Source organism: Girardinichthys multiradiatus, chromosome 14 (genome assembly GCF_021462225.1).
Source record: "Girardinichthys multiradiatus isolate DD_20200921_A chromosome 14, DD_fGirMul_XY1, whole genome shotgun sequence".
NCBI lineage: Eukaryota > Metazoa > Chordata > Actinopteri > Cyprinodontiformes > Goodeidae > Girardinichthys > Girardinichthys multiradiatus.
The window spans coordinates 1,385,846-1,457,934 of record NC_061807.1 but is presented as its reverse complement, the minus strand read 5'-3'; the positions used below and the strand labels follow the sequence as shown (position 1 = coordinate 1,457,934).

Genomic DNA, 72,089 nt, shown 5'->3' with positions numbered 1-72,089 from the left:
TGGGGGAGATTGGCTATGCAAAGTTATTCAAATTCACATATAGTTCATGTTCTTAAAAATCTTACGTGTTTTCACGTGTAAGAGGTGAAAAGTTCAGTATTTTTTCTTCTTGTGCAGAGGCACTGAAGAAGAATGCCTTGACATCACAAGTCAACCTGCAAGAAGCAGAGAAGGCCCTGTCCAAGTGGTTCAGTGGAGCTAAAGACAGAGGAGGACTGAGTGCTACAAGGGTACAAAATAGATGTACAGCTCTGTAAAAGAATAATAATAATGCTGATCTGAGATAAGGTTTTGAGTTTTCCATTTTGCTTTTTTTGTTACTACTGTTCCAAATATGTAAGAAATTTTAATGCATTCTGACTTTTCTTGTTTTTCAAGAGTTTACACAGTTTGGAATAAAATTCAGTTAAATCACTTTACTTGTTGGACTAAATAAATGTGAAAAAAGTGTTTTGTGTGCCCTAATGATTTCGTAATGGTTATATTTCTAAACTTGTTTTTGTTTGCAGATGGCATTAACATTTTTAAAGTAGCAAATTCAAAGTACAACTAACAAGGGGCAGCTGCACGGTGGCACAGTTGGTAGCACTGTTGCCTTGCAGCAAGAAGGTCCTGGGTTCGATTCCCAACCAGGGGTCTTTCTGCATGGAGTTTGCATGTTCTCCCCGTGCATGCGTGGGTTCTCACTGGGTACTCCGGCTTCCTCCCACAGTCCAAAGACATGCCTGTTAGGTTAATTGGTCACTCTAAATTGCCCTTAGGTGTATGAATGAGTGTGTGCATGGTTGTTTGTGTGTTGACCTGCGATGGACTGGCGACCTGTCCGGGGTGTACCCTGCCTCTCGCCCATAGACTGCTGGAGATAGGCACCAGCTCCCCCGCGACCCACTATGGAATAAGCGGTAGAAAATGACTGACTGACTGACTTTTCTTGTTTTTCAAGAGTTTACACAGTTTGGAATAAAATTCAGTTAAATCACTTTACTTGTCGGACTAAATAAATGTGAAAAAAGTGTTTTGTGTGTAAACTTGTTTTTGTTTGCAGATGGCATTAACATTTTTAAAGTAGCAAATTCAAAGTACAACTAACAAGGGGCAGCTACAGAACCCACTGATATCTCATTCCCATTTTTTAGCCCAGGTTGTCGTCATGTACCCAAAAAACTTGAAAGATGGGGCCCAGATGGGTTTTTGTGTACTTTTACCTGTTGGGGCTATTTTACTGCCCAGATTTTCCCAATATTACACCTATGTTGGTGTCAGGTTCAAACAACCTAAAATACTTATAACATCACAAAAAGAAGAGAAAGACAAAGAATTAGTTATTTTACTCGCTGCGAGGAGAACAGACAGAGATGTGCTTCAGTTACAAATCTCCTACCGCTCTGAAAACCATCTGTCCGCACCTCTCTTTTTGTTATCTTTGGGGGTTCCCTAGTTACAATAAACGTTGCTGCTCTGAAGGATGGGAAAAACAGCTGCAACGTAATCAGGTCATAAACACCATTATCTTGTAACAACACATTTCCACAATCTCCACCATCTTAAGATCAGTGTGTCTTCTGTTCAGCACAATCAGCCACCCTCTTTATGACCTCCTCATCTGTGACTGCTTCCTTCCCAGCTCCACCTTTGATCCTTGCCTGCAGACAAACTCATCACATCCTTACTCACACATACAGCATGAAAGGTTATAAAGATCAAATAGTAAAGTTAAAGAAAAGGAAAAATATAAGATGAAAGGAGAAAATATAAGATAAAACTATATAGAATTATTCCAACAATTGGCTTATATGATGGGGCTATAATTGAACCCATGGACAATCCCACTAACAACCCACTTTTCAGCCCATCTGAGACCTACAGGGGTTGGACAATGAAACTGAAGCACCTGGTTTTAGACCACAATAATTTATTTGTAAAATAAAAAAAATTACAATTTTGTTACCTTTTGTCTCAATCCGTTTGAGTCGAATATCTTTGCTGTGTCTCATGAAGATGTTCTCTGGTGCGTGGTTTGCAAGTATGGCCTATAGACTCTCTCTTTCTCTATACAGACAGAATATTTCAGATGGCTGAAATATTTTGTTCCTCCATGTACTTCCAGGAAATAAAGAGCAAATGTGTCCACATTCACAAGTATAGTTGTGTATGATGTGAGGAATGATCAACCCAAAACATAGTAACAACCTTGACATGAATATGTTTAAAACAACCATATTAAATCTGTCAGCATTTAAAAAGGATCTTTTATATGTTCAAATTAATATCATCCGAAAAAAGTACTTTGGACCACTGAGCAACAGTCCAGTGCTGCTTCTCTGTAGCCCAGGTCAGGCGCTTCTGCCGTTGTTTCTGGTTCAAAAGTGGCTTGACCTGGGGAATGCTGCACCTGTAGCCCATTTCCTGCACACGCCTGTGCACGATGGCTATGGATGTTTCTAGTCCAGACTCAGTCCACTCCTTCCGCAGGTCCCCCAAGGTCTGGAATCGGCCCTTCTCCAAAATCTTCCTAAGGGTCCGGTCACCTCTTCTCGTTGTGCAGCGTTTTCTGCCACACTTTTTCCTTCCCACAGACTTCCCACTGAGGTGCCTTGATACAGCACTCTGGGAACAGCCTATTCGTTCAGAAATTTCTTTCTGTGTCTTACCCTCTTGCTTGAGGGTGTCAATAGTGGCCTTCTGGACAGCAGTCAGGTCGGCAGTCTTACCCATGATTGGGGTTTTGAGTGATGAACCAGGCTGGGAGTTTTAAAGGCCTCAGGAATCTTTTTGCAGGTGTTTAGAGTTAACTCGTTGATTCAGATGATTAGGTTCATAGCTTGTTTAGAGACCCTTTTAATGATATGCTAATTTTGTGAGATAGGAATTTTGGGTTTTCATGAGCTGTATGCCAAAATCATCCGTATTAAGACAATAAAAGACCTGAAATATTTCAGTTAGTGTGCTCTGAATCTAAAATATATGAATGTTAAATTTTCATCATTACATTATAGAAAATAATGAACTTTATCACAATATGCTAATATTTTGAGAAGGACTTGTAGTGGGTCGAGTTATATAATGATGTACAGTAGGTGGCAGTATGCACCTCTGAATTTGTTGCAAACCGCCAGCAGAAGAAAAGAAGCAGCAGCAGCACTAGCGCCAAGATGACGGAGCAAGAGCATATATTAACGACATTAAGACATATACAAACTTTTTAACATTACCTGGCTTTGTACCGTAGTTTCTTGGTCCGTTCTTTTGGCGCTAGTGCTGCTGCTTCTTCTTCTCTTCTTCTGCTGGCAGTTCGCAACAAATTCAGAGGTGCATACCGCCACCTACTGTACATCATTGTATAACTCCACCCACTATATTCTATGTTTTAGTTTTGTATTTAATAAAAAGAACAATGTTTTATTTATAATACTCTTGATTCCCCCCTATCTCCCCTCTGTTCCTAATATTCCTTTTAGACTGAATTACCTCCCATTCCGGCACTACGTTTACTGGCTTTGAGGAGGTGTGACAGCGCATGCGCAACGCGAATCAACTAACTATGCTCCACTGACCAGCCTGAGATCACGTGACACCAAGTCGTTGATGTAAATTTGTATTCTCAAAGAAAAGAAATCGTATTCACAAACTGTTATAGTATATTGTATTCATAAAGAATAAACCACAACTGTAAACTTGAACTTTGTGTTTGTAATTTCTTGAAGCTGTAACATTTTATTTTGTATTGTTACAGAGAAAATATACAATACCTCTTTTGGATTTTACTTATGCACAACTATTGACTAATATGCACACATTTCCGTCTTTACATACACATTGTTTTTGACAGCGTTCTTACCACATACTCTAACACATTGTTGTTATCCGTCTGTTGGGCGGTCTCACCGGCTCTCGTCTCTGTAGTCGAGCCAGAGGCTTCAATGCAGGCTCGTCTCCTCATCCAGGTCATGTTTTGCGATATTATTTTCTCTGCATTTTCGCCGTGTCCGTTCTCATACAAATGTTCTCAAACTGCTACTGGATGAATTCCCAAAATTTTGGGCTGCATCATACATTATCTTGACAGATGCTATGTCAACTACATTTATATTAAATAAGTATTTAATACAGAATAGGGTAGAAAATCTTCTATTGTCCTACAATGGGGGAAATTTGGACGTGTCAGAAACAAATCAAAATACAATAAAAGCATCCAGGTTCATACATCACTAGAACCATAGAAAAAGTTACCAGAATAGACGCTATAAGAACCAATCAGGAAAATTTTTGTTTACTACTTAACTCTATATGTGTTCCTTCAAAGTTTTGTTGCTTTTGGTGAGAATCTACAATGTAAATAGTCATGAAAATAATGAGACCCATTAAATGAGAAATGTATCTAAAACTTTTGACTGGTAGTGTGTGTATTCTATAAACTTTAATGAATATATCAAAACAACATCCAGCTGTTTGTATTGTAACATCTCAGATGTTTCACACATTTCTTCAACATAAAAACCCTTAACTGTGCAGTTTGTTTTCTTAATAAGGCACACATTTATTGTAGAAATTGTATCCATTAACAGGCATGTTAATGGTGCTGAATGCAGGAGTTGTAGCCATATTTCTGAGAGTGATGAAAATTGTGGACTCTTCAGCCTTGTTGAAAATCTGATGCTTAACTAGGTGCTTCCTCAGATTAAAAGTATTCCCGCTGCTGGCCTTCCACTTCACTTGACAAATTTTGCAACGACCATAATCTGTTTGAGCATTCAAACCTCAAACATTTACCTCTCTAGCGTGGATTTCCATGTGTTTGTTTAAATGATGTTTTCTGTTAAATCTTTGTCCACATAGATCACAACAGAAAGGTTTCTGTCCAGTGTGGATTCTCATGTGTCTGTTTAAATTTCTTTTTTGGCTAAATCTTTGTCCACATAAATCACAACAAAAAGGTTTCTGTCCAGTGTGGATTCTCATATGTCTGTTTAAACTTCCTTTTTGGTTAAATCTTTGTCCACATAGGTCACAACGGAAAGGTTTCTGTCCAGTGTGGATTCTCATATGTCTGTTTAAACTTCCTTTTCGGTTAAATCTTTGTCCACATAGATCACAACAGATAGGTCTCTCTCCAGTGTGGATTCTCATGTGTGTGTTTAAATTTCCTTTTTGGTTAAATCTTTGTCCACATAGATCACAACAGATAGGTCTCTCTCCAGTGTGGATTCTCATGTGTGTGTTTAAACTTCCTTTTCGGTTAAATCTTTGTCCACATAGATCACAACAGAAAGGTTTCTCTCCAGTGTGGATTCTCTTGTGTTTGTTTAAATTTCCTTTTTCAGTAAATCTTTGTCCACATAGTTCACAACAGAAAGGTCTCTCTCCAGTGTGGATTCTCATGTGTCTGTTTAAAGCACATTTTAAAATAAAGGTTTTACCACAGTCTTCACAGCTAAACTTCACTCCTGTCTGGACTTTCTTTGGCGATTCCACATTTTTCTTCTCTGTGAAACATTTCTTCCCATCCAGCGAGCTTAAAGATCCTATTTCTGAATTTATCATGTCTTTCTGAAGAAAGCCACGGTGAACAAATTGTTCAGCAAACTCAGGGGAGCTAAAAGGTTTGTTAATGGTTCCATCTGACTCAGGAGCTCTGCTGTCCTTCCAGTCATTGTCCATGTCCTTAGATTTCAGTCCAGAGTCTAACAAGTGTTTGAGCTCAGAGATGGGGTGCTTTACATCCTCGGCCTTTTCATCCTTCTCAGTGTCTTCAGTTTCTGAGGAAGTGGAACCATCTCCATGATCTTGTATCCTGATGGATTCTTCTCCTCCATCAATGTCTTCTGGAAGCGCTTTGCCTTTAATTTGGTCTTGATAAAGCTGTGAGAGCAGAGGGGACTGTTTATCATCCTCACTCTTTATGGGAGTAGCAGTGACTGGAAACCTGATGGCATCAATCTCCTCCTTCCCATTGAGCTGCTCTCCCCCCAGACTGGTGTAGACCTCCTCCTGTTCCTCCTTTATGTGGTGGAGCGTTGGATCATGTAGGCCAGCACAAGGTGTGTGGTTTACAGGAGCTTCTTCTTCAACCATCAGCCTCTGCTTAACATCTGCAGAAAACACTGAAACACACCACGCATATTAGAAAGTTTTTTGACTTCAGCCTGGACTGAGTCACATTTTCTTAAAGATATATTAAGGTGCTTTGGTTACATTAAATTCTTTGATTTAATTACCAATTATTCTTATTCTTTTATTTTGCATTGTTGCTTCTTCTGTCTGTTGATTTATGTCCTGATCTGTTCACTTATTCTCAACAACCATACACTGAAATCATTTTAGTCTTTTTTGTCTTTATCTCGCTTGTCTACGATTGTTTCCAGTATACCGCATATATACTTTTAACTAGTTTTTATGTGGAATAATCAGGTTTTAAAGCAGGCACAATAAGCAATGAACATGTCAACGTTTTCTCTGTATCGTGTATCCGTAGAAAAATGTCCCGACTGGACAAGAGGGTTCCCCTTCACCCCGTCATCTTGTTGAAAAAATTTGATCATTTGCAATGAGAGACCAGCTGACCAAATCCATAACTCAGAATTTTGGAAGATATGCAAAAAGAGGCTCCAAAAAGGACAAGACACAGCTGAAGCAGGGCAGATATGGGAGGATGCGGGAGACAGAGAAAAGCGTCCTCCTTCACAGAGATCAGAAAGACAGAAATAGAAGGTTTCTTATTACTAAAATATTGCACAGAGGGGTAAAACTGGCTAAAGCAAAGGAACCTTCACAAAGTGTGTGAGCATTTACACAACAATGATCTGTTTGAAGAGTTTCAGTCAGGCTTCAGAGCTCATCATAGCACTGAAACAGCTCTGCTGAAAGTCACTAATAATATTCTTCTGGCCTCAGATAACGGACTTCTGTCTGTACTTGTCTTGTTAGATCTCAGTGCTGCATTTGATAGTCGATCACAATATTCTATTAGAAAGGCTGGAACATGCTGTAGGGATCAGGGGAACATTTCTAGGCTGCTTCAAATCTTACTTGTCTCACAGATTCCAGTTTTTTCATGTAAATGATGAATCATCTTCAAACGTCAAGGTTAACTGTGGAGTACCACATGGTTCAGTACTTGGGCCAAGTCTCTTTACTATATATATGTTTTCAATAGGTAAAATTATCAGGCAGCATAGAATAAATTTTCACTTTTATGCTGATGATACTCCGCTTTATTTATCCATAAATCCTGATGAGCCCAACCAGTTAGATAGACTACAAGCATGTCTTGAAGACAGAAAAAATTGGATGACCTTAAATTTTCTGCTTTTAAATTCAGACAAGACAGAAGTTGTCGTCTTTGGACCAGAGTCTTTAAAAAAGAAACTGCTTAGTCAATCACGTAATCTGAATGGCATTAAATTGACCTCCAGTAATAAAGTAAAAAACCTTGGAGTTATTTTCGACTAGGACATGTAATTTAAATCACACATTCAACAGGTGTTTAGGATTTCCTTCTTTCACCTCCGGAACATTGCCAAAATTAGAAATATCCTACTCACAAGTGACGCTGAGAAATTAGTCCATGCATCTGTTACTTCAAGGCTGGAATATTGTAAGCCTTCAGCTAATCCAAAACGCTGCAGCAAGAATTCTGATAAAAATTAAAAAGAGAGATCATATTTCTATTTTATCTTCCCTTCATTGGCTCCTTGTTAAATCCTGAACAGAATTTTAAATTCTCCTTCTCACAAACAAAACCCTTTATGATCAAACTTCTTCATACATTAGAGATCTGATTGTTCCATACGTTCCTAACAGAGCACTTTGTTCTCAGACTGCACGTTTACTGGTGGTTCCTAGAGTCTCTAGAAGTACAATGGGAGGCAGATCCTTTAGTTATCATCAGGCTCCTCTCCTGTGGAACCAGCTCCCGGTTTTAGTCCATGAGGCAGACACCCTGTCTACTTTTAAGAATAGGCTTAAACCTTTCCTCTTTGGTAAAGCTTATACAGGTCCTTCTCAAAATATTAACATATTGTGATAAAGTTCATTATTTTCCATAATGTAATGATGAAAATTTAACATTCATATATTTTAGATTCATTGCACACTAACTGAAATATTTCAGGTCTTTTTTTGTCTTAATACGGATGATTTTGGCATACAGCTCATGAAAACCCAAAATTCCTATCTCACAAAATTAGCATATCATTAAAAGGGTCTCTAAACAAGCTATGAACCTAATCATCTGAATCAACGAGTTAACTCTAAACACCTGCAAAAAGATTCCTGAGGCCTTTAAAACTCCCAGCCTGGTTCATCACTCAAAACCCCAATCATGGGTAAGACTGCCGACCTGACTGCTGTCCAGAAGGCCACTATTGACACCCTCAAGCAAGAGGGTAAGACACAGAAAGAAATTTCTGAACGAATAGGCTGTTCCTAGAGTGCTGTATCAAGGCACCTCAGTGGGAAGTCTGTGGGAAGGAAAAGGTGTGGCAGAAAACGCTGCACAACGAGAAGAGGTGACCGGACCCTTAGGAAGATTGTGGAGAAGGGCCGATTCCAGACCTTGGGGGACCTGCGGAAGCAGTGGACTGAGTCTGGACTAGAAACATCCATAGCCATCGTGCACAGGCGTGTGCAGGAAATGGGCTACAGGTGCAGCATTCCCCAGGTCAAGCCACTTTTGAACCAGAAACAACGGCAGAAGCGCCTGACCTGGGCTACAGAGAAGCAGCACTGGACAGTTGCTCAGTGGTCCAAAGTACTTTTTTCGGATGAAAGCAAATTCTGCATGTCATTCGGAAATCAAGGTGCCAGAGTCTGGAGGAAGACTGGGGAGAAGGAAATGCCAAAATGCCAGAAGTCCAGTGTCAAGTACCCACAGTCAGTGATGGTCTGGGGTGCCGTGTCAGCTGCTGGTGTTGGTCCACTGTGTTTTATCAAGGGCAGGGTCAATGCAGCTAGCTATCAGGAGATTTTGGAGCACTTCATGCTTCCATCTGCTGAAAAGCTTTATGGAGATGAAGATTTCATTTTTCAGCACGACCTGGCACCTGCTCACAGTGCCAAAACCACTGGTAAATGGTTTACTGACCATGGTATCACTGTGCTCAATTGGCCTGCCAACTCTCCTGACCTGAACCCCATAGAGAATCTGTGGGATATTGTGAAGAGAACGTTGAGAGACTCAAGACCCAACACTCTGGATGAGCTAAAGGCCGCTATCGAAGCATCCTGGGCCTCCATAAGACCTCAGCAGTGCCACAGGCTGATTGCCTCCATGCCACGCCGCAGTGAAGCAATCATTTATGCCAAAGGATTCCCGACCAAGTATTGAGTGCATAACTGTACATGATTATTTGAAGGTTGACGTTTTTTGTATTAAAAACACTTTTATTTTATTGGTCGGATGAAATATGCTAATTTTGTGAGATAGGAATTTTGTGTTTTCATGAGCTGTATGCCACAATCATCCGTATTAAGACAATAAAAGATCTGAAATATTTCAGTTAGTGTGCAATGAATCTAAAATATATGAATGTTAAATTTTCTTCATTACATTATGGAAAATAATGAACTTTATCACAATATGCTAATATTTTGAGAAGGACCTGTAGTTAGAGTGGCTTAGGATATCCTGAGCTATCTCTGTAGTTATGCTGCTATAGAATTAGGCTGTTGGAGGACATAATGACCACTTTCACTCTCTCTGCTACATTCTCAAACTACTCTCCAAATTTGCATTATTTGTTGTTATTTCAGCTTTTAACTTTGTTCTCTCTTTTCTCTTCCTAGAAACGACACCTGGCCTAACTATGTGTCTGCCTGTGACACCTTCCTGGAGGGGGGCATCGGCCAAGATTCTGCTGCCAACAACTTGATGTTTACCTTCTACCGATGATACACATGGCCTTGTCTTTCAGTTTTTAACCCAATCTTTCTCCTAGACATAGCTACTGACCTAGCTTTTACTGTGACTAACTAGAGGGGTTGGACAATGAAACTGAAAAACCTGGTTTTAGACCACAATAATTTATTAGTATGGTGTAGGGCCTCCTTTTGCGGCCAATACAGCGTCAATTCGTCTTGGGAATGACATATATACAAGTCCTGCACAGTGGTCAGAGGGATTTTAAGCCATTCTTCTTGCAGGATAGTGGCCAGGTCACTACGTGATCCTGGTGGAGGAAAACGTTTCCTGACTCACTCCTCCAAAACACCCCAAAGTGGCTCAATAATATTTAGATCTGGTGACTGTGCAGGCCATGGGAGATGTTCAACTTCACTTTCATGTTCATCAAACCAATCTTTCACCAGTCTTGCTGTGTGTATTGGTGCATTGTCATCCTGATACACGGCACCGCCTTCAGGATACAATGTTTGAACCACTGGATGCACATGGTCCTCAAGAATGGTTTGGTGGTTCTTGGCAGTGACGCGCCCATCTAGCAAAGGTATTGGGCCAAGGGAATGCCATGATATGGCAGCCCAAACCATCACTGATCCACCCCCATGCTTCACTCTGGGCATGCAACAGTCTGGGTGGTACACTTCTTTGGGGCTTCTCCACACCGCAACTCTCCCGGATGTGGGGAAAACAGTAAAGGTGGACTCATCAGAGAACAATACATGTTTCACATTGTCCACAGCCCAAGATTGGTGCTCCTAGCACCATTGAAACCGACGTTTGGCATTGGCATGAGTGACCAAAGGTTTGGCTATAGCAGCCCAGCCATGTATGTTGACCCTGTGGAGCTCCCAACGGACAGTTCTGGTGGAAACAGGAGAGTTAGGGTGCACATTTAATTCTGCCGTGATTTGGGCAGCCGTGGTTTTATGTTTTTTGGATAAAATCCGGGTTAGTACCCGAACATCCCTTTCAGACAGCTTCCTCTTGCGTCCACAGTTAATCCTGTTGGATGTGGTTCGTCTTTCTTGGTGGTATGCTGACATGACCCTGGATACCGTGGCTCTTGATACATCACAAAGATGTGCACCAAATATTTGTCTTCTTTTGAACTCTGGTATGTAACCCATAATGTTGTGTGCATTTCAATATTTTGAGCAAAGCTGTGCTCTTACCCTGCTAATTGAACCTTCACACTCTGCTCTTACTGGTGCAATGTGCAATCAATGAAGACTGGCTACCAGGCTGGTCCAATTTAGCCATGAAACCTCCCACACTAAAATGACAGGTGTTTCAGTTTCATTGTCCAACCCCTGTACTAACCACTGTAACTAAATGTATGTGCTCTCTTTCATACTCATACATGCCTGCTGAGCATGAGGGATGCTGCAAAGTCAATGACAGTGACTGCCCACTGTCTCCACATGCTAATCCAGGAGGAGTGAATGCTGCAAGTCACTGACTCGATGCAATTTGCTAGGTTTTCTTAGATAGAATCTTTTTCTTAACCAATTTAAATAAATAACTGAATTTACTGCACTCTTTGAAAGTTAGGATTAATTGGAATGCATGAACCTGACTTGAAATCTGCATGATTTGATTGAATTGACTTTGTAAAGTGCCTTGAGATGATGTGTTGTGAATTGGCACTATATAGATAAAACTGAATTCAGAAAGAGGAGCCAAAAGAATAATCAAACAAGTTGTCCAAGAGTCAAGGAGCACTCACAGAAAGCCTCAGAAAGACCTGGAAAAAGCAGGTACAGTTTTTCCCCAATTTGTAATGTTTTCAACTGCAATAGTCTTCAGAATAGATTCATACACAGAGGTGTAAGAGAATAACGAGCCTACTAGAAGACATGAGGCAAGACGAGGAGGTACGAGAAGGCAGGTAAAAGAGCATACACGGAGGGCTTGGTCCAACAAGTGTTTAGTAAGAATCATAGATGTAGCAATGGAAACTGGGTCATACACAATAAGTTGATCATGCAAACAGCTGGAACGCTGTGGCAAGGCAAATAAATTATCTGGCATCGGAGGAGAAACGGTTAGAAATACTGGAGAAAAAGGTGAGTGAAATGATCAGACAGTTGTGCGAAGCTGAGCAACATGGCCAATCACAAATCATGACACTAAGTCCTACTACGGTTTTCTGAAAACCTAATGTTGACTGTTTTAATCTGATAATAAAACCTTTGGATGTCAGACGATTGATTTTAACAGAATATAAATAGCAACAACCTCTGTGAAACGATGCATTTCATTACCTGGGAACTTTATGTTTAAGAAAAAAAAAGAAAAAACAAGCCAATAATGCCTTTATGGTCTGGCTGCTGGCTCCCGTATCCGTTGTTGCCATGGCAGGAACTGTGCTATGAACTGTGCTATGTCCCCGCCTCCCAGGCTCGTTTTTCCTTCCCTTGAATGTTACTCACTGCTTCATAATCCTGGTAGAAAAGCCTGTTTCCAATGGAACGCTGTGAAAAGAGCATACTCCTAGAATATGAATACCACATTCATCCTGGTTTATATCTATTGAAATCTATGCAACTGGAAAGGGTTACAGACATTTCAAAAGATTTAGGAATCCAGATGACCACAGAGTGCCATACTCCATAAAAAGAGAAAGTGGAACAACAGGTAACCTTTCCAGGAGTAAACTGCCTACCAAAAATAGTAAGTCAAGTCAAGTTTATTTATATGCGCTTTTCAGCAACAAGGCACTCAAAGCGCTGTAGATGAGGAAAAACATTACAATGATACAGAAAATCAAACACAGAAAAACAAATCAAATGGCATTAATAATCCTTGGGAGTTTACTGGTAAGAGCTGGTTCTAATCCAATCTTTCTAATAGAGGCAATTAGCTCATTAAGTCTTCTGTGGTAAGGAATTCATCCGGTGCTAGAAGAAAAATGAAAAATACTCCAAGAAAACTAATCTAATAGGTCACCAAAAAACCCAGGACAACATCTAAACCACTGAAGGCATGACATTCCTTATTTGAGGTCAGTGTTGTAGACTGAACAATATGAAAGACCCTGGTTTAAAATGGCATCAATGGAAAGATTCAATGGCAAAAAAAGCACATAAAGGGTCATCTCCCACTGGCCAAGTCAAACATGATGGAGATAAACCACCAAGACACCAATTTAGGCTTCACCATTTAGGCTTAGGCTATTGACATCATCATGTACAATACAGCAAATACTTACCTCATTTACATCTTCCTTCTTTGTATTTAGATTTGTGTACTTTATCTTGTCTAGAGTTTGTATTTAAGTATATTTTTTCAAGTTTTTCCCATTTCTGCCAAGTATTTATTTTTGAAAGCATTTTACAGTCTAAATATTGAAATAATTCTGTACTATATGGTTTGTAATTCTGTTCACCTTTTATTCATGGTTGTTTCTATTATTTATCTATCCTTCCTAATATTTTTTACTAGAGGCACATCTTTACCCTGTCCTGCCCAATTGATCTCATTGACTCCCATTATAACCACAAATTTGTGACGTAAAACAATAATCGCTTTGTTACTTGGTAGAAACGACTCACTTCCGCCATGTTGATAGTGGTGAATTGGGCAACAAAACTGATACAGGTCTGCTTAGAAACTGAGTTTTTGTTGTGTGAAAGAAGCTCTAAAAATTACTTTAACCCACTAGGCACCTTGGAGGACCAAACGTGTGCTTTCTGCTTGTTTGTTTTTTTAAATTGGCAACTTCCTGTGTTCGTTTCACACTGCTTTGCATTCAGGGCAAATATTCACTCTTTAGATCCAGCAGAGCTACAGGCTGTTGGCTGCATCTCTGCACTACTTTGTAACGTTCCTTCTTTGTAATGTTCCTTCTTTTACCTCCGGAACATTGCCAAAATTAGAAATATCCTATCCAGGAGTGACGCTGAAAAACTAGTCCATGCATTTGTTATTTCAAGGCTGGACTATTGTAATTCTTTACTATCAGGATGTCCACAAAATGCAGTTAAAAGCCTTCAGCTGATTCAAAATGCTGCAGCAAGAGTTCTGATGAAAATTAAAAAGAGAGATCATATTTCTCCTATTTTAGCTTCCCTTCATTGGCTCCCTGTTAAATCCAGAATAGAATTTAAAATTTTCCTGCCCAATTGATCTCAAGCTCTAAAAATTACTTTAAGCCACTAGGCATCTTGGGGGACTAAACGTGTGCTTTCTGCTTGTTTGTATTTTTTAAATTCTCAATATCTCAGACAGTTCAAAGGTCAGTTCTATGAAACTTGGCCAGGATTTGCTTTTAACTTTTATTATTTAAATTTGTTTATCCTTTTGATTGCAAGGTATGTAGAACAAGAGCTACGAATTTAGCATACACTCTTTACCTTTGTTACTAATTTGGTCCAATTGACTCTCATTATGACCAAATATTTTTGATGCACTGATGTCTTGGCATTTTATAATACCTTTCCCATGAGCACCAAAATAATCTCAGCCTTTATCTTCATAATACAGGGAAGTTGCTTAGTTTGACTTCAGTACCAGTGAAAGCCAAATATTATTAGTACTTGAAAATTTGGACAAAAGCTGTTTCTACACCAGTAACCCAGCTTCCTTAGTTCGAATTCAATGGATTGCTTAGTTAGATCTCAGTTGATGCAAATGACTGTTATTGTTTGAGTGATGGGACTACAAGTGCATTATACCAGCGAGCCCAAGGATCAATATTAACCTTTTTTTGCTTTATATTGCTTTATAATTATCTCTTTAGAAAGATCGGTTTAGAACCAGTTTTCAGTTTTTACCAGTATACCTCAGAGGATTATCAAGGTAATTTGATTTTTACCAGTATACCTCAGAGGATTATCAAGGTAATTTGATTTGTTTCTCTGTTTGACTCTCTGTATCATTGTAATGTTTTTCTTTATGTACAGCACTTTGAATGCCTTGTTGCTGAGAAATGCTATATAAATAAACCCTAACCCATATTGTGAATATGGGACAGAAGCATATACTGGATAAGCTTTGTGTACTTCTCCAAAACTCTGAAGTAAAATTCTAAAATAGATATTGTGGTTATAGTATAGGTGACGCAAAATCACCAAGAGACTCTGTCGTCACCTCTCATGATTCTGGAGAAATAAATTCCTTAAAGTATATAATGGATGAGCATTAGTAGCTACTTTGGACCAATATTTCTCCAAAAATCTACAATAAAATAATTAAATATACATATATATTTTTACATAAAACATGAATGTGAAAGTAGTAAATATGCCGTTAATATAAATGTTACTTTTTTGTTTTCCTCTTAATTTCTTAAACGTTGCCAGGATCGGCATCCAGTGTTATGCCAAAAAGCGCACGGGAACGTGCATCACTCTAAACACCCTCATATCATTGAGAGGACTGACTGAAACTTTTTAAATATTCATAATATTAACATGTTTCTTCACTATGAACACCATGAAAAGGTTATGTTTGTATGGCAGGTTAATTAAAAAATTACGGTTTTGTTTCCTTTTATCTAAATCTGATGAGTCAAATGTTTTAATCTCGCAGTGTCTCAGGAAGATGTTCTCTGCTGCCTGGTTTGAAAGTACAGCTCACATTCTTTGCTTTTGGTACCAACAGCATAATAATTGAAGAAACGCGTGCGCTTGTTTCGGGCTCGTTATCAGCGTGCTGTACTCGCGCCACAAGGGAACTACGGCCACCGTGAAAGCTGAAACATTTTATTTTGGCAAAGCTGATCTGCTATTTTTAAGCTAGTCGACAGAGGTTTTTCAAGCATCCTGTCTGTGCTCCTTACCGGCAACCCGGGCGGATATCAACATCAGAACTAGCACCTATAGGGCTTGGGAATGGACGTCACGCCACATTGCACTCTCGGACAGCCGCTGCCATACTGTGGGTGGAAACACCAACGTCGCTAACAGAAGATGCCACTAAAAACAATGGCTCGCGAGCAGAGCAGGTCACGGATTCTGTACAGAAACAAGTTAAACAGCGTATCGAGACAGCGATATCTTGAAAAAAGGTGCAATGCCTAACAGTCATGTTAAATATTTCTGATGACTAGCGTAAACAATGACAAACGCAGTCAGGGTTGGAAAATTTGTAGAGCAGCTACCCTAAAGATACCAAAATCACGCTCACACATATGAAGCTTAGCAGCTTATGTACAGCTTTTTAGCTAAGTAAAATGACATAAATATTACTCCATGAAAATTACCTGAGTAGAAATGACTGTGGCAGTTAAATACGCAACAAAACATTCCCATTTATTGTTTCTTTTAATTGTTTTATCCAAAACAAAACCGCGCCGATCCAACTAAATGCACAATTAATTAGTTGTTTTGTATCATTTTAAAATATAGTTGTAGCTACCCCATTAAATTGGGTCATCCACACTTCAATCAAACATCGGTGAATATGTTGGACTAACCTTTAAAAATGATGATTATAATTGGGTGGAAATACTTTCCATAAATTTTGTATGTTCACCCAACAAAAGATTATTATGTTGGACTTACCCCTTGTCATTGAGTAATAATAACACCAACACCTTATGTTGAACCAGCATATTTACATTTATGTCACTTAATAAAACAATTTCTTGCTAAATTAGCGTATTATTGTTGGGGGGAAATACTTTCCATAATTTTTTTATGTTCGCCCAACAAATAATTTTCTTGAGTGCAGAACTAAACACCTGGGTCAGGCTTCAGTGTTTTGGACACAGACTGCACCTTGCAATCAGTAAGTTTATTAATGGCTGTGGTAAAAAACACATGTTTAGTACTGTAAAGGTGTTCTATATAATCAAATAATTTTTAATAGCTCCAATACATTTAAATGATCATTTTTTATTATATTATTGATAAGGATGGTGCTCAATTTGTCCTGATTTTGTTTTCATTTGTAATTGTATTGAAACTAATGTAAGAGAATGGAGTGGAGAGACTACAGTGTACATACACAGATACATTTATGAAACTGATACTGTAGTGCAATATAAAAGACATTAAAAAGATAAAAAATAAACAGCAGATACAGTATTGGACAGCATTCTGCCTAGAAATTAATTGAATTTTACATCATTTGTTTTGTTTGCTTTAATTCAAATATATACAGTACAGACCAAAAGTTTGGACACACCTTCTCATTCAAAGAGTTTTCTTTATTTTCATGACTATGAATATTGTAGCTTCACACTGAAGGCATCAAAACTATGAATTAACACATGTGGAATTATATACTGAACAAAAAAGTGTGAAACAACTGAAAATATGTCTTATATTCTAGGTTCTGTTGAAGGAGTTCCTAGAGATGCTTAGCACTTGTTGGCCCTTTTGCCTTCACTCTGCGGTCCAGCTCACCCCCAAACCATCTCGATTGGGTTCAGGTCCGGTGACTGTGGAGGCCAGGTCATCTGGCGCAGCACCCCATCACTCTCCTTCTTGGTCAAATAGCCCTTACACAGCCTGGAGGTGTGTTTGGGGTCATTGTCCTGTTGAAAAATAAATGATGGTCCAACTAAACACAAACCAGATGGAATAGCATACCGCTGCAAGATGCTGTGGTAGCTATGCTGGTTCAGTATGCCTTCAATTTTGAATAAATCCCCAAAAGTGTCACCAGCAAATCACCCCCACACCATCACACGTCCTCCTCCGTGCTTCACGGTGGGAACCAGGCATGTAGAGTCCATCCGTTCACCTCTTCTGCACCGCACAAAGACACGGTGGTTGGAACCAAAGATCTCAAACTTGGACTCATCAGACCAAAGCACAGATTTCCACTGGTCTAATGTCCATTCCTTGTGTTCTTTAGTCCAAACAAGTCTCTTCTGCTTGTTGCCTGTCCTCAGCAGTGGTTTCCTAGCAGCTATTTTACCATGAAGGCCTGATTCACACAGTCTCCTCTTAACAGTTGTTCTAGAGATGTGTCTGCTGCTAGAACTCTGTGCGGCATTGACTTGTTCTCTAATCTGAGCTGTTGTCAACCTGCGATTTCTGAGGCTGGTGACTCAGATGAACTTATCGTCCACAGCAGAGGTGACTCTTGGTCTTCCTTTCCTGGGGCGGTCCTCATGTGAGCCAGTTTCTTTGTAGCGCTTCATGGTTTTTGCGACTGCACTTAGGGACACTTTCAAAGTTTTCCCAATTGTTCGGACTGACTCACCTTCATTTCTTAAAGTAATGATGGCCACTCATTTTTCTTTACTTAGCTGTTTTTTTCTTGCCATAATAACAATTCTAACTGTCTATTCAGTAGGGCTATCAGCTGTGTACTGTATCCACCTCCTGCACAACACAACTGATGGTCCCAACCCCATTTATAAGGCTTGAAATCCCACTTATTAAACCTGACAGGGCACACCTGTGAAATGAAAACCATTTCAGGTGACTACCTCTGGAAGCTCATCAACAGAATGCCAAGAGTGTGCAGAGCAGTAATCAAAGCAAAAGGTGGCTACTTTGAAGAACCTAGAATATAAGACATATTTTCAGTTGTTTCACACTTTTTTGTTCAGTATATAATTCCACATGTGTTAATTCATAGTTTTGATGCCTTCAGTGTGAAGCTACAATATTCAGTCATGAAAATAAAGACAACTCTTTGAAGGAGAAGGTGTGTCCAAACTTTTGTTCTGTACTGTGTGTGTATATATATAATTATTATTAATATATTATTCTCTCTGTTCTAGGAGAGAAGCTTCACTGATCCAGAGGCCCAGACCAATAATCCACCCAGTGCCACCAAGAAGAAGGCAAATAAATCACTGGGCAGTTTCTTCAAGACAGCACCACTTCCTGCCTCATCTTTTGTGCAACTTTCACAAGCTGTAGAAGCTGAGCTTAACAGTTACTTGCTGTCCCCTGCCATAGACACCTTGGCATGGTGGAAACTCCACCAAATTACTTTCAAACAGCTGAGCAAGCTAGCAAGAAAATATCTCTGCATACCTGCAGGTAGTTCACCTTCAGAGAGACGTTTTCTACATCAGGATACCTTGCAAAGTAAACATGTTGGTTTTTCTTACAAAGAACTTGCTCTAATAAAACATATTCACTCAGGATGAGAGACAGAGAAACACAATAAATAACATTATAATTTAGTTCACCACACACTAAAGACTTTAAAAAGAGTTTCTTGAGTTTACCTACATTGTTGCTCATACCGTTGTTGACCAGTACCTTAACCTTCTCCTAGTTTGACCTAGCAAAGTCCTGTCTCCAGTAATACAACAGCCTTATAACCACTTGGTGAGTAGATAAAATCCTATTTGCATTTGCATTTTCTTCTTCACGACTGCACATTTTATGCCATAATCAAAAAGAAAACAAAGCAGACATTGCTTTTTCGTTTTCCTGGTCTGCCCGCAAATGTGCAGTCGTGAAGAAGAAAATGCAAATGCAAATAGGATGATTGATTACTAATTTTATTTATGGGTCAAATAATGCAGCCACATTCTTAAAATGAAAAAGCATTTCTGGAAATGCTTTTTCATTTTCAAACTTTACATTTCAAATTTAATTTTGGTATCTATTTGCTGGGGTACATCTTGAAAAATAAATCTCAAATGTCTTTTTCTTTTTCATTTTAATTTAGTGAAGGAATGAGCAGTCTTGAAGAAGAAAATTAAAATGCAAATAGGATTATTGATTATTAATTTCATTTGAGTCAAACAATGCAGCCACATACTTAAAATGAAAAAGCATTTCTGAAAATGCTTTTTCATTTGAAATATGGTAACGATTTGCTTAACTCCCATTTTACAACAAGACCAAGGACCTAAGGAACTCCGAGGCGTCTGACCGCCAGCACGGTCCAGTAGCTTGGACATTTTTTTAAATAAAACTGACGTGTTGGAATGGAAATTATGTATTTAATTGTTATATTTCTATGAACCCAGAGCAGAAAGACAAACACTGTCCCCGGAAAGTATTCAGAGCGCATCACATTTTATTATCTTACAGCCTCAGTCAAAATTGTATTAATCTCAGTCAGTCAGTCATTTTCTACCGCTATTCCATAGTGGGTCACAGGGGAGCTGATGTCTATCTCCAGCAGTCTATGTGCGAGAGGCGGGGTACACCCTGGACAAGTCGCCAGTCCATTGCAGGGCAACCCACAAACAACCAAGCACACACTCATTCATACACCTAAGGGCAATTTAGATTGACCAAATTTTCCTCAAATTACTACAAACAAATATGGAGTACGTGTAGAATTTCAGGCATATAGATTAATACAATTTGGAAAGAGGCTGTAACTTAACAAAATGTGAAGCGCTGTGAATACTTTCCAGATGCTCTGTAAGTATTTGTTCATATATCACAAGTCATATCGTCATCACACTATTAGACACTGTTATCACACATCACAGGTTTCTCTAATATCGTGCAGCCCTATTAATTAGTTTCTAAACAAACTTGTATCAGTGTCGAAGGACAACAAACCACTCAAAATGGCGGACGTGGGTCGTTCCCACCGAGTAACGAAGCGTTTACCGTTTTAAGTCTATGGTGAACATTTGGTCTTTAAGAAGCTAATCCATTAGTCACCTAAAATGTTCCTAAACTGTAACTGACATTAAAACATACAAACCTAATCTGTGCAGCAGAACTTTAGGGTTGAAATCAGCCTCCAGGATGTTGAGACGCTGCTGATCTTCTTTGTCCTCTTTAGCTGTTTGGGAAATCTCTCCCACTGCTGCACTCTGCCACCGTTTGAGCTGCTGTCTCCACATCTTTGTTGTTAGCTTCTCTTCAAAAGATCCTTTAACAGTTACTGAGTAGTTATAACTCGGCTTCTTCTTCTTTCTTTGTTGTGGCGGTTGGCAAACAACAAAATATGTGCATTACCTCCACCTGCTCGTATAGAGTGTGGACCAGAATGTCTTCTTCGTCTTTTTCTTCTTCTTCTTCTTTACAATATTGGCGGTTGGCAAACAACTGAAGGAAGCATTACCGCCACCAACTGGTAAGGAGTGTGAACCACATGACATCTATACATACTTATACATACCCCTTCATACACTAAATCCTATTATACAACTTACAGTTTTAAAAAATAAAATATAACCTGATATCTTCTGTTTCCTGAATCGTTTTGCAATAAATCAACAATGTCTAATTTCATTTTCATATTACTAAGATTCCTAACTAACTTATTAATCTAGACCTGATATTTCCCACAATGCAAAATAACATGTTCTATTGTCTCATCTTCCCCGCACTCACATTTCCCTGTTTGATCTTTTCCTTTTATAAATAAGGTTCTGTTCAATCCAGTAGGTCCAATTCTAAGACGTGATATAATTGTATCTTCTCTCCTGTTTCTTTCTGTTCTTCTAATTTCACCAATATTCCTTTGTATTTTATAAAACCAGCATCCTTTCCTTTCTTCCTCCAATAACTTTTGCCACCTCTCTACCATTTTTTGTTTTATTATACCCTTTACTTCTTTTACACTAAACCTAGCATTAATGTCAGCCATTATCCGATTGGCGTCTTCTTAGCCATACTATCTGCCATTTCATTCCACCTTAACCCTGGAACCCAAATAAAATAAACTGTAATCTCCATTATAACAATTCTATAAAGTGTTTGTTGTATTTCAATTAATATATCTGGTCAACTATCTGATTGACTATGTTCCAAACTGGCCAGTGATGAACTAGAGTCTAAACAAATGATTGATTTTAATGGTCTAACCTCTTCCAACCACTGAACTGCAAGAAGTAAAGCAAACATTTCTCCTGTATAAACCGATACTCCATCACTTACCCTTTTTCCTACTTTAGTATTAAATTGTGGTACAATAAAAGCTATTTCTATCCTATTTGCAGTACTTTTTGATGTATCAGTATATATATGTACATAATTATAATACTGGTTTATGTATTCTTGTACAATATATTTATTCATAATAAAAACATTATTTTTGTTCTTCTTTTCTAATAATGAAACATCTATTTTTGCATCAGGAAGTATCCAAGGTGGTACTGTAGGTAATTAAACTGTCTGACCTATATCTAATTTATCTAAATGAATTTCATTTGATTTAGAATTTATTATCCATCCAAAGCTTTTTATTTTTTCCTTTTCCCAACCTGTTGTAAGCACTTTTAATGTTGGATGGTCATTTATTTGTCCAATAATTCAAAGATAACTGGTCCTTTCTAAATTTAAGAGGCATTTCTCCCATTTCAACTTGTAATGCTGCTATTGAAGATGTTTTAAAAGAACCTGTACATATTCTTAAAGTTTGATATTGAATGTAATTTAGCTTTTGGAGATTTGTATCTGCTGCTGGATTATAAACTATACACCCATAATCCAAGACTGACCTAATTCATCCAGTATAAATGGCTTTCAATGCCTTTCTGTCATCTTCCCACTCGGTTCCAACTAAACACCTCATTATATTTAATACCTTCCTACATTTATCTAATATTTTCTTAATGTGTACACCCCATGTCATTCTTTCATCAAACCTCAACCCAAGAAATTTAAATTGTTTAACTCTTTCCAACTCCTGATCATATAATTTCAACTGGATTTTTTTTATCAACTGTTTTCTGTGTAAAAAACATTATTTTAGTTTTTTCCACAGAAAACTTAAAACCTCATTTATAAGACAATTTTTCTACAACTGAAATTGCCCCCTGCAGCTTCTTTACAATACATTTTAAATTCATTACCCTTTTCCACATTGCTCCATCATCAGCAAAAAGTGAAAATCCCATTCCACCCCCTGCTTCTTTAAACACATCATTAATTATAACAGAAAATAATACCGGGCTTACTATGCTTCCCTGTGGTGTCCCATTTTCTATATTCAGTCTCTCAGAATACTCCTTCCCTATCCTCACTTGTATTTGTCTTCCTTCTAAAAAATTCTCAATCCATCTAAACATACGACCATTTATTCCCATTTTTCTAATGTTTTATTAATAATTCTTCCCTCCACATCATATCAGATGCTCTTTCAATATCAAAAAATACCGCCACTCTCTTTATTCACTTGAGCCTTTCTAATCTCATTCTCTAAACATAATACTGGATCCATTGTGTTTCTCCTTCTCCTGAACCCACTCTGATACATTGATATAAGACCTTTATTTTCCATATAATATAACAATCTTTCAGACCTGTCCAGGGTGAACCCCGCCTCTCGCCCATAGACTGCTGGAGATAGGCACCAGCTTCCCCGCGACCCACTATGGAATAAGCGGTAGAAAATGACTGACTGACTGATAACAATCTTTCATTTATCATTCTCTCCATTATTTTACATATGTTTGATGTTAAAGCTATAGGTCGGTAATTTTCTTGTTTTTTCTCATCTTTCCCTGGTTTTCAAATTAGTATAATCACTGCTTCTTTCCAAGTTTTTGGCAATTCTCCATCCTCCCACACTGGATTATACAATTCTAATAAAACATCCAAAATATTTTTAGATGTTTCACTTAACTTACTTATCATGACATAACAAACCTGATCTTTTCCTGGAGCTGATAATTTATATTTTTTAAGTGCCCTATTCAGCTCTCTTATTGTAAACAACATATTTAATGAATCATTTGAATCTTCCGTTTGCTCCAATAACTCCTTATTCTCTAAAATTGTCTTTTCTCGTCCTTTTTTCTCTTCTTCACTAATATTTTCAGAACTATGAATTTAAAAAAATGCCTTTACCAACATTTCCACCTTTTCTTTATCTTTCACTGCTGATATTTCCCCATTATTTAGTATTGGATATCCACTCACTCTTTTAATCTCATTCATCCTTTTAATAATTGCCCATTCCTTAGAAATGTCTGTCTCCCTCCCCACCCAAAAAAGTTGTTATAGTGTACAGTATTTGAAAAGATGTTTCTTTCCAGTTGTATTGTCAACATAACAATAATAATATTGACTAACAATAATTCAGAAATCAGTCCTTACCAATGGGCTGTGCTCTCAAGCAAGAACTCATCACATTGTCTGCAATGTGTTTAGACCTTTATATGCAACTAGGCTGGTAAAAAAAAGAAGTAGCTAATCATGTTTCAATTCAATTTAATTTAATTCAGTTTTATTTATATAGCGCCAATTCGCAACACATTTTAGAATGGGCTATGTGTAGGGGTACTAAGTAAAATAATAAACTGATAAAGTTTGTCCATCTAGAGCCCACTGGTGACCATTGTTATACTAAAAAGCACAAGGATTAGGATACCTCTCTGGGTCAGACTGATTATAACCATTGGAAAAGAGAAGGGGTCACACAAATAGCAGAAATGGAGGGTGTGTTTGCACCTCAACCATAACTGAGCCAGTTTAGGCTAAACCTGACTCCCCCTTACTCCATCCAACAGGGAGGGAGGAAGGCAGAGGCAAAAAATAATTGGCGAGTTTTGCATCCTGTTGCATTGTGTGAAAGCTGGGTAACTTTAATGGCCTAAATCAATTTAGTGGAATCATATAGATTTCAAGTCAGGTTCATACATTCCAATTAATCCTAACCATTGAACAGTGCAGTCAGATTCAGTTATTTATTCAAATTGGATAAAAAGTTTTTTCTATCCAAGGAAACCTAGCAGATAGCATCAATTTAGACACTTGTAGCATTCACTCCTCCTGGATGAGCATGGAGAGACAGTGGACAGTCACTGGCGTTGACTTTGCAGCAATCCCTCATACTGAGCATGCATGTAGCGACAGTGGAGAGGAAAAACTCCCTTTTAACAGGAAGAAACCTCCAGCAGGACCAGGCTCAGTGTGAGCGGCCATCTGCCACGACCGACTGGGGGTTTGAGAGAACAGAGCAGAGACACAAAAAGAACAAAGAAGCACTGATCCAGGAATACTTTCTATGGGAAGGAAAAGTAAATATTAATGGATGTAGCTCCTTTAGTGGTTTCATCTAGGAAGAAAAAACAGATAAATTCTGAGCCAGTTTTCAAGTCTAGAGTCTGAGAGAGAGAACATACAGTTAGAAGCTGAAATAACGTTGAAATGCGTTGAATGGAGGAATGGAAGTTCTTTACATGATGAAAACACTACATTGTAGTAACATGAAGAAGGAAAGAAAAAAAAAGAAGAAGAATTGGACTACGGACTGAAGTAAATAAATGCACTTGATGCTTTTAGGCCCATATTTTCTGTTTTCTTGACATAAAATCAAACTTTTCTCCCTGGGGAGGAGGAAACTCCTCAGAACTGTTCAGGCCCATTATGCGTCTCGATATTGGTAAAATGTTCTCTTAAAATTGGTCCATGTCTGGATAAAATAATGATTATTTAAGTGTGACTGTTTCAAATAAAATGCTCTACAACAGCAGTATGTGCAGGTTTAGTTACCAAGAATAGCTAAATAACTTTTTATGTCTTGAAAAAAATAATTTGGTGCATTTTGATGTATTTTTGTATTAACACTTGCATTCATATGAACACTTTCAAATGGTTGTATTTTCTATTTAATTATTATCTAATTATGTGTTGCATGCCCATTGTGAAATGTGTGAAGTTGGTTGTGTGTAGGTGTAGGAATGTACAGACCGTTTATCATCCTGCATCTTTTCATCACTCTGGTTCACAAGCTGCACCTATAGTTCCTTGGAAATGCAGGCAGGCATGCTGGTTTTAAACAGTGAAACAGTATTGCTCAATGTCTAAAGACATGCAAAGCAAAGCTGCAGCTTTGAGAAGATAGCAAATTTAAATTTGAACAGAAAATGACATGTATAGGGTGTCCCAAAAGTCTACAAGTTTATGCTTTTCTATTTTGTTTAAGGCATCATTCAGAGAGACTTGCAGCCATGATAATTTGAGAGTTTTGGCTTTGCTGTTCTTGTAAGCATTTCATTCACTTGATCTTGGCCTGACAATTAACACTGGAGCAGTGTTGCCAAATGACAGCCTGGTTTTGACCTGCCAATGGTTTCAAAACTGTCTTGCTTTTAAATGTGAGGGAGGTGATTAAGTAGCATGAGAATCAGATGAGACTAATCAATAAAAAGCATTGCAGCTGGTTGAAGACCTGAACAGAGGAGCTGGGAGAAAATGTTAAATGAACAGAGAACGGAGCAGAGAGATCCAAACAGGACACAGAATCAACCCCATGGCCGTCCCAGTCCCCAGACCTAAATCCTGTAGAAGACCTGAGGGAACGAGGCTCTGACTTAATCTTAATCTCCTCTGCATTTTAACATGGACACTAATACGTTCTGAGGAAAATGGTGTGGCTCTAATACAACAAACAACACACAAACACACACACACACACACACGCACACAGACAGACACACACACACACACACACACACACACGCACACACAATCCTTTTCCAATGAATATTGAGAAATTTGTCAAAACCTGATGGATTCCTCCTTTGCTTTTCCGCCTCCTTCAGGTATAAAAGACGATGAGTTTATTGCAAAAAATGGGATTCTGGGTTCTTGCTTCTGCAAATCTTCTGACCGGTAAGAACCGTTTCTTTCATCACATTTGTAGATCTTTGGAATTAGAAAGAAAAATGTTCTATGAAATAAAAAGTTATAGTAGTTGTTAAAAACCTTTGTAATTTCATTAAATTAAATTAAACAGCTTGAATTATGTAAAAAGTTACAATAAACTACAGTAAATATTTACTAATCTTAAATGTTTTAGTACATTTGAAATAAATGATACAAATATTATGGTCTAGCAATAAACCAGTTTACCACATTTTCCAAACAAACAAAATGAAAAAAATATTAGATAAAAGAAAACTTAATTTCAGGACTACACTGTGGATGTTTCTGAGTAATTTTTTTATGAATCTATTTATCCATCAGAAAGGAGACAAAAAGTGAAAAAATGGATCAAATTGAAATAAAACAGCATTCATGTGAGTATTCTCATTAATTCTTTCTTTAATTGTATGACTAGCAGGACTGTTTTAGCTGCAGCAGAAATCAGAATTATTTTATTGTTTTTAAAGTAGGGTTGAGAACAAGCCAGGCTACTTCTATGCCTGATCTGAAGTCTGGATAAATGGGATTTAGTCAGAAAAAAGATTCTTGGATAAAACTTGAGAAAGAAAACATGCAGCTGGAGATTAGTAAAGCTAAACTGGTTTACATTTCTTTTGGTAGAGCCAAAATGGACAAGAATAGAAATTAGAAACTAAATAAAAATAACAATGATAACATTAATGCAAGATGCTACTTGCTGTTCCAAAGTTGGTCTTCTCCAACATAAATGTCTTAATCCCAGCTGTATATAAAAGGATTACACAAGACACTGTAGATTTTGTTAGTCATAATTTTTTTGGCTTGAGAATTGAAGCCCACATGCTGTCATCTGTATTTACTTCCCTAAAACAATGTGCTGAATGTTATTTCAAGTCTTCATCTGAGCAATCAGGTCACTTCAGTGTCATAGACTGTTCACTCTGGAGTCTGATGGTATATAAAACTACTATGTGAACAACCATGCAACAGAAATCAGATCTGAGCAAAAAAAACTGTAATAGAGCATTTAGAGCTGTAGTGTGAATGTAGCCTTGGGGAACAAGTTTAGTTGATTCTATTATATTCAGTTCTGAATTAATATTAATTTTCTGAATTGGATTCATGGGAAAACAACTGAGCAGTGATCAAAACTTTGCTCTTTGATGGATGGATGGATGGATGGATAATATTGTCTCAGTTTGTATTGCATTTGTTTCAAGATAATATTTGCAATATTTGTCATTTGTGTATGTTGTAATTTCGATAAGAATAATAAGTTACATTTCAGGCCTCATCTTCTTTTTATACGATTTCTAACTTACCCAACCAGGTTACAATGTAATCAGCCTTCTGTCTGTTAACCATACCCACATGCTTTAAACAATAACTCAGCCTGTGATGTCTTTTGGTCTTTGTACCTTCAGTTACCTTTGGACTATTTCTGCTGCTGCTGACTCTGCAGCAAAGCCACTCTTCCTCTTCTGTCAACCTAAAGAAAACTTTGGAGGAATGTTTAAACGACACAGACTACAATGAACTGATGGAGATAGCAGAGAATGGCCTCCCAAAGATAACCACACCTTATCGTGTTGTTATTGTTGGGGCTGGCATGGCTGGACTCACTGCTGCCAAGCTGCTGCAAGAAGCTGGACATGAGGTAGATGCAAAAGAGTAACATATTAACTCATGAATTTTCCACTGATCTGTTTAAGATGCATTTTTTAATTTTTGTTATGTCTAAATAAGGTAACCATATTGGAGGCAAGTGAGCGAGTAGGACGGGTGTTGACCCATAGGAATGAAACAGAGGGTTGGTATGTTGAATTAGGGGCCATGAGGATTCCATCTTTTCATCAGTAAGTAGAAATGCTTTCAAATATATTATTTTTTGTGTCCGACAGTCTGAAAACCCGTTGATCCTTTAGTTTAAAGCACATTATAGAACTCAAAATCTCGATTAATTTAGAGCCTAGGGTCACCATGTAAAAACCTCGTTCATCCAGCAACTGAACATCTCATTGAATCACTTCAACATGACTGACAACAACACCTATTACCTGGTGAATGGGAAGAAACACAAGACTTCAGATGTGACTGAAGACCCCAGCATCCTGGATTACCACCTACCATCTAATGAGAGGAATAAATCAGCCCATGATCTGCTTCAGGAGGCATTACAGGAGGTAAATGAGAAGACATGAGATGTCTGCCAGCAATTAACACCCAACAGCTTTCGATAAATTGCTTAGATTTTTACAAGAACACAAAACTCCGAATAATTGCATGTTTTGTAGATCTCCTTTTACGTCTTGGTTGTGTATGGGTTAAATCCAGTCACAATAGAAAAATCATATCTTGATGCAAATTCTGCTTCCTGTTAGTACAAAATAAAGTTACAAGACATGGGTGTGATGCAGCACTGTAGAGGTTTTATCGCTTCTCTGTGAAGGTAAGTTTCAGTTTGTTGCATCCAGAATTAGGTGGTGGCAGATTATTAATAGCCATTGTTATGGAAAAATGTGTATTTATAAAAGAGAGATCGATGATTTTCACTCACATCAGCTTTATTATAACCTTGACAAGGGAAAACATTTTTACAGCACCAGACATGTGTTCACTAGCCCTGCCAAACCATTCTGACAAGACAAAGAGAAATCTCTTATAACAACTTCAAGGTGATCCCCATGAAAACAGGACTCACCCAGCTGACTGAGTGACAATTAAAAAAAAAAGTATAATGAGATAAATAACTAAAATAATAACAAAAGTGACTACTAAAATTGAAACCTACTTGCAATAAGAAAATAAAAACACAAAGTTGAACTAAAATGAAATAAGAAAAAAATACAAATAAAACAGCATGAAAAATAATGATCCACCATGTGTGTGTGTTCACTACCCATGTACAGAAGGATCATTGGGGGGAGGAGACAATAAAGGCAAGGCAACGCAAGTTAATTTTTATTAAAATGAAGATTAAATGGAATTTATACGATGTAAAATCATCAAAATCATCATCATCATGAGAGTAAATGAAGCTGTTAATAGTCATCAGAGCTGCTGGATGGACAAAGAGTCATCAGTCAGGGTTCAGGGGATCATTACAAGACAAGTAAAGGTGATTTTATTAATACTAGAGGGAGCACTCAAAATGGAACAATTAATAGGTGAGGGAGTCGTGTGTAAAGCTAAGAACAGGGTAGCCTGTGTTCTTAAGAGTTAAGCGTATGACAAAGCAAAACCCTTTTATGACAAAGCAGAACCCCATGTTATTCATCCGGCCAGGTATTTCTTTCTGTGAAATCGGGTTCAACCTGTAACAATATTTCATTAGAGGAGATTCAAATAAGTGACCAAAATGTGAGGGGTGGTGGGACTAGGGAAAGGACTTGGACTTTACACGAGTCAGGGCCCCATAGTCCTGTCAGGGTCTGGGAGTTTTTGTGCTTGGGCTTTTCCCACCTGCTATTAACTGTTCTTGGTCTGTAGAGGGCACTGTTGCTCCTGGGTGCGAGTGGACAGGTGTTAACCATCTCCTGATTGCTGACTGGGGGTATTTAAAGCTGAAGCTACCAGCACTTCATCGGCTAAGTGTAAACCTACATTGGTAACAATCTCTAGCCCAGATATAAGCTTGTTTCAAGTTTCTCTAAGTTTCCAAGACTTACTTCCTCATGTCCTCCTTCTCAGGTTCCAGACCTGTTTGATCCAGCCTCGAGTTCTGGTGTTAAGCAAACTCCTGACCTCTTGATCTAGGCACCTTCGATGCTCCTGGACTTTCAAGATTCAAGTCTCAAGTTTCTTCTTGGATTAACTCCTGGCTGGCAGCTTCAGGATTGACAACTAAATGGCCCAAGTCAGCAGCAAACCCTGTCCAATAATCTCGCTGTGGATGGTGCAGATGACGGCATTCTGCTAATGGCAGACAACTTGCATCTGAAGAGAAGGCTTGATACAGGCCTTGCAGTCAACATTTTTCAGTACTGTGACAATGTTTAGGGAAGGCCTGAACCCAAAGACCCAAATACAATTTCAAAATTGTCTATCTGTGGAGGTTAGGGTTAGAGTTTGGGTATGATTTGTCAAAGGAATTAAACCCATACATTCAGACAGATTTTCAGAATGTGGCCTGGAGACGTTGTGCATGAGTTACTTCTCTCACAATGTTACTAAGTTCTAACTGGAGATATGAACAACTTTTCCCTATAATTTGCACTACTGCTCCCCATAAATACTAAAACTTTTGTAACCCAGTGTTTCATTTTATTTCATTAACGCCGACATCTACCAAGGCTGAAATCCCTTTATTTTATGAATGGTCCAACCCATGCATTAATTTAGCAAATGGTTCAAAATTGTTTTAACAGTCAGGATCACATCACATAGAATACATTAAATTAAACATAGCTAATTACATCAGCTAGATTTTATTTTAAAATGTCAAATTTCTAATACTGAGTCATTTTGGTAGTTATCTGTCACTGCTAGTTTGGCCATTTCCTTCTTGCTAATAGACTGGACACACAAGGGACACTTCCCCCAGGAGGTGTTCCAATGCCCTGATTGATTTATTTTGCTTTGATAATCATCAGGATCCTGTTTAAAGATAAGTGCACAGAATTCAAAGAGATCTCAAATAAATACATGGATCCAGATTTTCTGCTGCTTTGCCAATGGGGGGTTTTCATTGATGTCACTGAAGTCGCAGCCTCACTTCCAGTCCACCATCTTGGGTGTCTTGTGGTCATCAACAAGGTGGATCCATATTTTAGTTTGTTTAGCGCAAATCCGGACGATGGGCCACACATAATTTTTAGTATGCAACTGTTTTTCATAGCCACAACATAGGCTAAAGTCCATGGTAAGTTCAATATTGCCGTTTATAGGTTAATTACATAATACGGTATATATTACTAGATAATACATTTACAGTCGTTGCAGTTCTTTTTACAGACAGCATTCATCTCGTTGTAGACGTTCCTCTCTTTTTGAACAAGCTGAAGATGATCCTGTTGCTTTTTGATTTCTGCAGTCTTCCTCTCCTCTGGAAGGTTTGAGCTTCTTATAAGCTGATCATTATTCTGTTGGCATAGCCAGCAGAGATCCATATGTGGCCTACAGCTTCTTCTGTGTGGTAGTAGCTGGGTCCAAAGAGCCTTGAAGCGTGATTTGCAAATTGCATGCTCACCTGGAAAGAAACATATTACACAGTTGTTAATTTTTGATGAAGTTTTACATTGCTGGTCATTAGAAGGCTTTCACTATTATATAGATATATATTTTTAAACATATCAAGCTCCTTAGCAGACTTTCTATAGAGACGCCACACTGAGGTCTTGGACACATGTGTTGGCAGTAACTTAACATGCCATTCCCTATGCCCAGGATGTGGATCAGGAAGCATGATGGCGTGGTCTTCAGCATAGTCCTTTATGAACTCCAGAACTCTGTGGAGTTGCTCACGGCTGAAAAAATGCGGTCCTGTGGCCGCTGGCTCTTTTTCTTCATGAAGGGTCTTGCACCGTTCGCATCAAAATGTCTGATGATGTCAGACAATGTGGCTTTGCAAATAATGAACAGGGGAAACAAAGGAAATATTTCTTTCAGCTTTTAATATTTGAATGCAGAAAATACATGATTTGTTTTCAATATGATGCATCATAATAGTTAAAAAAAAAAGCTGTCAAACTCACCCCATGAGAAACTGAAAGGTATTCCTCCGATGCCTCCGATGAAATAAGTTGTTTTGGCGTGTTTTCTTTTGTTGGCGTCTTGGTGGACGTTTACATCGCTGAAGTTTCAACTGTACGCCGGTGTGCTTCAAGATGTCCAATGATTCTCATGTCCTGCCACTCCCTTTCTGCTGCTAAAGAATCCATCCGTATGTTATACATGAACGTTTGGGAAAGTTGTGGGTACAAGGTGAAGAATTCCCCTTTCTTCTCCCGTAGACATTATAATAAAACAACACAGACCAGCTAATTTAACCTCTTCCCAGCAGCTGTTGTGAAAACAATGAATTTGCACCTTCCATTCAAGCTTCAGTTAACGATTGTGGCCAAAGCTGTACCCCACAGGAATTACTGTGTCAGACTGTACGGAGACCCTCTGCAGTAAAACTAACCCTATTCTCAGAGGTTTCTACCCATTAGATTAACGGGGTACACTGACAACAGGAAACAATACCTGAAGGAGAGTCCATCAGGTGTTACACATGCGATGGACTTTAAAATGCCCCTCAGTGGGATCTGTCCTGAAGCTGACATAGAAAACACATGGTTACTGCTGAGTTTTGGAGGTGTTTAAAAATTCCTCTGCCTTTTAAGGACTTTTAGTAGCAATATTTGACCCTGAATCTACCATGATGAGAGAGAGAACTTGTTTCTCTAAAACAATTACTTTATGACCCTTTTGGAAAAGAATCTCTTTAACACAGGAATAACATTTAACCTCTTGTTACATCTGTCAATGTCAAAACCACATCAGCAGCAGTTAATAAGCTTTCTTCATTGCAGAAAAACAGAAAAGATATTTGCAAATGTGTGTGTTTGTACGTTACCCCCCTCAGTTTCTTGACCGCTCCAGAGTCGGACTGTTGTGGCATACAGTCCCCTATCAGTCCAAAAACCCAGGCCCTCCCCTGGCCTGTTGGTAGACATTTGCTCTTTCCTTTTCCACTTTAACTTCTTCAGGAGGGAGGGAAAACTTTGCTCCAGCCTGTTTCTCCTCTGTCTTCATAAGATGTGCTCTCAAGATGAGTCCAGTGTAACGCTGTTCTGGCTCTGGCAAACAGCATGGATTGTTGCTGTTGTGAGTTATGATTATTGATTGATTAATCTTGATCAATAATTATAATAAAAATCATAATTTGACCAAATCAATTTCTTAACCAAAATCCCCATTTATGAATCGAGACCAGAGATGTTTCTGGTGTTGTAATTGTGGCTCAACACCTTTGACAATTACAACCGTTAAATACTCCGTAATAATCAATAACTATTGCCGGAGATGTCACTGTTTAATCGACGAACAGTGAGGTTGGAGACAAAGGAAAATGGGGAATTTCACCATGAGGTTATTTCAGCAGTCCAGTCTCACAGCGCACCTGCGCGGGCTCTCAAGTGGTAAAACACGCACAGAGCTAGGAGCGCAGCAGCTTCAGACATCAATACAGTACATCAAATTTTCAATAAACAAGGTTACATGCAAATATCATTCAGAACACATTAGATTCTAACTAGCGATTCTGATCGCTCTACAACCTCTGACCCTGCCCAGGCCTTCTAATAAAGAAATAAAGTAAAGGTTAGGTTTTACTTTGAAGTCGTCTTCCTTCTGAGCGGAGGGGGGATTGAGCGAGGAAAGGTGGAAAGGGGTTAATTGTGCGTCCACAATTAACTTCAGGAAAAACGGTCAGTCTTTGTCTTCTGGCCTTCTTGGCAAAAAGGGAAAATATGATCTGACCATCAAAGTCGACTTGGGATGAAGCACGGTAGCGGTTCGACTCCTCGAAACTCCGTGTTCTTAGTTACGTGTTAAGCTCACGTCTTCGATCGGCAAAGTGAAATTTCTGGCCTTCCTAGTCCAGAAACCTCAGTTAGGAATTGTTCGTTGGCCAACGAGAGAGAGAGGATAAATGAAATCCACTTCTCCAGGTGATGCTTCAGATGTTGGTGATCGGGTCACGATCTCGGCGGGGTGTTCAAAACGGAGGCCTTCCTATATAGCGTCTTGTGACGTCAGACTTGGGACGCTCGTCATATCAGTCGCAGTGCTCGACAGGATATGTAGTAGCGGGCTGTCCTGGATACAAAATGGCCGATGCCATTGGAGAGGCACAGTGACGTCCAACAACGTGCAGATAGTCCAATACTCAGCAAACAAGTGGTCCAACATTGTCCATCTCGGTGGGTTTTGGGCTTTTTACCAGACTTCTTCTGAGTTTTGTTCTGGTGGAAACTCTCATGCTGTCATCTGCAACAGGCAGGCAGGCGGGCAGGACCTCTCCCTTTCAGGTCATGCTGAAGAAGCATCTCTGGTGGAGTGAAGCTGTGGGGAAGGCAGGTGTCTAATGTCCAGGGAGTTCTCAAATCCCCATGTGTATGTGTGTGTGTATGTGTGTAAGAGGCAGAGAAAAAGGTTTAGTATATGGTTCAGATTTTGCACAGAAGTATTGTCAGTCAGTCAGTTAGTTTTTCACATACCTGTCATCCATTGTCTTTTTTTCTGATTTTCTCTATTGTCGTTTCCTCAGTCCTTTTTAATATTATAGAGCTGCAAAAGTTTTAACCCATATATTGATGCACTTGCTGCATTGCGGTCCATATTTTTTCATACGTTTCTACCTGGGGAGGAGGAGGTAATCCCTTAAAACTGAACTGTTGTCCCATACTGACAGCCTTGCCACACCCCTTACTTACTGGTAATGGGGGGAATATTCCTTTAAAACCTGCAGACGTCTCCACAAGAGTTTAGAGCTTTATGGCACCCTAATCGCCTTCCCCCTAACTTACTGGTTAGGGGAGCCTCACTCAACCGTACAGGGAGGGGTCTCTACTGGTGAATTACTGTTCACCCGCGCGCAGCGCGGCATCAACCGCGCCAGCGAGGTCCATACACCTCGCTCCTGTTCCAAGGCGGGAAAAATCCCAGATCCCCTTTGTCCTCAGTAGAAAACTGTTTTTTGTTGTTTTTTTTTTTTTTTTTGCATTTCTTTTAAGCTTTTAGTTTTAGTCTATTAGAACCATTTGAACGTTTGAAATTTAGAATCTTTCATAATTTGAATTTCAGGCCTTTGGTTACTTTTATCAAACTCTTAAGCATATTAATATTGATGATAATTAATTAAATTCTCCAAGAACACCGAGTCAGCAGTCCTCCACCCCTTAACACTAAAAGTGTTTGAGGCAGGGAAGCTCTTCCAGGTTGATCAGACACTCCTGCCTATGTCCTCGGAAGAACCCAGTCAAGGAATCCCATCCTCGTCTCCATTTGTTGTAGAAAAATTAGTTTTTACCAAGACAGAGAGCGATGATTGCCACTCAGAATCAGCTGTATTATAATCTTGCAAGAGAAAAGGATTTTTTACAGCATTGGAGATGCGCTCAGTAGTGCGGCCAAATCGTTCTGACTAGACAAAGCAAATGTTCTCCTTATAATCTACAACAGTTTTCAAGGTAACTCTCATGAGACCCAGAGAGATAGAGAAACAGAGAGAGAAACCTGTTGTCCTAGACATAATCTTAACAGTGTGGCATACATATCATCTCACACAGCTGCAAGCAGAAGGCTGAGAAACCATTACTCTAAGACTAAATAAGAGAAGAATGGAACAACACTGAGGGGTTCTAATACTTTTGTCAGTTCCTGTAGAGTATCAAGTAGAAAAGAAAGCAAGGCACTAAAACTTTCCATAACACAAGACACACTCAATAAAGGAGTGGTTCTGTAGGTGGGGACCAAAGACCACTTCTCAGTACCTATGCTTTCTGGCTGATGTTTTGGTCACTTTTGAATGTTGGTGGTGCTTTCACACTCGTGGTAGCATGAGACGGACTCTACAACCCACACAAGTGGCTCAGGTAGTGCAGCTCATCCAGGATGGCACGTCGATGTGAGCTGTGGCAAGAAGGTTTGCTGTGTCTGTCAGCGTAGTGTCCAGAGCCTGGAGGCGCTACCTGGAGACAGACCAGTACACCAGGAGATGTGGAGGAGGCCGTAGGAGGTTAACAACCCAGCAGCTGGACCGCTACCTCCGCCTTTGCGCAAGGAGGAACAGGAGGAGCACTGCCAGAGCCCTGCAAAATGACCTCCAACAGGCCACAAATGTGCATGTGTCTGCACAAACGGTTAGAAACCGACTCCATGAGGATGGTATGAGGGCCCAACGTCCACAAATGGGGATTGTGCTCACAGCCCAACACCATGCAGGACGCTTGGCATTTGCCAGAGAACACCAGGATTGGCAAATTCGCCACTGGCGCCTTGTGCTCTTCACGGATGAAAGCAGGTTCACACTGAGCACATGTGACAGACGTAACAGATTCTGGAGACACCGTGGAGAGCGATCTGCTGCCTGCAACATCCTTCACCATGACCGGTTTGGCAGTGGGTCAGTAAAAGTGTGGGGTGGCATTCCTTTGGAGGGCCTCGTGGCCCTCCATGTGCTCGCCAGAGGTAGCCTGACTGCCATAAGCTACCGAGATGAGATCCTCAGATCCCTTGTGAGACCATATGCTGGTGCAGTTGGCCTTGGGTTCCTTCTAATGCAGAACAATGCTAGACCTCATGTGGCTGGAGTGTGTCAGCAGTTCCTGCAAGATGAAGACATTGAAGCTATGGACTGGCCCGCCCGTTCCCCAGACCTGAATCTGATTGAGCACATCTGGGGCATCATGTCTCGCTCCATCCATCAACATCACGTTGCACCACAGATTGTCCAGGAGTTGGCGGATGCTTTAGTCCAGGTCTGGGAGGAGACCCCTCAGGAGACCATCCTCCATCTCACCAGGAGCATGCCCAGGTGTTTTAGGGAGGTCATACAGGCACGTGGAGGCCACACACAATACTGAGCCTCATTTTAACTTGTTTTAAGGACATTACATCAGAGTTGGATCAGCCTGTAGTGTGTTTTTCCACTTTGATTTTCAATTCAATTCAATTCAAAAATACTTTATTAATCCCAAAGGGAAATTAAATGTTGTTGTAGCTCATTATGAGGGTTTCTTCAAAGAGACGTTGTAGATGCTGATGGCTGTGGGCAGGAAGGATCTCCTGTAGCACTCCGTCTTACAGCAGATCTGAAGAAGCCTCTGACTGAAGACACTGTTGTTGTACAACAGTCTCATGAAGAGGATGCTCAGGGTTCTCCATAATGTTCTTCATTTTATGGAGAATCTGTCTTTCCACAATGATCTCCAGAGGTTTCAGAGGAGTCACCAGAACAGAGCCGGCCTTCATTTTCAGCTTGTTGAGCTTTTTTAAGTCCCTGGCTCTGATGCTGCTTCCCCAGCAGATGATGGCAGAAGAGATCACACTTTCCACAACAGACTTATAGAAGATATGCAGCATCTTGCTGCAAACACCAAAGGACCTAAGCTTCTTCAAGAAGTACAGTCTGCTCTGTCCCTTCTTGTAGATGTCTTCACAGTTGCATCTCCACTCTAGTCTGTTGTCCAGGTGAACACCGAGGTATTTATACTCCTCCACCACCTCCACTTCTTCTCCCATGATATAAATAGTTTTTGACTTATTCCTGTTTCTCTTAAAATCTACAATCATCTCCTTTGTTTTAGTCACGTTCAAAATGAGATGATTGTTTCCACACCATGCCAACAAAGCGGTTCACCACCTTCCTGTACTCATCTTCTTGTCCATCTATGATCCACCCCACGAATGCAGAATCATCCGCGTATTTCTGCAGATGACAGGAGTCTGTCTTGTACTTTGTGTTTGACTCCAAATCCAGGCCTCCATTGGTTAATAAATTTGATTTCCATTGATGATTTTTGTGTGATTTTGTTGTCAGCACATTCAAATTTGTACAGAACAAAGTATTCAATGACAATATTTCATTCATTCTGATCTATGATGTGTTATTTGAGTGTTCCCTTTATTTTTTTGAGCAGTGTAGTAGGAATACTACTTTTATGTTGATGCTATGGTGGTTGCTAAGGGCGATGTTAACAACAAACCGGAAGGAAGTTGATGACAGCCACGGACCGAGTCACTCAAACTGGCTACCTTCATTTATTAATTTAATAATTTGTATCCTTTAAATTTGAATACACCGTGTGATAATCAACTGTAAGTATTTTTTTTTAAATTCAGGGAGATTTATGCATTATTTAATTGTATAATTAGCCTATTATTATTATTATTATTATTACTGTTGTTATTCTTATTATTGTTATTATCATTATTTTAAGTAAATAAACCTGACAAATACATGCATCTTAGGGGTGTTGAAACAAGAAACGACAGATAGACATATAGAAGTTTACTGTCTAACAGAAATAAATCTATTCTGGAGTACACATTATGAGCTCATGAATGAAACAAATACTCTACCGGTTGGATTCAAAATTCTCCACACATCAACCAAATTGAAATTTTTAATAAACTAATTCAAAAAAATGGCAGCCTTGGATTGAGATAATCTGATTTGATGATCTGTGCAGATAGGTATCTAAAACCAATTTGAAATCCCCACCGATACGATTTGTACTTGAGATATCTGGGATTGTACTAAAAGTATTTCTAAAAAATTCTGGGTCATCCCAATTTGGTCCATACACATTTAGTAATGTGATTGGTATGGAGTGTATCACTCCTCTGACCATGATATATATCCCATCTTTATCTGCTATAATGGATTCATGTAGAAAAGGAAACTTTTTACAGATTATTATGGCTGCTCCCCTTGCTTTGGCTCTAAATTTTGAATGGTATACTTGGTTTATCCAACTGGCTCTAATTTTATTGTGAGCTTCATTTCTCAAATGTGTCTCCTGTAAAAAAAATCACATCCGCTTTGATCCGTCTCAGGTGAGATAGTACCTTCCCTCGCTTTACCGGTTCATTGATTCCATTAACGTTCCACGAGCAAAATGTCAAAATTCTTGATCTCGAGTCTCCTTGTTATGTTAGTATGTGTAGTCATAATGACACACCTGTTCCAACTGTGATCTCTGACACGGCTTCTCTATTTCTATGCAAATAGTCCTAAGCAGCACTTTTACCCAGCCTGCCCTTGTCCGGATGCGCACCGTAAAGAAAAACCCCAGCAAACAGAAAAAAACAAACAAAAACTGTTAGAAAGCTGATAAACACAGACAAGTGTAAAAGACACAAGTGAACCAAACAAGTTTGACTTGCAAGGGTGAGACAGTCCTCTGCCCGCACAGTGACTTCCTTCTCACAAAGGGAGAAATCCTTGCACCAGCCTTTTATTTACAACTCATTCCTACAAGCAAAAAGCAGGAATTGGTTCAGCCAATTCGTACAGAGATTTCAACATAAAAAGTAGTCATTCCCATATATGGTATAAGCTTGTCATGTCCAGGGATTGATCCACTCCTGACCACATTCCTTAACCTTCCACAAACGCTTTTTCATACTCAAAAACAATCATAGGAATCATCTTAACTATAGTAGAACTTCAAACATAAACATGGTTTAAAATAAACAATGATAACTTATATACATTTTTGCAACAATTCCCTCCTGTTTATTGGTGATTAGTTTAATATCACATCCATGTTTACACTTCCAAAAAGCTTTATGCATACACCTCATTAAACATTAAACTATTGTTAAGTTTAGTGACTCCTCCTCCATAATGTCATCATAGTTCTGGTCCTCGTCCAGAAGTTGGTAATCCTGGGACAACATTGTATCAACAATTCCTCCAACCATCCTTAATATCATTGTTCTGATACAGGGAATAACACACAGTAAAAAGGCAGAACAACAATAACACAGCAATGACAGGGGCCAGGATTTTCAAAAACAGTTGCCACCATGGTCCAGAAGTAAGCCACGGAAAAAAACTTCCTCGGCCGGGATGGACATCCTGCTGCATACCCCTTTTAATTTTATTTAATTGGCGTATAGCATCGCTCACTCTGTGTCCATCTTCGCCATTGGTCTCATCAGGGATGTAGGTGCAGCAGATCTCGTTCAGGAGAGCACAAACTCCCCCAACTGAAGCAGTCAGCAGGTCCAACACCATCCTGTTCTGCAACACCACGGTTCGAAGAGCTGTGACTTCTGTAGATAGTCCTATAAGAGCTTTTGTGGTTGGATTAACAAACAGTCCCAGTCGATAATCTATAGTTTCTAATCTAAGCATGTTCTTTCCTACTCCCAACCATGGAAATAAACTTAGCAAAATCTTATTTCGTGTTGATCTATGCCTGAATTCCTCAGGAACATCTGATTCCCACACACTGTCATGTGGCTTCACACGGATGAGTTCCCTCTTACTTCTATTTAGGGAAGGTTGAACTGAAATGACATAAGTGTGATCAGTGAACAGGTGCACAAACACCACTCCAACTTGGAGGCAACTGCAAATAAATGGCAGTTCCACACATCCAGTGAAATCCATTTATTGCATAAGTGCCCTTTACATCATGGACCTTCACCCCTGGTCCAGCTTGGTGGGAAGGATAATAGTAAGTCGTATTACACATGTGCATTGGAATAGTCTCCACTGGGATGGAACCAGTGCCCACGACACAATGAGTTAAATAGGAACCTGCAAGAAGCTCCACGTAGTTGGACACAGGGGTTGTAACATTAAACTGTTTATACTCTGTAACATCACAGTTGTAGAATGTTGCATTACCCATTACCACGCGGAAACTGGTACTGACACCAGAAACACAATTTCTGATAAAACACTCATCTATTGGCGCTGGTACTGATCTAGCTGTCAACCTGGGCTGGCTGGAAAAGATAGGAAGTTCAGTGCATACATGACAACCAGAAATGTTTCTGGACTTGTTTACAATTTTTTGCATATTGGTACCACCTGTTAGTCTCATAGAAGTGATTAATATCTTATATAAACATTCCAATGAAATCTTCATTTATCCACCTCTTTAATTTCTGGAAACTACGAGATTGTGAAGGTTTCTGGGATATTATTAACACAATCAGAGATCTTTCCTTTAGATTTACCTGTCAGTCTCTCTCTCACCCCTCAGGGCTAGGAAAGATCGTTGGCTTCTTCACTGACGTTGAGACAAAGCCTCCACTAGATGGCGACAACCCCTTTGTAGTCAGACTTTTTCATTTCCAGCCTGTGGGTGGAAAGACTGACAGGCTCACCTGTTTACAGTGTGCTTTGTATAAGTAGCCCTCTCTTGAATTTTCACAGCAGTAGGAGTTGTCAATAACACTTGGAATGGACCCTCCCACTTTGAATCAGACCACGTATTCTTCTTAATGGTCTTCATCAGCACCCAGTCACCTTCTTTCACGTCACCAGGAACCTGTAGGGCTTCAGAAACATCACTTGGCAGATTATTAGCATTTTGTATGTCTCTAAACCGTAATGTCTTCATCATGTAATCTGCTAACATTGCATCTCGTTGTGGATCTTTTAGGTCTTTTTGTAGATCAGGGATATAATAAGATGTGCCATGTATTGAGCATGCATGTAGCGACAGTGGAGAAGAAAAACTCCCTTTTAACAAGAAGAAACTTCCAGCAGAACCAGGCTCAGTGTGAGCGGCCATCTGCTACGACCGACTTGGGGTTTGAGAGAACAGAGCAGAGACACAAAAACAACACACAAGCATTGAACCAGGAGTACGTGCTATGGGAAGGAAAAGTAAATGTTAATGGATGGAGCTCCTTTAGTCGTTTCACCTAGCAAGAAAGAACAGATAAACTCTGAGCCAGTTTTAAAGTTTAGAGTCTGGAAGAGAGCACATATAATTAGTTACAGTAAAAGCTCAGTCAATCGCCATGTCTAGGAGAGAGAAAGTGATAAACACTAAAAGACGGCTATGTGGATCATCGGTAGAGGGTGAGCATTAAGTTGTTGCCAGCAGAAGCTCGGACAATTCCCCTCTCCAGAAAGGTGTCACAGGTAGACACAGAGTGAGGCCAGGTGTAGCTTCTAGGAAGAGAAAAGAGACAGAAAAGTTAAAATCTGAAATAACAGCAAATAATGCAAAATTGGAGAGTAGTGTGAGAATGTAGCGAAGAGGGTGAAAGTGGTCATTATGTCCTCCAGCAGCTTAAACCTATAGCAGCATAACTACAGAGATAGCTCAGTATAACCTAAGCCACTCTAACTATAAGCTTTATCAAAAAGGAAAGTTTTAAGCCTAGCCTTAAAAGTAGCCTCATGGACTAACTGGGAGCTAGTTCCACAGGAGAGGAACCTGATAACTAAAGGATCTGCCTCCCATTCTACTTCTAGAGACTCTAGGAACCACCAGTAAACCTGCAGTTTGAGAAAGATGTGCTCTGTTAGGAACATACGGAACAATCCAATCTCTGATGTATGATGGAGCTAAATCATTAAGGGCTTTATATATGAGGAGGAGAATTTTAAATTATATTCTGGATTTAACAGGGAGCCAATGAAGGGAAGCTAAAATAGGAGAAATATGATCTTACAGAGATAAACTCTCTTGGCTTTAGGCCATTTTCCTTCCCCTCTTTAATTCTGGCCCCTCTCAGATTCTGTCGCTTCGAAGGGCCTTCAAGATCAAGGCATTTCTCTGATAGTGCTTCAACTTGCCCAGAGAGACCCTTAACTTTGTCTTCCAGCATTGTGTCTGAAGTGTCGTTAGCAGCGTCAGTTAATTCTTTGAAAGCTTGGTTTTGTGCGCTCATTCGGGATTTAAGTGCCGATAATGCTGTGTCACTTTCGGTTCTCAGCGTAGCTATATCCCCTCTCAAGGTGTACTTTACCTCTGAGATCTCTGCCTCAATCTTGTTGAAAATGTCCGACTTCAAACGCGCTAGCTCTGCATGGAGTGATGATACAGGTCCTTCTCAAAATATTAGCATATTGTGATAAAGTTAATTATTTTCCATAAAGTAATGATGAAAATTTAACATTCATATATTTTAGATTCATTGCACACTAACGGAAATATTTCAGGTCTTTTATTGTCTTAATACGGATGATTTTGGCATACAGCTCATGAAAACCCAAAATTCCTATCTCACAAAATTAGCATATCATTAAGGGTCTCTAAACGAGCTATGAACCTAATCCTCTGAATCAACGAGTTAACTCTAAACACCTGCAAAAGATTCCTGAGGCCTTTAAAACTCCCAGCCTGGTTCATCACTCAAAACCCCAATCATGGGTAAGACCGCCGACATGACTGCTGTCCAGAAGGCCACTATTGACACCCTCAAGCAAGAGGGTAAGACACAGAAAGACATTTCTGAACGAATAGGCTGTTTCCAGAGTGCTGTATCAAGGCACCTCAGTGGGAAGTCTGTGGGAAGGAAAAAGTGTGGCAGAAAACGCTGCACAACGAGAAGTGGTGACCGGACCCTGAGGAAGATTGTGGAGAAGGGCCGATTCCAGACCTTGGGGGACCTGCGGAAGCAGTGGACTGAGTCTGGAGTAGAAACATCCAGAGCCACCGTGCACAGGCGTGTGCAGGAAATAGGCTACAGGTGCCGCATTCCCCAAGTCAAGCCACTTTTGAACCAGAAACAGCGGCAGAAGCGATTGACATGGGCTACAGAGAAGCAGCACTGGACTGTTGCTCAGTGGTCCAAAGTACTTTTTGCGGATGAAAGCAAATTCTGCATGTCATTCGGAAATCAAGGTGCCAGAGTCTGGAGGAAGACTGGGGAGAAGGAAATGCCAAAATGCCAGAAGTCCAGTGTCAAGTACCCACAGTCAGTGATGGTCTGGGGTGCCGTGTCAGCTGCTGGTGTTGGTCCACTGTGTTTTATCAAGGGCAGGGTCAATGCAGCTAGCTATCAGGAGATTTTGGAGCACTTCATGCTTCCATCTGCTGAAAAGCTTTATGGAGATGAAGATTTCATTTTTCAGCATGACCTGGCACCTGCTCACAGTGCCAAAACCACTGGTAAATGGTTTACTGACCATGGTATCACTGTGCTCAATTGGCCTGCCAACTCTCCTGACCTGAACCCCATAGAGAATCTGTGGGATATTGTGAAGAGAACGTTGAGAGACTCAAGACCCAACACTCTGGATGAGCTAAAGGCCGCTATCGAAGCATCCTGGGCCTCCATAAGACCTCAGCAGTGCCACAGGCTGATTGCCTCCATGCCACGCCGCATTGAAGCAGTCATTTTTGCCAAAGGATTCCCGACCAAGTATTGAGTGCATAACTGTACATGATTATTTGAAGGTTGACAATTTTTGTATTAAAAACACTTTTCTTTTATTGGTCGGATGAAATATGCTAATTTTGTGAGATAGGAATTTTGGGTTTTCATGAGCTGTATGCCACAATCATCCGTATTAAGACAATAAAAGACCTGAAATATTTCAGTTAGTGTGCAATGAATCTAAAATATATGAATGTTACATTTTCATCATGACATTATGGAAAATAATGAACTTTATCACAATATGCTAATATTTTGAGAAGGACCTGTATAGGCTTTAGCACATCATTATCAGTCTGTTGGGCGGTTTCACCGGCTCTCATCTCCGTAGTCGAGCCCGAGGCTTCACGCAGGCCTGTCTCCTCATCCAGGTCGTGTGTTGCTTTATTTTTTTCTCGACATTGCCAACGTGTCCGTTCTCATACCAACGTTCTCAAACTGCTACTGGATAAATTCCCAAAATTTCGTTCGTATGGCTTTGTTGAAATGACGTTTTAAACTTAAAATCTGCGAGAGCCACTAGCAAGCGCGTCCTACTTGCTCATCACTCGACAGCGACCCCCTTCAACAAGTATTTAATACAGAATAGGGTAGAAAATCGTTTATTGTCCCACAATGGGGGAAATTTGGGTTTGTCAGAAACAAAGCAAAAGATAATGAAATGATCCAGGTTCATACATCACTAGAAACCATAGAAAGAGTCAACAGAATAAACGCTATAAGAACCAATCGGGAAAAACTGGAGTCACAAAAAGAGGCTGTATAGTAAAGGAGAATAAAACCCAGGAAACATTAAATATACATTTGAACAAACTGTGTGGTTATCAACAAAGCATACTCAAATTAATTAAATGAGAGGTGCAGCATAGTCAGATGACAGAATCAATGTTAACACTCGTTGAGTAGATGATAAACTGTGCAATATCATATAAAACAAATAAAACAATCTCACTTTTTACACACGTTTTACACAGAATTAAACCCTGGTGTCCTGTGTGGCAGGTAGGGACACGCAACACTCTGCTAAGGAGGACAACCTGACTTCACTGAATGTTTAATTGACACCATGGACACCTCAGCTGTACAGTAACAGTTTAAGAGCAACAGCAACATCCCTGACAGCACGACATACAGTTGCCATTGAAGGATTTTCTGCATCACCTATGTTATACAAAAAAAGCTGCTGTTGGCATAAAAACGATGTGCAGTCATTGTGTCATAGGAGCAATGTGTGGGCTGAGATTATTATTCAGATACATTGACTGTGGCAAAAAAAATGGTAACGCTCCAAAATATATTTATTTAAAAATGACAAGACCTCTAAATGCAGTCTGATCACCCTCTCCTGACTAGGGATGGGTACATTTCACATTTGAACCGATACGGTACCAATACTTGGTACCTGGGAATTTCAACAGGTACTCACTTGTATCAGTTTTCAGCACTTTTATGTGTTAATATATTTGATATTTTATTGAAAATAAAAATTTCCATTTAACATTCACTACTGGTCAAATGTTTAAGAACCACTTTCACTTTTTTTATGTTTATGACAATTTCCATTGTACAAAGCTTCTCACTAAAGGCATCAAATTCATGCAGCAATTTTTTTATATTTTAGATTCCTAAAAGTACCCGCCCATTGCTGTGATGACTGAATTATTATCATTAATTAATTAAAATTATAGAAGTTATAGCTTACATAGAAGCTGTAAACCTAAAATAAAGCTTTAACCTAAAATATAATTTTTTTTTAGTTATTTCACATTTTTGTGTTTACTACATATCTCCATGTGTTTTCCTTCAACGTTTTGTTGCTTTTGGTGAGAATCTACAATGTAAATAGTCATGAAAATAAAGAGACCCATTAAGTGAGAAAGTATATCTAAAACTTTTGACCGGTAGTGTATTATTCTATATATAAACTTTAATGAATATATCAAAACAAAATCCGGCTGTTGGTATTGTAACATCTCAGTTGTTTCAAACATTTCTTCAACATGAAAACCCTTAACTACGCAGTTTTTGTTTTCTTAATGAGGCACAAATTTAATGCACAAATTGTATCCATTAGCAGGTGTGTTAACGGTGCTGAATGCAGGAGTTGTAGCCATATATCTGAGGCTGACAAAAATTTTGGACTCTTCAGTGACCATAATCTGTTTGTTTCAAACCTCAGCCATTTTTCCTCCAGTGTGGATTCTCATGTGTGTGTTTAAACTTGATTCATGGCTAAATCTTTGTCCACATAGATCACAACAGAAAGGTTACTGTCCAGTATGGATTCTCATGTGTGTGCTTAAACTTGATTCATGGCTAAATCTTTGTCCACATAGATCACAACAGAAAGGTTTCCGTCCAGTGTGGATTCTCATGTGTGTGCTTAAACTTGATTCATGGCTAAATCTTTGTCCACATAGATCACAACAGAAAGGTTTCTGTCCAGTGTGGATTCTCATGTGTGTGTTTAAATGATGTTTTTGGTTAAATCTTTGTCCACATAGATCACAACAGAAAGGTTTCTGTCCAGTGTGGATTCTCATGTGTGTGTTTAAACTTCCTTTTGCAGTAAATCTTTGTCCACATAGATCACAACAGAAAGGTTTCTGTCCAGTGTGGATTCTCATGTGTGTGTTTAAATTTCCTTTTTCAGTAAATCTTTGTCCACATAGATCACAGCAGAAAGGTTTCTGTCCAGTGTGGATTCTCATGTGTGTGCTTAAATTTCCTTTTTCAGTAAATCTTTGTCCACATAGATCACAACAGAAAGGTTTCTGTCCAGTGTGGATTCTCATGTGTCTATTTAAATGTTCTTTTCGGTTAAATCTTTGTCCACAATGATTGCAACAGAAAGGTTTCTCTCCAGTGTGGATTGTCATGTGTCTATTTAAATGTTCTTTTCGGTTAAATCTTTGTCCACATAGATCACAACAGAAAGGTTTCTCTCCAGTGTGGATTCTCTCATGTATGTTTAAATTGTATTTTCCAAAAAAGGTTTTACCACAGTCTTCACAGCTAAACTTCACTCCTGTCTGAACTTTCTTTGGCGATTCCACATTTTTCTTCTCTGTGAAACATTTCTTCCCATCCAGCGAGCTTAAAGATCCTATTTCTGAATTTATCATGTCTTTCTGAAGAAAGCCACGGTGAACAAATTGTTCAGCAAACTCAGGCGAGCTAAAAGGTTTGTTAATGTTTCCATCTGACTCAGGAGCTCTGCTGTCTTTCCAGTCATTGTCCATGTCCTCAGATTTCAGTCCAGAGTCTAACAAGTGTTTGAGCTCAGAGACGGGGTGCTTTACATCATCGGCCTTTTCATCCTTCTCAGTGTCTTCAGTTTTTGAGGAAATGGAACCATCTCCATGATCTTTTATCCTGATGGATTCTTCTCCTCCATTGATATCTTCTGGAAGTGCTCTGCCTCTAATTTGGTCTTGATAAAGCTGTGAGAGCAGAGGGGACTGTTTATCATCCTCACTCTTTATGGGAGTAGCAGTGACTGGAAACCTGATGGCATCAATCTCCTCCTTCCCATTGAGCTGATCTCCCCCCAGACTGGTGTAGACCTCCTCCTGTTCCTCCTTTATGTGGTGGAGCTCTGGGTCATGTAGGCCAGCACAAGGTCTATGGTTTACAGGAGCTTCTTCTTCAACCAGCAGCATCTGCTTATCATCTGCAGGAAACACATCATGCATATTAGAAAGTTTTTTGACTTCATTTATTGTCTTAATACGGATGATTGTGGCATACAGCTCATGAAAACCCAAAATTCCTATCTCACAAAATTAGCATATTTCATCCGACCAATAAAAGAAAAGTGTTTTTAATACAAAAATTGTCAACCTTCAAATAATCATGTACAGTTATGCACTCAATACTTGGTCGGGAATCCTTTGGCAAAAATGACTGCTTCAATGCGGCGTGGCATGGAGGCAATCAGCCTGTGGCACTGCTGAGGTCTTATGGAGGCCCAGGATGCTTCGATAGCGGCCTTTAGCTCATCCAGAGTGTTGGGTCTTGAGTCTCTCAACGTTCTCTTCACAATATCCCACAGATTCTCTATGGGGTTCAGGTCAGGAGAGTTGGCAGGCCAATTGAGCACAGGTATACCATGGTCAGTAAACCATTTACCAGTGGTTTTGGCACTGTGAGCAGGTGCCAGGCTGTGCTGAAAAATGAAATCTTCATCTCCATAAAGCTTTTCAGCAGATGGAAGCATAAAGTGCTCCAAAATCTCCTGATAGCTAGCTGCATTGACCCTGCCCTTGATTAAAACACAGTGGACCAACACCAGCAGCTGACACGGCACCCCAGACCATCACTGACTGTGGGTACTTGACACTGGACTTCTGGCATTTTGGCATTTCTTTCTCCCCAGTCTTCCTCCAGACTCTGGCACCTTGATTTCCGAATGACATGCAGACTTTGCTTTCATCCGAAAAAAGTACTTTGGACCACTGAGCAACAGTCCAGTGCTGCTTCTCTGTAGCCCAGGTCTGGGGAATGCGGCACCTGTAGCCCATTTCCTGCACACGCCTCTGCACGGTGGCTCTGGATGTTTCTACTCCAGACTCAGTCCACTGCTTCCGCAGGTCCACCAAGGTCTGGAATCGGCCCTTCTCCACAATCTTCCTCAAGGTCCGGTCACCTCTTATCGTTGTGCAGCATTTTCTGCCACACTTTTTCCTTCCCACAGACTTCCCACTGAGGTGTCTTGATACAGCACTCTGGGAACAGCCTATTTGTTCAAAAATTTCTTTCTGTGTCTTACCCTCTTGCTTGAGGGTGTCAATAGTGGCCTTCTGGACAGCAGTCAGGTCGGCAGTCTTACCCATGATTGGGGTTTTGAGTGATGAACCAGGCTGGGAGTTTTAAAGGCCTCAGGAATCTTTTGCAGGTGTTTAGAGTTAACTCGTTGATTCAGATGATTAGGTTCATAGCTCGTTTAGAGACCCTTTTAATGATATGCTAATTTTGTGAGATAGGAATTTTGGGTTTTCATGAGCTGTATGCCAAAATCATCCGTATTAAGACAATAAAAGACCTGAAATATTTCAGTTAGTGTGCATTGAATTTAAAATATATGAATGTTAAATTTTCATCATGACATTATGGAAAATAATTAACTTTATCACAATATGCTAATTTTTTGAGAAGGACCTGTACAGAATATATTCATTTGAAAAAAGTACAGACTGGATGCAAGACAACTGACCATTTACATAAAAGGAAAAGAAATAAGAAAACAGCAGAGATGTAAATAACTTAAGTTTCATTTTGTGAGGAGCAGTGATAGTTGTAAAGTCTGAGCTGGAAGTAATTAGCTGGCATCTTAAAGATTAAAAATATTTCAATAAAAAATATGATGTTAGGTTTAAATTAAACATATAATCGGCTATAAGCGTTTAATCCATGTTTAGGCTAAAGTGCTCTCAGAGTATCAGGAGGAGCATCCACAGAAGAGCAGCTGCCTAGATTGATCAATTCTTCTTAGCAATAGCTCTCACTGTAGGTGGCCTTGCCCGTGTTTTTATTTCAGTGATTTAGATCTATATACAAAGACATGGTAGTGCTTTTGTGAGCATAACCTTCCTCATTATGTTAAATTTTGAGTAATGACAGTGAGAAAATACTCCCTAATGTTTGTTGCTGGTCCAGAATGCTGTGATCAGTGGATAAACAGGGGTTGCATGTACAGATGAGCAGCGCAGGTGGAACGCAGGGATGATAAAGAATCTGAAACCCTAACGTCCAACTTTAGACACCACAAGGCAGAGCAGCAGTATAACATGAACTCACGGACTGCAGTGACACAAACACTCCCAAACACGCCACGTCATCATACTCACCAATACTTCATAGACAGTGTTAGCAAAGCACCAATGAAGCCACTTTTCCTCCTCAAGAATGCATTAATTAGAAAGTGTTACAAAGCCTCACCATCAGCAGAACCTCACTCCAACAGCACAATTGATGAGCAATTTCTTCAGCCACACCAAGCACACAGTTCTGATCTTAGCTGTAATCCATGCAGGGCATTCTATCAGGCATATATTCATGTTTCTGAAGATCAAGCATCACAATTACAAGAAGAAACAACAGAACAAAGTGCATCAGATTTGTGGTACAACTGTAGAAAAATCAGACTTACAGCAAGAACTGCAAAAAAAGTTCCAGTTCATGCCAACACAAAAAATGACACATTTTTATCTGAGCACATGTACACCTCCTTTTGTGGTAATTGTGAAACAAACTATGGTAAAGAAAATGAAGTTAGAGCTTGTAATCAACTGAAAGAACGGGGCATGAACATCATTCACATGAGTACTGTTATCAGCATCCAGGAACCATGGCTCTCTGCTAGTCCTGATGGGGTCATTGACTCAGATGTGCTGTTAGAAATAATGTGTCCCGTACCAACCCATCCTTCACTCACTGAGCAGCTTACCCAGAAATGCAGCGATATCAAATTGGTAGATGGAGAGCTGCTGCTGAAGAAAACTGGAAGCAAAGGCTATTACATGCAAGTGCAGCTTACAATGTTTTGCTCAGGTCTAAAGACTGTCACACTTGTGATCTGGACACCTAGTGAGCATGTTGCATTTACAGTGCTATATGATGAAGCATTTGTAAAGGAAAAAGTAAAGTGCTTAAGAAGGTTTTACTTCTCATGTTTCTTCACATTATGGTTGAATAAAAAAAAGAAATAAATGTTCAGTTGATTGCACTATATGTGCATGTATCACAAGTTTTTCGACAAAAACATTCAGTGTGTAGAAAAGAAGATAAAAAAGGGAGACCTGGAAATTATTTACTATAAATATCTGTACATCAAAATTATTCTGTATCAGGATGAGATCCTCTCTTAAATTGACTAGAGCAGCACATATCCTCAAAATCGTGTCTATTTTAGGAGCCATGCTTATAGGACCAGTTTAAGATAGTATTTTGATAACTTTCAAACATCTGATTGCTCTTTCAACGTGAAATCTTACATTTGCAATCCGACGCATGTATGTTACCTGTTCCTCAGTTATCTGTCTATGTTCTTTTGTGAAAGAAGGAATTACTAATCTAACTTTTCACTCAAAGAGCAATCCTTTTATTGTAATACCTCCATTTGCCATGACTTCGTCACCAGGTTTCAGGCACTTTAATATTCCAGAGTCCATTGTGATAAATTTGTCATATGCCGCCGACACAAACATGATTAGTCCACATGGTGTAACAGCTACCAAATATCTGACTGTGTTGTGTGAATAATAGTGGCCGTATGATTCCCCTCGAGCCCAGATTTTTGGGTTTCTGTAAAAGGCTCTCACTGCAGTCTATAATGCATGTTGTATTCGGAAAGTTCTTCTTGAAGGCCGCAGGCATATTTGCTTGAATAGGTTCTCTTGGCAGCCATGGAATTAATGGTTGGAAACGTTCCTCCAGTCTGTCTAACCAGTATGAAATGATCTTGCTAGCCATGCTCTGTGATATATGAAACTGGCGGCTTAGCTCACCTATTACACAATTACTCTTTAATTTGTAAAATCATTGTTGTCATATCCTTCCAGGGTTGACACAAGAGTGTTAAATGTCTCTAAGGCTATACCAGTATACAGCAAAGCATGTGCGTCATTTTAAAGAATAAAATATGCAACTTCATCACACTGAGTCATCTTGTCCTGGAGATCTTTACTGCGAGACGTGTTGCAGTATTAATGATCTTGTTGTGAAGGATCTTCCCACAGTGTGTAGACTGAGTGCAGATTTGGCTCAGGAGGTTGTGTGGAGATGCTGGCCTGGTCTGGGATGACTGAAGGTGAATCCACAGTGCGTGTCGAATAACACAAAAATACAATCAAATGTACACTCCTGTAAGCTCTGTTACAATAACAGAAACTGTAAAGTGTCACTTAGCTTATTACGTTTTATGAGGGAAATTTCTAATTCTACTCTCTTACACACATGCAACATCATAAATGTCAACAGTGCTGTTTTTGGGTTGGCTTTAGCCGCCCTGAAATGTTCCTAAGCCTCCTAAAATTATGTTATATTATCATCAAAATATTAGATTTTATTTTTTCATTCTTAAAAAATCAGTTGGTGCTTGGTTACATTTAACCTTCTTCTGTTTAAATGGAGGTTTTCATTCAGCTGCACCTGTTTTAAATAAATGAAACATAAATAAACGTCCTCTAATAACTCAGCATATTTTTATGAATACAAACCCCAGACTTTTACAGCCCTTGGGGCTAATCTCCCCCCGTGTTTCAATCATATTGATGTTCCTGCATAAAACAAAGTTGTTTTGAATGTATTTGGAAAGTGGATTGTTGAATTTTACCAAGTTGCTAAATGAAAAGCTATTCTGGGACTGTTAAATGAAGTCATATACACTTCTGCCAGAATGTGACTGGAGTTAATTACCAACCATTTCGTCTTTAAAAATTATACTTGGCTGCTAATTAAATATTTAATTTCCCTTTGGGATAAATAAAGTATATTTGAATTGAACAGAATTAAAAACATACTAACATCCAGACTAACACTGCAACCAGTGGGCACTGATGCTAATACCATTCACCACAAGATATAAATCAGTAAAAGCTGAGGATTGCGTGATTAAAATGTGAAACGGGAACAAACCACATTTACAATTTCACTCACAACAAATTCGGCCGTTTTGTTGATGTTGCTGGAAGCTGTCTGGCTCACAGAGATGAGCCGCCTTCTTTTCTTTGGTGGGGGCCGGTCATAGCCCAGATAAAGCTCCGGGTCGGAGTGAAGCTCTGTGGGCTTTTTAGCGATAAAATGAAAGATGCAAACATAAACTCTCTTCGTGGGGTATTTGAGGTTTAAAGCTGCTAGCCACGCTCGTTTCCGATCCTCCTTCCTCGACATAGAGTACGGACAGGTCTTTCAAAGTTGTTGATGTTCAAGACAAAATGTTTCTGACTAGCTTTTCAGTTTTCCAGAGTTGTTGTGACAGCCGACAACAGAACAAGTTAAACTCATATTTGAACTGTTTAAGTTGCCCGTTATAGCACAAATTAACACAATTTGTCATTTATTCTAGTGGTTCTCGCTTTGGGTTACCCGGAAGTATAAAACCGTACAGCAGAAGTAGCGGTCTGTCATGGCAGCCTACGTACGCTGTTACAGAAACTTGTTGTGATTTAGATCTATATACAAAGACATGGTAGTGCTTTTGTGAGCATAACCTTCTTCATTATGTTAAATTTTGAGTAATGACAGTGAGAAAATACTCCCTAATGTTTGTTGCAGGTCCAGAATGCTGTGATCAGTGGATAAACAGGGGTTGCATGTACAGATGAGCAGCGCAGGTGGAACGCAGGGATGATAAAGAATCTGAAACCCTAACGTCCAACTTCAGACACCACAAGGCAGAGCAGCAGTATAACATGAACTCACGGACTGCAGTGACACAAACACTCCCAAACACGCCACGTCATCATACTCACCAATACTTCATAGACAGTGTTAGCAAAGCACCAATGAAGCCACTTTTCCTCCTCAAGAACGCATTAATTAGAAAGTGTTACAAAGCCTCACCATCAGCAGAACCTCACTCCAACAGCACAATTGATGAGCAATTTCTTCAGCCACACCGAGCACACAGTTCTGATCTTAGCTGTAATCCATGCAGGGCATTCTATCAGGTATATATTCATGTTTCTGAAGATCAAGCATCACAATTACAAGAAGAAACAACAGAACAAAGTGCATCAGATTTGTGGTACAACTGTAGAAAAATCAGACTTACAGCAAGAACTGCAAAAAAAGTTCCAGTTCATGCCAACACAAAAAATGACACATTTTTATCTGAGCACATGTACACCTCCTTTTGTGGTAATTATGAAACAAACTATGGTAAAGAAAATGAAGTTAGAGCTTGTAATCAACTGAAAGAACGGGGCATGAACATCATTCACATGGGTACTGTTATCAGCATCCAGGAACCATGGCTCTCTGCTAGTCCTGAAGTATAAAACCGTACAGCAGAAGTAGCGGTCTGTCATGGCAGCCTACGTAGAAACTTGTTGATACACAGTCCTTACTTCTAAAAGACATTGCTATTGAACAGTCAAAGACCCAATATGTTTAAAACCTTCATTCTTTTATGAAAACGAGCGACAACTTATTTTGACAACCTCCTTCATTAAAACAATTTAGTTTAATTAGTTTCTAAACAAACTTGTATCGGTGTCGAAGGACAACAAACCAATCAAAATGGCGGACGTGGGTCGTTCCCACCGAGTAACGAAGCGTTTACGTTTTAAGTCTATGGTGAACATTTGGTCTTTAAGAAGTTAATCCATTAGTCACCTAAAATGTTCCTAAACTGTAAACATGAAAACATACAAACCTAATCTGTGCAGCAGAACTTTACGGTTGAAATCAGCCTCCAGGATGTAGAGACGCTGCTGATCTTCTTTGTCCTCTTTAGCTGTTTGGGAAATCTCTCCCACTGCTGCACTCTGCCACCGTTTGAGCTGCTGTCTCCACATCTTTGTTGTTAGCTTCTCTTCAAAAGATCCTTTAACAGTTACTGAGTAGTTATAACTCGGCTTCTTCTTTCTTTGTTGTGGCGGTTGGCAAACAACAAAATTGGTGCATTACCTCCACCTGCTCGTATAACGTGTGGACCAGAATGTCTTCTTCGTCTTTTTCTTCTTCTTCTTCTTTACAATATTGGCGGTTGGCAAACAACTGAAGGAAGCATTACCGCCACCAACTGGTAAGGAGTGTGGACCACATGACATCTATACATACTTATACATATCCCTACATACACTAAACCCTATTATACAACTTACACTGTTTTAAAAAATAAAATATAACCTGATATCTTCTGTTTCCTGAATCTTTTGCAATAAATCAACAGCGTCTAATTTTATTTTCATATTACTAAGATTCCTAACCAACTTATTCCTCTAGACCTGATATTTCCTACAATGCAAAATAACATGTTCTATTGTCTCATCTTCACCGCACTCACATTTCCCTGTTTGATCTTTTCCTTTTATAAATAAGGTTCTGTTCAATCCAGTATGTCCAATTCTAAGACGTGATATAATTGTCTCTTCTCTCCTGTTTCTTTCTGTTCTTCTCATTTCTCCAATTTTCCTTTGTATTTTATAAAACCAGCGTCCTTTCCTTTCTTCCTCCCATAACTTTTGCCACCTCTCTACTATTTCTTTGTTTTATTATACTGTTTACTTCTTTTACACTACACCTAACATTAATGTCAGCCATTATCCGATTGGCGTCTTCTTAGCCATACTATCTGCCATTTCATTCCCCTTAACCCTGGAACCCACATAAAATGAACTGTAAGCCCCATTGTAGAGGCGTGTTTGAATAGATTAAAAGTGTTATTATTGTGTTTACCATTATAAGATGAATTCTGTGAATTCTTTCTTCTGCGCATCAGGAAACAGGCCTGTCTGGAAACAGATTACATAAGGGAAAAGTTCTTGGCGAGAGGTAAAGACTGATGAGTTTGTTGTTGTAGGAGATCTTATGATATTCTGACTCTGTCAGGCCAGTGTGACATGGAATAATAAGAGCTTGCAATGTGTTTCAGTTGGGAAAGTTTTGATATCCCTAAAAGTCCTGCCAGGTCAATTTGACCTGAGAGTTTGCATCCAGATAAAGTCATGAGAGTGTTATTATAAAATGTCACGTACGCCAATCTGATGTCTTCCAGATGTTGGCTGAATGCGTATTCTCGGAAAAATAGAGAAAGCCCTGTTGTGGGTGCCTGATGTATTACGTAAATGAATGTGATGTATTTCAATTGGTCAAGAGAATCCAAATACACACCAATGCTTTGTATCTGTATAAAAACTGCTCCGTAAAAACTGGAGGTAGGGTGACTTCTGGAATTTTTGATGAAGATGTTGTTTGTGTGCTTTTTGAAGAAATAAAGTCCCCTCTTGTGAGGTTGTTTGAAGGGAGAATATTTCTGAGTACTGTTTTAATTATTTTTGGCTCAGAGATCCAACCGCATCGCTCCCAAACCATCATAATGATTCTATAAAGTGTTTGTTGTATTTCAATTAATATATCTGGTCAACTATCTAATTGACTATGTTCCAAACTGGCCAGTGATGAACTAGAATCTGAACAAATGATTGATATTTTAATGGTCTAACCTCTTCCAACCACTGAACTGCTAGAAGTAAAGCAAGCATTTCTCATGTATATACCGATACTCCATCACTTACTCTTTTTCCTACTTTAATATTAAATTGTGGTACACTAAAAGCTATTCCTATCCTATTTGCAGTATTTTTGATGTATCAGTATAGATATGTACATAATTATAATACTGGTTTATGTATTCTTGTACAATATATTTATTCATAATAAAAACATTATTTTTGTTCTGCTTTTCTAATAATGAAACATCTATTTTTTCATCAGGAAGTATCCAAGGTGGTACTGTAGGTAAATTAGATAATTTATCTAAATGAATTTCATTTCCCCTCCTTGAACCGTCACCTTAACGTGGTGGAGGGGTTTGAGTGCTCAAATGATCCTAGAGGCTATGTTGTCTGGGGCCTAAATGCCCCTGGTAGGGTCTCCCATGGCAAACAGGTTCTAGGTGATGGGTCAGACAAAGAATGGTTCAAGAACCCCTCATGAAGAACACAATATCGAGGCACGTGACGTCGCCCGGTACGGCGGAGCCGGGGTCCCACCCTGGAGCCAGGCCTGGGGTCGGGACTCGTCGGAGAGCGCCTGGTGGCCGGGTTGCTCCTCGCGGGACCCGGCCGGGCCGAGCCCGAACGAGAGACGCGAGGCCATCCCCCAGTGGGCCCACCACCTGCAGGGGGAACCGTGAGGGACCGGTGCAAAGAGGATTGGGTGGCGGACGAAGGTGGAGACCTCAACGGCCCGATCCCTGGATGCTTAGGCTGGCTCTAGGGACGTGGAATGTCACCTCGCTGGGGGGGAAGGAGTCTGAGCTTGTGCGGGAGGTCGAGAGATATCGACTAGAAATAGTCGGGCTCGCCTCCACGCACAGCGTGGGCTCTGGAACCCATCTCCTTGAGAGGGGTTGGACTCTCTTCTACTCTGGAGTGGCCCACGGGGAGAGGCGGCGGGCTGGTGTGGGTTTGCTTGTTGCCCCCTAGCTCAGCCGTCTCGTGTTGGGGTTTACCCCAGTGGATGAGAGGGTTGTATCCCTGCGCCTTCGGGTTGGGGAGAGGTCTCTGACTATCATTTCAGCCTACGGGCCGAGTGGTAGTGCAGAGTACCCTGCCTTCTTGGCGTCCCTGTCGGGGGTGCTGGATAGTGCCCCTCCCGGGGACTCCATTATTCTGCTGGGGGACTTCAACGCCCACGTGGGGAACGACAGTGACACCTGGAGAGGCGTGATCGGGAGGAATGGCCTCCCCGATCTGAATCCGAGTGGTGTTTTGTTATTGGACTTCTGTGCTAGTCACGGATTGTCCATAACGAACACCATGTTCAAACATAAGGGTGTCCATCAGTGCACTTGGCACCAGGACACCCTAGGCAGGAGGTCGATGATCGACTTTGTTGTCGTATCATCAGACCTTCGGCCGCATGTTTTGGACACTCGGGTGAAGAGAGGGGCTGAGCTGTCCACTGATCATCACCTGGTGGTGAGTTGGATCCGCTGGAGGAGGAGAAAGCCGGACAGACTCGGCAGGCCCAAGCGCATAGTGAGGGTCTGCTGGGAACGCCTGGCGGAGCCCTCGGCCAGGGATGTATTCAACTCCCACCTCCGGAGAGCTTCGACCAGATCCCGGGGGATGTTGGAGACATAGAGTCCGAGTGGACCATGTTCTCTGCATCTATTGTCGATGCTGCTGCCCATAGCTGTGGCCGTAAGGTCTGCGGTGCCTGTCGTGGTGGCAATCCCAGAACCCGGTGGTGGACACTGGCAGTAAGGGATGCTGTTAAGCTGAAGAAGGAGTCCTATCGGCTGTGGTTGGCTTGTGGGACTCCTGAGGCGGCTGACGGGTACCGTGAGGCCAAGCGTGCTGCGGCCCGGGCTGTGGCAGAGGCAAAAACTCGGGCCCGGGAAGAGTTCGGTGAGGCCATGGAGAAGGACTACCGGTTGGCCTCGAAGCGATTCTGGCAAACCGTCCGGCACCTCAGGAGGGGGAAGCAGTGCTTTGCCAACACTGTTTATAGTGGGGGCGGGAGACTGCTGACCTCGACTGAGGACATTATCGGGCGGTGGAAGGAGTACTTCGAGGATCTCCTCAATCCTGCCATCACGCATTCCGTGGTGGAGACAGAGGCTGGGGACTCGGGGTTGGACTCTTTCATCACCCAGGCTGAAGTCACCGAGGTGGTTAAAAAGCTCCGCGGTGGCAAGGCTTCGGGGGTGGATGAGATCCGCCCTGAGTACCTTAAGTCTCTGGATGTTGTAGGGCTGTCATGGTTGACACGCCTCTTCAACATTGCGTGGCGGTCGGGGACAGTGCCTCTGGACTGGCAGACTGGGGTGGTGGTCCCCCTTTATAAGAAGGGGGACCGGAGGGTGTGTTCCAACTACAGGGGGATCACTCTCCTCAGCCTCCCTGGTAAGGCCTACGCCAGGGTATTGGAGAGGAGAGTCCGACCGATAGTCGAACCTCGGCTTCAGGAGGAACAGTGTGGTTTTCGTCCCAGCCGTGGAACACTGGACCAGCTCTATACCCTCTACAGGGTGCTTGAGGGTTCATGGGAGTTTGCCCAACCGGTTCACATGTGTTTTGTGGACCTGGAGAAGGCATTCGACTGTGTCCCTCGTGATGCCCTGTGGGGGGTGCTCCAGGAGTATGGAATCGGGGGCCCTTTATTAGGGGCCATCCGGTCCCTGTACGAGCGGAGCAGGAGTTTGGTCCGCATTGCCGGCACTAAGTCGGACCTGTTCCCAGTGCATGTTGGACTCCGGCAGGGCTGCCCTTTGTCGCCGGTCCTGTTCATAACTTTTATGGACAGGATTTCTAGGCGCAGCCAAGGGCCGGAGGGGGTCTGGTTTGGGGACCAGTGGATTTCGTCTCTTCTTTTTGCGGATGACGTGGTCCTGCTGGCCCCCTCTAGCCAAGACCTACAGCATGCGCTGTGGCGGTTCGCAGCCGAGTGTGAAGCGGCTGGGATGAGGATCAGCTCCTCCATGTCCGAGGCCATGGTACTCGACCGGAAAAGAATGGTACTCGACCGGAAAAGAGTGGCTTGTCCTCTTCAGGTTGGAGGGGAGTTCCTGCCTCAAGTGGAGGAGTTTAAGTATCTCGTCTTGTTCACGAGTGAGGGAAGAATGGAGCGGGAGATCGACAGACGGATCGGTGTAGCTGCCACAGTAATGGGGGCGCTGTGCCGGTCCATTGTGGTGCAGAGAGAGCTGAGCCGAAAAGCAAAGCTCTCAATTTACTGGTCGGTCTACGTTCCTACCCTCACCTATGGCCATGAACTTTGGGTCATGACCGAAAGAACGAGATCACGGATACAAGCAGCTGAAATGAGCTTCCTCCGTAGGGTGGCCGGGCACTCCCTTAGAGATAGGGTGAGGAGCTCGGCCATCCGGGAGGAGCTTGGAGTAGAGCCGCTGCTCCTCCACATTGAGAGGAGCCAGTTGAGGTGGCTCAGGCATCTATACCGGATGCCTCCTGGACGCCTTCCTCGGGAGGTGTTCCAGGCACGTCCCACCGGGAGGAGGCCCAGGGGACGGCCCAGGACACGCTGGAGGGACTATGTCTCTCGGCTGGCCTGGGAATGCCTTGGGCTCCCCCTGGAGGAGCTGGAGGAGGTGTCTGGAGAGAGGGACGTCTGGGCGTCTCTGCTGAGTCTGCTGCCTCTGCAACCCGGTCCTGGATAAGAGGAAGACGACGAACGAACGAACAAATTTCATTTGCTCAAGAATTTATTATCCATCCAAAGCTTTTTATTTTTTCATTTTCCCAACCTGTTGTAAGCACTTTTAATGTTGGCTGGTGATTTCTTTGTCCAATAATTCAAAGATAACTGGTCACTTTTAAATTTAAGAGGTATTTATCCCATTTCAACCTGTAATGTTGCTATGGAGGATGTTTTAAAAGCACCTGTACATATTCTTAAAGTTGAATATAATTTAGCTTTTGGAGATTTGTATCTGCTGCTGAATTATAAACTATACACCCATAATCCAAGACTGACTACAGGGGTTGGACAATGAAACTGAAACACCTGGTTTTAGACCACAATAATTTATTAGTATGGTGTAGGGCCTCCTTTTGCGGCCAATACAGCGTCAATTCGTCTTGGGAATGACATATACAAGTCCTGCACAGTGGTCAGAAGGATTTTAAGCCATTCTTCCTGCAGGATAGTGGCCAGGTCAATACGTGATACTGGTGGAGGAAAACGTTTCCTGACTCGCTCCAAAACACCCCAAAGTGGCTCAATAATATTTAGATCTGGTGACTGTGCAAGTCATGGGAGATGTTCAACTTCACTTTCATGTTCATCAAACCAATCTTTCACCAGTCTTGCTGTGTGTATTGGTGCATTGTCATCCTGATACCCGGCACCGCCTTCAGGATACAATGTTTGAACCATTGGATGCAAATAGTCCTCAAGAATGGTTCGGTAGTCCTTGGCAGTGACGCGCCCATCTAGCACAAGTATTGGGCCAAGGGAATGCCATGATATGGCAGCCCAAACCATCACTGATCCACCCTCATGCTTCACTCTGGGCATGCAACAGTCTGGGTGGTACGCTTCTTTGGGGCTTCTCCACACCGTAACTCATTGTCCACAGCCTAAGATTTGTGCTCCTTGCACCATTGAAACCGACGTTTGGCATTGGCATGAGTGACCAAAGGTTTGGCTATAGCAGCCCGGCCGTGTATATTGACCCGACGGACAGTTCTGGTGGAAATAGGAGAGTTGAGGTGCACATTTAATTCTGCCGTGATTTGGGCAGCCGTGGTTTTATGTTTTTTGGATACAATCCGGGTTAGCACCTGAACATCCCTTTCAGACAGCTTCCTCTTGCGTCCTCAGTTAATCCTGTTGGATGTGGTTCGTCCTTCTTGGTGGTATGCTGACATTACCCTGGATACCGTGGCTCTTGATACATCACAAAGACATGCTGTCTTGGTCACAGATGCGCCAGCAAGAAGTGCACCAACAATTTGTCCTATTTTGAACTCTGGTATGTCACTCATAATGTTGTGTGTATTTCAATATTTTGAGCAAAACTGTGCTCTTACCCTGCTAATTGAACCTTCACACTCTGCTCTTACTGGTGCAATGTGCAATCAATGAAGACTGGCTACCAGGCTGGTCCAATTTAGCCATGAAACCTCCCACACTAAAATTACAGGTGTTTCAGTTTCATTGTCCAACCCCTGTAATTAATCCAGTATAAATGACTTTCAATGCATTTATATCAGCTCCCCACTCGGTTCCAACTAAACACCTCATTATATTAAATACCTTCCTACATTTATCTAATATTTTCTTAATGTGTAGACCCCATGTCATTCTTTCATCAAACCTCAACCCAAGAAATTTAAATTGTTTAACTCTTTCCAACTCCTAATCATATAATTTCAACGTGATTTTTTCATCAACTCTTTTCTGTGTAAAAAACATTATTTTAGTTTTTTCCACAGAAAACTTAAAACCTCATTTATAAGACAATTTTTCTACAACTGAAATTGCCCCCTGCAGCTTCTTTACAATAAATTGCTCAATTATCAGCAAAAAGTGAAAATCCCATTCCACCCCCTGCTTCCTTAAACATAATATTATTATAACAGAAAATAATAACGAGCTTACTATGCTTCCCTGTGGTGTCCCATTTTCTATATTCAATCTCTCAGAATACTCCTTTCCTATCCTCACTTGAATTTGTCTTCCTTCTAAAAAATTCTCAATCCATCTAAACATACGACCATTTATTCAAATTCTTCTATTTTTTATTAATAACCCTTCACTCCACATCATATCAAATGCTCTTTCAATATAAAAAAATACCGCCACAACACTATTTATTCACTTGAGCCTTTCTAATATCATTCTCTAGACATAATACTGGATCCATTTTGTTTCTCCCTCTCCTGAACCCACTCTGATACATTGATATAAGACCTTTATTTTCCATATAATATAACAATCTTTCATTTATCATTTTGTTGTAAATATGAATCTGAAAATATTATTTAATATTCATATTTTAATATTCATATTTTAATATTTTATCAACTAATATTTCGGTCTGTTAAGGATTGTCCCGGGAATACCAGCCCCATTAAGACGATGGTATTAGGACAGAATAGAAAGGTGTGAGACGAGCTCTGGCATTATTGAACAGCATAAACTCTGCACATACAGGTCCTTCTCAAAATATCAGCATATTGTGATAAAGTTCATTATTTTCCATAATGTCATGATGAAAATTTAACATTCATATATGTTAGATTCATTGCACACTAACTGAAATATTTCAGGTCTTTTATTGTCTTAATACAGATGATTTTGGCATACAGCTCATGAAAACCCAAAATTCCTATCTCACAAAATTAGCATATCATTAAAAGGGTCTCTAAACGAGCTATGAACCTAATCATCTGAATCAACGAGTTAACTCTAAACACCTGCAAAAGATTCCTGAGGCCTTTAAAACTCCCAGCCTGGTTAATCACTCAAAACCCCAATCATGGGTAAGACTGCCGACCTGACTGCTGTCCAGAAGGCCACTATTGACACCCTCAAGCAAGAGGGTAAGACACAGAAAGAAATTTCTGAACAAATAGGCTGTTCCCAGAGTGCTGTATCAAGGCACCTCAGTGGGAAGTCTGTGGGAAGGAAAAAGTGTGGCAGAAAACGCTGCACAACGAGAAGAGGTGACCGGACCCTGAGGAAGATTGTGGAGAAGGGCCGATTTCAGATCTTGGGGGACCTGCGGAAGCAGTGGACTGAGTCTGGAGTAGAAACATCCAGAGCCACCGTGCACAGGCGTGTGCAGGAAATGGGCTACAGGTGCCGCATTCCCCAGGTCAAGCCACTTTTGAACCAGAAACAGCGGCAGAAGCGCCTGACCTGGGCTACAGAGAAGCAGCACTGGACTGTTGCTCAGTGGTCCAAAGTACTTTTTTCAGATGAAAGCAAATTCTGCATGTCATTCGGAAATCAAGGTGCCAGAGTCTGGAGGAAGACTGGGGAAAAGGAAATGCCAAAATGCCAGAAGTCCAGTGTCAAGTACCCACAGTCAGTGATGGTCTGGGGCACTGTGTCAGCTGCTGGTGTTGGTCCACTGTGTTTTATCAAGGGCAGGGTCAATGCAGTTAGCTATCAGGAGATTTTGGAGCACTTTTCTTTTATTGGTCGGATGAAATATGCTAATTTTGTGAGATAGGAATTTTGGGTTTTCATGAGCTGTATGCCAAAATCATCCGTATTAAGACAATAAAAGACCTGAAATATTTCAGTTAGTGTGCAATGAATCTAAAATATATGAATGTTAAATGTTAAATTTTCATCATGACATTATGGAAAATAATGAACTTTATCACAATATGCTAATATTTTGAGAAGGACCTGTATATGGAATGAATTCACACAATTTCTTAAAATACAATAATTTATTAACAAAAATAAGTCAACTCAAAGTCAAACATATTTCAATCAACAAACTCTTCACTATGCTAAAACAATTCAACTAAACTACCAAGCAGAATTAAAGAATAATCAAGACTAATGGGCTATGTACAATATAAACAAGTTGATTAAAGATTATTGGAAATCATGACCAAAAAGAGTGATGCAACATTACCACGCAATGTTTATGTTTGAGAACCAAGGATTATCTTGAAGAATCTGGAAGTGAAGTTAAGTTAGTTTTGGAACTAACTTAGGAAATAATCAGCAAACATTTAGACAACCCTTCACAATGCAAGATCAGGTAAAATATTATTTTAATAAAATAATGTTTTAAATAATGATCTGCCGAATAAAACCAACCTCCTGGATGACTAATTCTCAACGGTGTCTAATTAACTGCCTTTATTTATTGAAATAATATTTGAAGAAATATTATTGAGTAATTTGGAAAAGAGCCAAATCTTTCTGGAGAAATTGGGCTTAATGGTGTTTACTCAGTTATCAACTCTAGTAAATGATGTTCAGGGACTATTATCCACTAGCTTGAAAACCAACAACCTTTCTGTTGACTAGCCTTAATGCTAACACACGTGTTCTTACTGTTAGCAGTTAAGCTAGCAAGAAGCGGATAGCTTAGCACCAGAATCAACACATACCTTTAAAATACCAGGGTTAATAAAAGGGTTAAAATGCATAAGCGCGGACGGCGCGTTATGAGCAATGTTCTGGTTAAAACCTCCCTTTAAATAAAGTTTATCTTAGCTTTAAAACATACAAAGACACGAACCGGCCTGTGTGCTACAGGTAGCATGCTAGCACAAAGATAGCCAAGTTCCACAAAACAAACTTCATAACATGAAAACGTTTAGATCATTTCATCCTAAACCTATCTGTTAATCTGCCCAAACCTAACCTCTGACCATGGTGAGTAAACGTTGTCCAAGGGCGATGAAGTTCGGATAAACGTCCACAGTCAACAAGCGGTTGGCTTTGAGCTAACCTCTGCATTCGCTGTGTGAACAATAGCGTTAGCTCCAGAAAGCTGGCGGCTCGGCCTGTCCGCAGGGATCTCTCCTCGATACAGTTTTGCTTCTGTGGGGCCTCGAAGAGAAAATGGAAGCAACTCTTACACCTTAATTTCCTCGTTCATGAATGAAAATACTGGATACACAGACAGTATTTCATTCTACTTAACTTTGCATATGATAGATGATCGTATGGCTTTGGATCCAGTTGACATTCGCGCGCTGGGCCTCTCCTGAACCGTCCTACTCGGAGGCACGTGGAAAGAGAAAGACTTGTGGAAAGGTGGGGGCTTTTATTTGGGCAATGGCGCCGCAGGAAGTCCGCAGTTATCCCCCTTTTCTGGCTGTGCCGGCAGAAGGTTAATGCACTTTATTTTGAAAAGTTCCAGAAAAGTATGTACCGGAGTTTTGGTGTCGAAATCCATGGCTGTATGGTCCCAACAATTTTCTCCATTATTTCACATATGTTTGATATTAAAGCTATAGGTCGGTAATTTTCTTGTTTTGTCTCATCTTTCCCTGGTTTTCAACTTGAAATAATCACTGCTTCTTTCCAACTTTTTGACAATTCTCCATCCTCCCATACTCGATTATACAATTCTAATAAAATATTTTTAGATGTTTCACTTAAATTACTTATCATCACATAACAAACCTGATCTTTTTCTGGAGCTGATCATTTATATTTTTTAAGTGCCCTATTCAGCTCTCTTATTGTGAACAACATATTTACTGAATCATTTGAATCTTCCATTTGCCCAAATAACTCCTTATTCTCTAAAATCATATTTTCTCGTCCTGTTTTACCTTCTTCACTAATATTTTCAGAACTATGAATTTTAACAAATGCCTTTACCAACATTTCCGCCTTTTCTTTATCTTTCACTGCTGATATTTCCCTATTATTTACTATTGGATATCCACTCACTCTTTTAATCTCATTCATCCTTTTAATCATCGACCATACTTAGAAATGTCTGTCTCCCTCCCCACTAAATGACAAAAACTCCTCCAATATTCTCTTTTTGCATTTTTAATGGTTCTTCTTACATTCACTTGTAATTTCTTATATTCTTTCAAATTCTGAAAGTTGTGACTTCTTTTTAATACCTTAAAAGCTTTATTTCGTTTCTTAATAGCTCCAGTACATTCTATTGTCCACCAGGGTACCAATTTTATTTTCCTTTTCCCACATTCCATCCTCATAATCTGATTAGCTGCTTCTAAAATAGCATTAAATATAGAAAGATTAAGTTCATTAATACTACCATTTATATCCACTTTTTGTTTTTTTATTTCACTATTAATCCTAAAGGATTCCCAATCTGCAGATCTAAAGCACCATTTCTTCATCCCATTTATACAATATTTCTCTATATGTAGTTTTAATTCAGTCATAATAGGGAAGTGATTACTTTCCATAAACAAACACCTGCTAGAGAATCTGAAACTAATGTTAAATCAATTGCTGACACTGTATTTTCTCTCAAATTAATTATTGTTCCTCTCCCATCATTCAAAACTACCACATTTTTCACATCTATTATTTCTTCAATTACACCCCCATTTTGATCATTATGATCACTCCATATTGAGCTATGTCCATTAAAATCCCCACACCAAATCACTTTACCCTATAAATACTTCCCAATTTCCTCCATTAGATCTAAAGAAAGTCTTTTACATGGATTATAAAAATTTATTATTTTAACTTTCCCAATTTTTCTCCAAATTTCAATAATAATATTAGCTAAAATTTTAAATTGAATCCCCTTTTTAATGAATATTATACATCCTCCTCCTGATCCTCCCTCTCTATATCTTTTAATGCTTTCATATCCTTTGATAACGAAATCAAGATTTGGTTTAAGCCAAGATTCCTGAATGCATATGTAACGGGGTTTTATTTTAACATCACTATTGATGTGAAGTTTGTCAAAATTGGTTTATTTATTCTTCAAATTCATTTTATTTAATCAACAAAAAATTTTTTTCCTGACTTTTATTGCTATATACATTTTTTATGTTACACTTGTCAGTTGGTGGTTACCATAGCAACCAGTAACAGTCAGCTCTGCCCCTTTTTCTGTTGCTGTCTGTTACTGTGGGACAGAAGCTGCTGGAGCTGCTAACCACCAACTTGTTTATTTGTCTCTTGTTAGAATAAATGCAGAGAACCAGAATGTGTCTGTCATGAAGTCAACCTGCTGGATCAGAACGAACAAGATGGGTTACATCTGGTGCCGTGACCTCATGACTACTGAAGATCAGCCTTGAGCTAATCTGACATCCAGTGAGTTAAAGTCAGACTCCACATGAATATTCAGGTTTTACTGGTGATACAGCAATTTACGGATCGGATGATTAGCACAGCATTCTAGCATCCTTCTGCTAGCATTTACATATTACTGTATGAGTTTATTTGTTCTTCAGCCTTTTTGATATCTATCTAACAGTGTGTTATTTTTGCAGAAAAAGTCTTATCAGCTACCGTGATTAACAAAAAAAAACCCAAAAACGACAAAGCAAAAATAATTTTGTCTTGATACAGCATTTTTTTGTTGTTCGTTTTGTGAAATCTATGTATACTTTATTTTCCCTCATTTGATTTGTGACATATTCGAGTAGGAATGACAGAAGAGTTCGATATAGAACATAATACAGAACTAATGAACATGGGGACACATTCTAGAGGAGTGAGTTTTGGTAGAGGAACAATGTTATCCACAAGATCACCACCTTATCTAAGTTATATGGGTTCTCCAGGTTATGGCAGAGGGATTCCTACTAACACTCATGAGTGTGGGGCTGATTTGTTCAGAGCCCTCATACCTCTTCCCCAATTTATCCCCAGCCTAGTGAAACAGATGCTACATTGAAACATTTAAGTGTTCTAATCACAGAACTATAAAAACACATAGGAGATTCAGTCACGGCAAGGCTATTGTTAGATAAAGACACTGTAACTAACCAGAGCAGAGAAGGCAAATGCGTACAAGCTTGTGGCACTACAGTTGACCTCACACAGCTCACCATGGCACTTAAATGTGATGTCAAAGAACCTCCAATTTTTCGTGGTGATGTAACTGACAAAAGCTCTGTTCTTGAATGGGTCGATCTTATGTCAATGTATTTGAAAAAGAAGAACGTTAGCATTACAGATCAGCCTGGTGAGATTATGGATAAGTTAATGGGAAGAGCCAGAGATGTTGTAAGAATAGGTATACGCAGTGACCCTTTGCTCAGTGTCAAACTGCAACCTGAAGCAATTTATGCAATCTTCAAACAACATTTCAGTGACTTCACATACTTGTGCTTGCCTTTCGCTGACTTCTATAGTACATTTCCCAGAGCTAATGAGAGTCCAATTGATTACTGGGTTCATCTGAATAAAGCAGATGATATAGCTGAGGAGTGTCTCCAGCGTCAAAGAAAAAGCATAGGTGACATCAGTAAAGAGGTGGCCATGATGTTTGTGAGACACTGCAATGAACCTTCACTGTCTGTTGTATTCAAGAACAAATTGGCACACAGTTGGACACCTAAAGAGGTGCAAGAAAGGATTGATGAATATCATAGGGAAATGAAATTCAAACAAAGTAAATTTACAGCAGAGAGCCACCCCAGACAAGCTGTTTCAGTGATGAGCAATACCACACAGGAGGGTGGGAGAATGGAGACAGAAGTTATGATGCATTCCCACAAGCAGAATGTGAGTCAACCCCTACAAAGCGTGGAATTCACTACAATACAGAACAGCATGGAGAAGATGACTGAGATGCTTTGTGATGTATTGAGTAGAATGACTACTTCTTCAAGGCCTACTACCTTCCGAGGCCACAATAACTCATTCCAGAGAAGGAGGGTCTCGGGGCCCAGAGGTTGTAGCATCTGTAGTGAAAGCTCTCACTCTACTATCGCTCACTGCCAGCTACATCGCTTGTGTTTTCTATGTCACCAGCCAGGCCACTTGAAGTTTCAGTGCCCTAAATTGTCCTCTCCACTGAATCAGTCTGCACCAATCTCTCCTTCCCATCAGGAAAACTAGACCGGCCACATTTTGAGAGGGACAATGTGAGCCTGAGTGAAAATTCCCACAGCTATGATTTACAGTCAGTATATGAGTCAGCCTGTGAGAGCCTTCCCAGCCAGAAGACAGTAATTCTCCAGAGTACACTGCGTTTAAATGGCAGTGATAGTTGGTTCTACACACCTGTAGTAATTAATGGATGTGTAACTATGTCTGCTATGTTGGATACAGGTTCCATGGCATGTTCTGTGAGTGAGGCTGTGGAAAAGAAGCTCATTGCGGCAGACATTTTGAGCAGTGATTTTCAGCAGAATCTAGATCTTGTTTTAATTGGATGTGGAGGACAAAGAGCCCATCCAAAGAGAGTTTGTGATCTACAGTTTGAAGTATATGGATGCACAGTATACGTGCCCACTTTAGTTGTTTGTGGTCAAGTGGATGAGCTTATCTTAGGAACAAATGTGATCAAGTATCTGACACATAAACTCAAGGAGTCAGGCAAATACTGGAAAATTATTTCTGAAACTTCTGGTCCTAACAATAAAGGGCATGATGACTTCCTTTCTATGCTTACTGGAATTCATCAGTGGAAAGGTGAACTTGTGCCTGACATCATAGGCACAGTTAAACTCAGCAGTGCTGTGACACTGTTGCCTGGACATGAACACTTGGTATGGGGAAAGCTCCCGGAGAAGTCACGTGGGGCCCCAGGCTGCACTGTGATTGTTGAGCCAACACAGTCTCATTGTATTCCAAGAAATGTCCTTGTTGGCAGAGTTGTGACTCCCCTGTGGGGTGATGGATGGATCCCTATGAAGGTCATAAACCCAACAGATAAGTCAATCACAATCAAGAGAAATGCAAAGCTGGCTGATGTGTACCCATGCTTGGCTGTTGAGGAAATGCAGATCAATGACAGCTCATATCTGAAGTCCAATGGACAACACATCAAAGCTGAAAAGGATTCAGATTTGTCAGACATGGCTGAGGCCCTGACAGAATATGGCTTAAGTGATCTGGACCTTCATTCTTGTGAGGTATCAGATGGCTGTAAAAGAGAAATGTATAAGCTTGCTCTGAAATATTCTGACAACTTCTCAAAGCATAGACTAGATTGTGGTGAAGTGAAAGACTTTGTCCACAGAATCCACCTCATAGATGAAAGACCTTTCAAACTTCCTTACAGGCGTGTGCCCCCAGCTCACTACCAAAAGCTGCGGATGACACTGAATGAAATGGAAGACAAGGGCATCATTAGGAAATCATGCAGTGAGTTTGCTTCACCACTTGTCTTAGTCTGGAAGAGAAATGGAGAACTCCACATCTGTGCTGACTTCCGATGGCTAAATGCACGTACAGTGAAGGACGCACACCCTCTTCCACACCAAGCAGATTGTCTTGCTGCTCTGGGAGGCAATGCACTGTTCAGCACTATGGACCTCACGTCTGGGTTTTACAATATTCCCCTGCACGAAGAGCACAAGAAGTTCATGAGTATAACAGGCTCCCTCAAGGACTTTGTAATAGCCCAGCTAGCTTCATGCGCATCATGATGATGATTTTTGGAGATCAGAATTTCATGAGCTTACTTTGTTACGTTGATGACTTGTTGGTTTTTGCACCCAGTGAGGAGGAGGCCATAAAGAGGCTTGAGATGGTCTTTGAACGGTTGCGTACACACAACCTCAAACTGGCCCCCAAGAAGTGTCGCCTTCTGTGCCACTCAGTCCACTTCTTGGGCCATGTCATTGATAGCAGTGGTGTGTCAACAGACCCTGCCAAAGTAGAAGCTATAAATAAGATGTCCAAGTCAGATCTGATGTTTCCTGATAGCCAAATACCCTGCCCTATGAGGATCAAGTCATTCCTTGGCTTGGTCCTGTGGTACCAACGTTTTATCCCAAACTGCTCTTCTGTGGCAAAGCCTTTCTTTGGACTGACATCTGAAACAAAGAACAACAGCTCAAACAAAGGGAGAGGGCGTAAACGTCCACGTACTTACAAAAAGCTCACAGCTGCAGACTGGACTCCTGAATATGACCAAGCTTTACAAAACCATAAAGATGCACTGCTCAATTATGCTATATTGGCTCACCCTGACTTCTCCAAGCCATTCATCCTTTCCACCGACACATCGTCTGATGGTTTAGGTGCTGTACTATCCCAAGTTACTGAAGGTGATGAACGGGCTCGTCCTATAGCATTGCCAGTAACACCTTAAACAAGGCTCAGAGTAAATACCCTGCCCACCAGTTGGAGTTCTTGGCACTAAAATGGGCAGTGTGTGAGAAATTCAGCCATTGGCTGAAAGGTCATGTTTTCACTGCTTGGACAGATAATAACCCACTTGCCCATATCCTTACCAAACCAAAGCTTGATGCATGTGGGCAACGCTGGGTTGCAAAGCTGGCTGCTTATGATTTTGATATCAAGTACGTACCCGGGCCAAAAAATGTTGCAGATGCCCTTAGTCGAGAGCCTTTTGTTGGGAGAAGGATAAGTCAGCATCTGATCAGTGAACCATACAGATGTCTGTTAGAGGAGTCTGAGAGTCTATCTGGAGGAGATATTCAAGAGGTTTTCAGAGAGTCAAATATTCGTCAAGCCACCCAGAAACCTTCACGCCAAAGCACAGTGACAGCACCCAACAAAACAACCCCTTCAGTCAGCTCTTTGTCTGTATCAGAGGTGTCAACTCTCCTAGATTGTCATAATAATTGGGATACAGCCACAAGAATCAGATCTACAGTGTTGGGGGACCACATCCAGAGTGTGATGTCCACTGGCCAAGATGTATTGCCATCATTTTCCAAACAAGATCTTAGGGACAGACAACGACAAGATGCTGACCTAGCAAGAGTAATATTCTATGTTGAACGACATCGTAAACCATCAAGGAGGGAGACAGATAAGGAAACTGTGAGTGCTTTAAGGCTTATGAGGCAGTGGGACAAACTGGTGATAGAGGACAGTATTTTATACCGTGTGTCTAAGGATTGAATCACCAGGAAGAAGAGACACCAATACATTGTGCCTTTGTCACTCAGAGAGGATGCTTTACATGGGTGTCATGACAATGCAGGTCACCAAGGTCAAGACACAACCTTCTCCCTTGTGAAACAGTGGTTCTACTGGTGTTTTATGGAGAAGGATGTAAGAGATCATGTTAAGCACTGTGCCAGGTGTGTAGTTGGTAAAACACC

General features: G+C 40.3%; 1 protein-coding gene, 2 long non-coding RNA genes and 1 pseudogene across 3 annotated transcripts; 2 read left to right on the top strand and 2 right to left on the bottom strand.

Moving 5' to 3' along the window:
* The first annotated feature begins 25,972 nt into the window (after window positions 1-25,972).
* LOC124881183 lies at window positions 25,973-26,756 on the top strand. Its single transcript, XR_007041560.1, has 3 exons — window positions 25,973-26,105; window positions 26,280-26,349; window positions 26,704-26,756. It is a non-coding gene; the product is annotated as an uncharacterized LOC124881183 (long non-coding RNA).
* A 1,057-nt stretch (window positions 26,757-27,813) lies between these two features.
* Window positions 27,814-31,016, top strand: LOC124881177. Its single transcript, XR_007041555.1, has 4 exons — window positions 27,814-28,018; window positions 28,108-28,217; window positions 28,328-28,544; window positions 30,052-31,016. It is a non-coding gene; the product is annotated as an uncharacterized LOC124881177 (long non-coding RNA).
* Window positions 31,017-34,888: 3,872 nt separating this feature from the next.
* On the bottom strand, window positions 34,889-51,738 carry LOC124880962 (annotated as a pseudogene).
* si:ch211-113p18.3 lies at window positions 51,637-53,202 on the bottom strand. Its single transcript, XM_047386710.1, has 2 exons — window positions 52,867-53,202; window positions 51,637-52,012 (listed from the first exon to the last, which is right to left on the bottom strand). Exons 1-2 carry the CDS (start codon window positions 53,098-53,100, stop codon window positions 51,872-51,874), a joined length of 375 nt encoding a protein of 124 aa, XP_047242666.1. The 5' UTR covers window positions 53,101-53,202; the 3' UTR covers window positions 51,637-51,871.
* Between the last annotated feature and the right edge of the window lie 18,887 nt (window positions 53,203-72,089).

Bases quoted from the DNA above. Each gene is read 5' to 3' on its own strand.
- si:ch211-113p18.3 (XM_047386710.1), bottom strand. From the start codon at position 53,100: ATGTCGAGGAAGGAGGATCGGAAACGAGCGTGGCTAGCAGCTTTAAAC. The intron at 52,013-52,866 runs GTGAGTGAAATT...ATTCACCTTCAG, and splicing joins ACAAAACGGCCGAATTTGTT to TCATCCCAGACCAGGCCAGC.